At 30.8% G+C, this 72,089-nt stretch overlaps 5 protein-coding genes across 8 annotated transcripts in view; 4 read left to right on the forward strand and 1 right to left on the reverse strand.

The window, feature by feature from the left end:
* Window positions 1-15,758: 15,758 nt before the first annotated feature.
* Window positions 15,759-21,246, forward strand: LOC114367922 (heparanase-like protein 3). Of its 2 annotated transcripts, XM_028325183.1 has the most exons (10): window positions 15,759-15,863; window positions 16,942-17,292; window positions 17,885-17,921; window positions 18,060-18,243; window positions 18,343-18,488; window positions 18,906-19,136; window positions 19,232-19,421; window positions 19,714-19,839; window positions 20,197-20,296; window positions 20,651-21,246. In XM_028325183.1, exons 2-10 carry the CDS (start codon window positions 17,047-17,049, stop codon window positions 21,005-21,007), a joined length of 1,617 nt encoding a protein of 538 aa, XP_028180984.1. In that variant the 5' UTR covers window positions 15,759-15,863; window positions 16,942-17,046; the 3' UTR covers window positions 21,008-21,246. The 2 variants fall into 2 exon arrangements, with proteins under 2 accessions (XP_028180984.1, XP_028180983.1); XM_028325182.1 differs by lacking the exon at window positions 15,759-15,863 and having other exon boundaries at window positions 16,723-17,292.
* A 6,076-nt stretch (window positions 21,247-27,322) lies between these two features.
* On the reverse strand, window positions 27,323-32,793 carry LOC114367929 (protein PHOX4-like). Of its 3 annotated transcripts, none has more exons than XM_028325194.1 (4): window positions 29,925-32,793; window positions 29,607-29,847; window positions 28,434-28,496; window positions 27,323-27,771 (listed from the first exon to the last, which is right to left on the reverse strand). In XM_028325194.1, exons 1-2 carry the CDS (start codon window positions 31,966-31,968, stop codon window positions 29,699-29,701), a joined length of 2,193 nt encoding a protein of 730 aa, XP_028180995.1. In that variant the 5' UTR covers window positions 31,969-32,793; the 3' UTR covers window positions 27,323-27,771; window positions 28,434-28,496; window positions 29,607-29,698. The 3 variants fall into 3 exon arrangements, with proteins under 3 accessions (XP_028180995.1, XP_028180994.1, XP_028180993.1); XM_028325193.1 differs by lacking the exon at window positions 28,434-28,496 and having other exon boundaries at window positions 29,925-32,203; window positions 32,319-32,792; XM_028325192.1 differs by lacking the exon at window positions 28,434-28,496 and having other exon boundaries at window positions 29,925-32,792.
* Window positions 32,794-43,704: 10,911 nt separating this feature from the next.
* On the forward strand, window positions 43,705-44,763 carry LOC114368185. The gene is made up of 5 exons (XM_028325523.1): window positions 43,705-43,845; window positions 43,934-44,198; window positions 44,288-44,372; window positions 44,484-44,614; window positions 44,687-44,763. The coding sequence occupies exons 1-5, from the start codon at window positions 43,705-43,707 to the stop codon at window positions 44,761-44,763; spliced, it is 699 nt and encodes a 232-aa protein (XP_028181324.1).
* A 21,218-nt stretch (window positions 44,764-65,981) lies between these two features.
* Window positions 65,982-69,931, forward strand: LOC114425902 (protein OS-9 homolog). Its single transcript, XM_028392881.1, has 8 exons — window positions 65,982-66,231; window positions 66,372-66,460; window positions 67,613-67,816; window positions 67,967-68,038; window positions 69,023-69,138; window positions 69,256-69,322; window positions 69,396-69,502; window positions 69,598-69,931. The coding sequence occupies exons 1-8, from the start codon at window positions 66,156-66,158 to the stop codon at window positions 69,752-69,754; spliced, it is 888 nt and encodes a 295-aa protein (XP_028248682.1). The 5' UTR covers window positions 65,982-66,155; the 3' UTR covers window positions 69,755-69,931.
* A 1,892-nt stretch (window positions 69,932-71,823) lies between these two features.
* The window catches only part of LOC114368186 (protein MAIN-LIKE 1-like), a 2,180-nt gene continuing 1,914 nt past the window's right edge, over window positions 71,824-72,089 (forward strand). Inside the window, exon 1 of the mRNA XM_028325524.1 lies at window positions 71,824-72,089. This exon is cut by the window's right edge and continues 97 nt beyond it. Coding sequence (XP_028181325.1) covers window positions 71,824-72,089 — 266 coding nt within the window.

A 72,089-nucleotide genomic window follows, 5' to 3' on the forward strand; every position in this document is an offset into this window, starting at 1 on the left:
GGAGTAATTTCAACCTTTTGTACTACATATATAGAATGACAACTCTACTTCCCTGTAGTATTGCTGATTTTATGAATATATGGAAGCAATGCGTGAAGTACAGAAGCACATGTCGAGAAAGATAAAAAAAACTTGGTTTGAAAAGATTACATTTTATATATTTGCAGTTCAAATAATGGGTGGTAGCAAATTTTCCCAAATTTCATGTTTTATTGTTGTGAATTCTACAACTTTAGCAATACCTGTCTAATCACTAAGTTGAGATTTTGGGAGAAAGAAACACACACAACCACGGGCACATTAACCATCATCAGAACAACCATAGGGAGAAAAAAGGGGACCAACCAGTGTCTACGCGACCACTACAACAACTTTGCGGCAGCTTATGTGACGATGACGACGAGTTGGTGATGGAGGACTCCCAGATAGCCAACTGAGCACCACGAACTACTGACGATGAGGTGGTGGTGAAGAAATCCTGCAACGACGAGTTGGTGACCGAGGACTGCCCATGATGTGGCATCTGCGATAACGAACTAGACACTTCGATGAGCCAGCCAAGAGTGAATGCAAAGTGAAGAGTGAGTGAAGGCAGAGTGCTGGCAGACTCAAAAAATGAGTGAGGAGAGCGTGAAGGAAAACTGAAACGGCACTAGGATTCATTCAATTTGTACTGGGTTAATTGAAATTTTTGACAGAACCAAATCCGTGGGCCCAAATTTGTCGGTAAGAAATGTTTTCCGGTGAAATTTCTCTGTCGATAAATTCCATGGGGAAGGAATACTTTCTCCGTCAGAAATGACCATTTTTCTTTAAGATAAACAACTTATTTAAGTAATCATGAATTATCGATGTTCTAATTATCTAACAAGAATTAATCGTGTTATTCCTTAATTCAAAAGATGTTAATCAATTTAAAATATTAAATTAATTATCCACTTATGATATAATTATGATTAAGATCATGAATAATATGATGCTACTAAACCAATTGATAATTTTTCTTTTGGAAAACGCTACTTAGGTTGGGCGATGACCGCGTGTAGAGACATACACGTTGATGTGAAAGTTACAATATTTAATACCTGTGAGAATGCTAGCTAATTGAAATTTCATATACTAAGAGGCATAGCACATGTTGCCTTATGTGTCTGCTTTTGTGAAGAGAGAGAAAGTTAAAAGAATGAAGAACAATTTGTGTGAACTGTAGCAATCCAATGTGGCCATGCATTACACTAATTGCGTTGTTTCTATCGTGTCGTTAATTATATTTTTGTTTTGCCTTTAGATTTTCAAAGGCGTCACAATTATTGTGTGATGCAGTTGCAGATATTTGCAACTACAGTGTTGAACCATCCACCAGCTGTTGGTTAAATTTGAAAATCGAGATAATACTTGGATAAATCTGAAGTCGTGTATAACACTTTCAGATTGAATCAAATTTCGGGGTTCAACCAAAATTGTTCAATCGGATAAAATCAGAAGATTATAATTCAAGAGTTTTGTTTTGGTCTTGTATGTTTTTCACATGTTATGCTTTCTGAACCAGGATGATTATTTATAATCAAAGAACAGGTGGTTTTTGGCGGTTGATGGAAGTTATTTATTTTTAAAAATTGTCGTTGATGGAAGTTTTAGTAACTTCCATGTAACTTCCAACCGTTGATGGAAGTTTTAGTAACTTCCATGTAACTTCCAACCTTTGCCTAAACCGAACATCTCGTTATTACATTAAAACAAGTGTGCACTCTTATTTTAACATAATAAAGAGATCAATTACACTAAAATGTCCAACAAACCTCCCCCATTTTAGTGTAATTACCGATCAAATCACCAAAGTCATAACATACCACAAACTACTGCATAGATGAAATATCGTGACGATTGAATTTCATCTTAGCAAATTACACGTTTCAAATATTCGAATATCAGGGTGTCACTAAGGATTGAACCCTTTCTATTCATAATGAATACATGAAGATAATCTGCACAATAGTTTATAACATTACTCTTGCTCGACACTAGTTTTACTAGCCTGTGTCCCTATCCTTCATAAGCATATCAAAGCCAAGTCCCAGCTTCTTGAAGCGGCTAAACTTCATGCTTATATAGGTAGTCCTTTTCTTTCTTGCACCTGTAAATGCAATTTTTCAAAAGAACCATTGAGAAGTTATACTTCAACCTCCTTAACTTACAGAACCGAACACATTCCTTTTGGGATACTTTCGATGATGTGTTCCAATCTCTACATGTTAAGCTTTCCACATTGAATTCAGCACCTAATGTCATATTAGATGGGAATTGGGTATCTTAACATAAGAGATTTCAGATGGACTTTAATCCTAATCCCACAGCCGACCTTTTCACGAGATCTCTACTTAACCCTTTGGTTAAATGATCGGCCAAATTATGCTGAGTTCTCACAAACTCCACTGATATCACACCGTGCATGATTAACTCCCGAACCATGTTGTGTCTAACACCCAAGTGTCTAGACTTCCCATTATACACTTGACTATATGCCTTAGCCAAAGTTGCCTGACTATCACACCTGATAGACATGGGAGGTATAGGTTTGGGCCACAATGAAATCTCATAGATCAGATTTCTTAGCCACTCAGCTTCTTTACCAGCTGCTGCTAAAGCTACAAATTCAGATTCCATTGTTGAATTTGTAATGCAGGTCTGTTTCTTGGATGCCCAAGAGATAGCACCTCCTCCAAGGAGGAATACCCAACCACTTGTGGATGAATAATCCTCCATATTGGTTATCCAACTTGCATCAGAATAACCTTCAATAACTGAAGGAAATCCAGTATATGTCAAACCATAATCAATGGTTCCCTTTAAGTATTTGAATACTCTATTCATAGCTTGCCAATGATGAGAACTAGGATTACTTGTAAACCTACTGAGTTTAGCAACAACATAAGCTATATCAGGCCTAGTACTAATCATTGCATACATGAGTGATCCTATCGCCCTTGAGTATTCAAGTTGAGACACTGCTACACCTTTATTAGGTAATAGCTTTAGGCTAGGATCAATGGGAGTACTTACCGGAGAACAATCTTTAAAATTAAATTTCTCCAATATCTTCTCAATATAATGTGATTGAGAGATGGAAATACCATTGTTTCCACGTTTGATCTTTATTCCTAAGATCACATCCGCCTCCCCCATATCTTTCATATCAAACTTAGAAGACAAAAATGCCTTAGTTTCATCAACTTGATCTTGGTCGGTACCAAAGATCAACATGTCGTCTACATACAGACAAATGATAACTCCTTTGCCATGAGTATCAAACTTGTTGTATAGACATTTATCTGCTTGGTTTATAACAAAACCACTAGACAACACAACCTCATCAAATTTTTGATGCCATTGCTTAGGCGCTTGTTTCAAGCCATAAAGAGATTTCATCAGTTTACACACCTTATTTTCATTTCCTGGCATAACAAACCCTTCAGGTTGTTTCATGTATATCTCTTCATCCAATTCACCATTTAAGAATGCAGTTTTCACATCCATTTGGTGAATCATCAGATTGTGGATAGCAGCAAGTGCTAACAACAGTCTAATAGTGGATATCCTAGCAACAGGAGCATATGTATCGAAAAAATCAATACCCTCCTTTTGCCTAAAGCCTTGGATAACCAATCTGGCTTTGTACTTGTCAACAGTACCATCCACTTTCATCTTTCTCCTAAAGATCATCTTACATCCTAATGGCTTACATCCAGGAGGTAAGTCAACCAATTTCCAGGTATTATTTTGCATGATGGAATCCATCTCACTTTGGATTGCTTCTTTCCAGAATACAGCATCCGTTGAAGCCATTGCTTCACTAAAAGTCTTTGGGTCTTCCTCAACATTAAGGCAATATTGATATTGAAATTCAATATCATTCCTTGACCCTTCAAGCAAATAGAGTTGAAAGTCATCACCAAATGACTTACCCTTTCTTACTCTCGTACTCTTTCTAGTTTCAGTACTAGTTGAAGGTATATCCTCAATATTAACTGAGACTTTCGACATGGAATTCATGTCCTTTGGCCTAGGTATAGATGTAAACCTTTGTTCATCAAAGATAGCATCTCGTGACTCTATAACCGAGTTCACAACAACATAATCATTAGATTCTAGCACATAGAATCTATATGCTTTAGAATGTTCAGCATATCCAATAAATATGCAATCTATACCTCTTTCACCTATGGTTTTCCTTTTAGGTTCTGTAAGCCTGACTACAGCCCTACATCCCCAAATTTTGAGATAACTCAAATTTGGTGTCTTTTTGTGCCAAAGTTCATATGGGGTAACCTTATTCCTTTTGTTAGGAATTCGGTTCAACAAGTAACAGGCTGTCAACATAGCCTCACCCCAAAATCCTTCACTTAAACCCGAATAGGATAACATGGAATTCACCATTTCTTTCAAGGTTCTATTCTTCCTTTCGGCTACACCATTTTGTTGTGGTGTATAGGGAGATGTAGTTTGATGTATTATTCTAGTAGATTGAAAATAAACCGGATCATAATACTCACCTCCCCTATCCGTACCAAGAGTTTTGATTAGCCCATTTTGATGAAGTTCTACCTCTTTCTTATAAATTTTAAATTTATCAAGAGCTTCATCTTTTGTATTTAATAAATATACATAGCAATACCTTGATGCATCATCAATAAAAGTAACAAGATATTTTTTATGACCTAATGATGGAGTAGCATGCAAATCACACAAATCACTATGAATAAGGTCTAAGACTTTAGTCTCACTTTTAACATCCTTAAAAGGTTTCCTAGTGATCTTGGTCAACATGCAAGTTTTGCATTTTTCAATGTTCATATCAAAAGGAGGAATCATACTTGTTTTTGACATATCTTTTAATCTTTTGTAATGAACATGTCTTAATCTAGCATGCCAAATTTCTGATTTTTTCATATTAGTTATAGAACTACACGAGGCCATACAAACAGATTCATGAACAAAAGGAACATCAATGTTTAATTTAAACATTCCATTACAACGATAACCAAATCCAACAAACGAACCATGTCTTGACAAGATGTACTTGTCACTTTCAAGTATTTGCTTGAAACCACAATTATTTAAAACCATACCAGACAATAAGTTCTTACGAATACCAGGTACAAATAAGACATTATCCAAATACAAACTTTTTCCGGAAGTAAAAACTAAATTCACACAACCTAATCCTAGGATTGATTCAGTTGCAACATTGCCCATCTTCACAATAGAGCCATCATCGATTGGTCTAAATTCCTTGAACCAACGATGATCCTTGCACACATGGCTTGTTGCTCCCGAATCAAACCACCAAGCAACGTCATCATCCTTGTTGCTTTTCAGGATCATTAGACCCACTTGGACCAGCCTTGTTCTTTCTTTTGAACGCCAGACAATCCCTCTTTAAATGACCAGGTTTCCCACACTTCCAACATGACAATTTTGTCTGTTTGTTTGGACCTTTGTTCTTATTTCCTTGAAATTTTCGTTTGTTACCTTTAGCATTGTAATTTTGCTTAACTGTTCCACTTTCCTCTACCATATTAACGGAAGAGGAACCTGCTACGGTTTTATCATTGACTTTGTCAATTTCCTGAGCCCTCAGCGACTCCTCAATCATGAAATGACTACCGAGTTGAACCAGAGTCAACTCTTCCTTCTTATGTTTCAAGGTATGCTTGAAGTCTTTCCAAGAAGAAGACAGTTTATCAATTATAGATGAAACTGCAATGGATTCATCCATTTTCAAATCATGTTGAGTAAACTGACCCAAAATCCGCAGCAGTTCATTATATTGTTCCATAACAGGCCTCGAATCAATCATTTTGTAATTAAAGAAATTACTAACTAAGAATTTGTTACTTGAGGCATCTTCTGCCATATACTTGGATTCAAGAGAGTCCCATAATTCCTTAGCAGACTCAACATTTTCATAAATATCAAAGAGAGAGTCAGACATACCGTTCAGAATGTGTCCACGACAAATGTAATCGTCATTCTCCCATTTCGAACGCTTCCTTGTTTGATCCAGAGTTTCGTCTTCCATATACACCGGCATCGGTGTACTCAGCACATACACCACATTCAATGTTGTCAAGAGAAAGTGCATCTTCTTCTGCCTGTCATCTTCTGAAATCCTGCCCTTCAAACTTGTCCAACTTCGCAAACTTGCTTGTCATCTTCAAACTATCGTTTGTCATCTCGAAAGATTTGATTCAATCTTTTGTTGGTTAAATTTGAAAATCGAGATAATACTTGGATAAATCTGAAGTCGTGTATAACACTTTCAGATTGAATCAAATTTCGGGGTTCAACCAAAATTGTTCAATCGGATAAAATCAGAAGATTATAATTCAAGAGTTTTGTTTTGGTCTTGTATGTTTTTCACATGTTATGCTTTCTGAACCAGGATGATTATTTATAATCAAAGAACAGGCGGTTTTTGGCGGTTGATGGAAGTTATTTATTTTTAAAAATTGCCGTTGATGGAAGTTTTAGTAACTTCCATGTAACTTCCAACCGTTGATGGAAGTTTTAGTAACTTCCATGTAACTTCCAACCTTTGCCTAAACCGAACATCTCGTTATTACATTAAAACAAGCGTGCACTCTTATTTTAACATAATAAAGAGATCAATTACACTAAAATATCCAACACCAGCTTCACGTGATGCGATCCATAACTTGAAACCAAAAATAGATTTACCAGGAAGTCCAATATGGCTGCTTTGTGGAGGCATAATCATGATCAAGCAAATGATTTTGTTTGAAGTTAATTTCTATATATAGATCAATTGCTTTTGCCCCCTGTAGTTGCTGATGAGCTCCAGGATCTTAATTATGTTGGGATTACTGGACTAGAAAAAAAATATTATCCTCATTTCATATTGATTTTTCCACATATATTTAGAAAAGTAATTACCTAAAATAATAGTATTTATTTAGAGGAAATTTTATTAAAATGTTTTTATTCTCTTTCTTAGTTTCTATAAACACATTATTAACTATTCTAATTAAAATGATAAAAATATTTATCAAGAGACAAAATTGAAATACATTTTTTAATATTTTATTAAAAACTATAAACGTCAATCAATATAATTTTTTCAAATATTAAAACGTCAGTTAATTTACATTGGAGAGAGTAGTATCAACACCCACAAAGTCCTAGTGGAGAAGGACTACGTACTAGATGATATAAGTTTTGAATTTAGTTAAGTGCTCTAACTCTTATCACTTATCGAGTGCCTTTATTAGAGAAAATCCAAAAGTTGCTTCCATTGGTTTGAGTGATTAACTGATTGCCCTTAATCATGTTTATAGAAAGCAAATTAAATCACTATGGTAATCACTTAGTAAACTTGGGCCATAATAGCCACTCACTTAACATGTCATGTCTTAAACACTGCCTACTTCTCTGATACATGCATATATATCCTTAAAGAAGATATGCATCCTCCCACTCTAAAGTGGCCGTGGGAAAAATATATACAAAAAAAGTGAGAAACATACTATATAACTTATAATTTAATTAAAGTGGATTAAAATTATAAAATATTGTAATTTATATTAATAATAAATACACTAAATTGTAAGGTTAAAAAGTATATTTAAGCCTTGTAAGAATATATGTTTAGTTTTAATTTATTTTTTTGAAAATTTATGACTTAGTTTATATAATATTCAAATTTATATATTTTGTATTTAGTTTGATAATCAATCCAGTAATAATCAAGTCGGACCCATCTTAAAGAATTTTTATTTTCAATTAAAAGATTTTGACTATGTTTATCAAGAGATTTTAGCAAGTTTTTAGTTTTTGTTTTTTTACTAACCAAAAAACTTGTTTAACCGGTTAATAAATAAATTTTTATAGTAGCTCTTAGTATTTTTGTAATACTATTTTAAGGTTATGTTTAACAAGATATTTTAATTAGTTTTTAGTTGTTTTTTTATAACTGAAAAACTTGTTTTACTGTATAAAATTTTGGCTTAATTGTACTTTTTATCTCCAACTTTTCAATTTTTGACAAATTTTACCCAACAAATTAATTTGATGCATTTTAATTCTAACTTTTAAGAAACTTACAAATTTTACTATTAATAAGCACAAAAATTTGAGATAAAATTTTTCAAAAAATAAAAAGTTAATGGGCCAGACAAGTAAAAAGTTGGGTGTAAATTTGTCAAAAAATTAAAAGTTGGGATAAATTTTGCCAAATAAAAAGTTAGGGGTATAATTCACCAAAAAATAAAAAAAGTTGAGTGCAAAATTTTTCAAAAAAAAAGTTGGGAATAAAAAGTGTAATTATGTCAAGAGTAAATTAACAAAAGGTAAAATTTGCATCTTTCTTAAAAATTGAGTGTAAAATACATTAAATTAATTTTTTGGAGATAAAATTTATCAAAAATTAAAAAATTAGAAGTAAAAAATACAATTAAGCCTAAGATTTTAAAACTTTTATTTCTAGTTTTTATGTCTATTCTTTTTATCTTTAAATTTATATTGGATTTCCTTTTTAATATTGACTATATAAGATCAAACTTTATTATATTTTTTCTCATCTTCTACTTATAAGGTATGATTTTTTTAACATAACATATGATTTTCTCAATTTTTACCTTATTATTATATAATATATTGATAATGATAGATGATATGTTTATAGTACTTTATTTTTATATTTTTATGTTTAATATTAAATTATTTATTTTAACTATTACTTTAATTATCTTAAAGTGTGATGCCTACTTAAAATTATTTTATCCACTCAAAGAAAGACAAGAGAAAAGAGCATCGTGGCTGGAAAAACAGAAATGCTTCCACTATCCATCACAATCCCATCATGCTAAGCCTTCCTCGCTTGATTCATCCCAAGTTCCAAGTATTACAAGCCATCCATGATGCATCATGCCGTAAGCTATCAAATGTCATGATAGACTCATAAAAGACGATGACAATTTAGAATTATTAAGAATTTGATTTAATTTAACTAGCATGAAATAATTATGTTAACTTGACATTTTTTATATTACTCTAATACACTATTATAGTATTATTTCAACACACATTCATGCCAACATGACATTGCAATACATTGTCATGTCATCAGTTTTGTTAAATGTTAAATAATTAAGTTAGCAAATAAACTAAAATTATCATAATTAAAATAATAAGATATCAATTGGTGAAATGATGATATACAGAAGAACAAAAGCGCAATTAAGTGAATAATTTTATAACAGCATTATCAATGTCGTAACATATTTTTATTTCTTAGTATTTGTTTTATTACTAATATTTTGTACATAATAATCTATACAAGATATTAGTAAGTAATAATAAAAATTCTTTTTACCATGTTAAATGTTACTGTATACCATTTAAATTCGAAATATATAGTAAAACTGTATAGAAATTGGAATAATTCAAGAGTTAAAGTAAAACGTATGTTTCCACTGTCATGCGTAAGTTTGCCTTTAAATTAAGATTGAATTGCTTTTTTTATTCTTAACTTTTTAATTTTTGAAAAATTTTATTCCTAATTTTTTAAATTTAATATATTTTATTTTAATTTTTAAGAAACTTATAAATTTTATCACAACTATTTTTTATTAATAAGCACAAAAATTGAGGATAAAATTTACCAAAAAAAAACAAAAAAATCTTGGGATAAAATTTGTCAAAAAAAAATAAAAAGTTAGATGTAAAATTTGTCAAAAAAATAAAAAATATAATTATATTAGGAGTGAAATGATAGAATGTAAAATCCTTAAATTTCTTAAAAATTGAGAATAAAATACATCAAATTAATTTGTTGAGAGTAAAATTCATCAAAAATTAAAAAATTGAAAGTAAAAAATGCAATTAAACATTAAATTAATCAGGTGTCAAGTATACTGTGAGCTGAGCTTCTTTCAACTTCCAAATTTAAAGCAAGTTAGGTTTAGGTAACACTCAGAAAACTTAAGATCTTTATTATCAAAGAAGTAGTGATGTTGTTGTTGTTGTCGCTTGGCCTGCAAAAGCTAAACTGGCAGTGCCTTACTTGGTCCACAAACCAACCATTTTTTGTACGTTTCTTCAAGAAAGCACTCTCTTACCCTACCACCAACCAACATCATGTTATTCTAAAGCTCCGTTGGTTCTTCACCCAAAAAAGAGTACCCTTTGATTCTTATTGATATTCCAATGTTTCACGGTAAAGGGAAAAAAATTATCCAAAAAATATTAGGAGGACTTTAAGGCATTCGAGAAGGACCACTTAATAAACTTTATTAAGATTCTTCTAATCTATGGTCTCTCTTTTTATAGTTTTATATGATCATAAAATATATTAAATATTAACACTAATTAATTGTTTAAATGAGTTGCATATTTATTTTAAATTTGCCGGCAATATAAATTTAAAAATACTTTACACAGATTTATTTTAATACTAAAGTTGTTAGAGTGAATGATTAATTTAAATCACATTAAATTTTATAATTGAAAAATAATTCTTTAATTGATAAAAAATGAATTAAGCAATAGCTATATAATTCACTTAAATATCACATAGTCAAGTCATTTACTCTAAAAATAAAAAAAATTAAATAATATTTTTTTTAATTTTAAGCAACCCATGAAAACACCTGTGTTGAAAATGCTCTAGATGAGACATTATAAATAGTTAAAGTTGTAAACTTATAATGTCCTATATAAATCTAAGGAATCCTATTTGATGTCAAGTAATTAAATTTAAAACATTTAATTTGTTAGTTTTGACTTATAATTATTTTTGTCACTCCGTATCACAAATTTTATATTATTTTGTGTTTTTCAATGCATTTTCCCGTTATTTGTAAATTATATATATATATATATATATATATATATATATATATATATATATATATATATTAATATATAGATATGTATATATGCGTAATTATGAATCTATAAAAAATATATAAATATTTAAATATACATAAAATAAGTCTCAATTAAATAAGTTTATTTTAGGTAAATCATGATTTGCTGATCCAAAAAAAGGTAAATCATGATACGTGTATATTTGTTTCAAGTAATATGCATATTGTATTTATAATAATCTCTAATTATTTAGGATTTATTTATCCATAGGAATTATAAACAACGTAAAAAAAATACAATAATTCATGCACTTTTGTTCAACCAATTGAACTTAAATTTTTATTTATTTTATGATAAATAAATTTAATTTAGGCAATATATTTGCACGTCCTTACTATAAACATTTCTATTTATTTATGTTATTTTTATTTTATCACATGTTCAATAAATTTATTTTAGAGAAATCATGATATGTATATCCTAGTTTTATAGGTTAAAATGTTTTTTTATGTTTTTTTATTATATTTATTTAGGTTATTTATTTTTCAAAAATTTAATTTAATTTTTTATGTTTTTATAGTGAGTCAAAATGGTCATTTTAAAATAATGATTTTTTTTTCAATTTTAGGATACAATTTTAAATTATTTTTTGTCTGATTTGAGACGTAAAACTTCTTCCTATAAATTGATTTATATCAAATAATGTTGAAACCAAAAAGAAGTTATGAAGATTGTTGAAATTACGTGAAAGGTAAAATTTAATATCAAATTTTCTTCTAATTGCCCGTGAGACTAATTTTTCATTCAGGGGTGGGTGATGCAGCATGCTAAAGCTATGAGAAAGCTTTGAAAGATGAGAAAAGTTAATTTTGGCTACACAATTATACATAAAATAGTTTAGATTGTTGAAATCTTAATCATCCATTTGAAATATATATATGGTTATGAGATTCACTCATCTCACATTCGCATCTCTCACTAATATGTTTCATACACATGGATGACATATTTAGCAAAAGATAAGAAAAGTTAATTTTGACAAGTACATAAAAAATTAAAATTGTTTTAATTATATCTAACTAATTGGTTTGATTAGACTTCTCTAAGACCTTGGTTCAAACCTTATGAATGGAAAAAAATGATTAAAAGAAAATTCAAAATCAACCAAGTTTTTCTAAGAAGAAAAAAAAAATGATTGAGACTACACATAATGAGAGAGAGAGATTACAATTTTCATTTATTATATTAACTAAGATTTTTTTATCCAAATTATATATAATAAATAAATTTTGGAGAAAACTAGTAAAACATTCAAACACAAATTTTTTTAGTAGGCTTTACATCATTGATTAAAAAATATTATTAATTATATAATCACGAGTGAACGTGAAACTCATTAAAAGATGATATCTATATATATATTTATTATTTTTAATAAATTTTAGTCAATAATAAAATATGTATTTAAAATATATATTTTAAATATATTGTGCTATAGGGAGTAGATTCCTAACTTATCTTTAATATCTTATAGTGCTATTTTTATCTTTTCTTAATGTATTAAATTTTTAGCTTAAATGCACTTTCTAGTATCATAACATAATACTGTTGTAACATATGATGTGTCATGTGAAATTTAGAAAACAAATTATCAAAATATTAAAGATCTGACTTCAACTCATCACCCTGACTCCAACAATACTTTCTTTTACAACAACTCCAACAACACTTAATCATTAAACTAATGTTTTTTTTATTGTATAAATGGAAGTGACAATGGGAATCAAAATTGCACAAAGTGTACAATATATAGAGAAATGTATGTTATTAATATTGGACTTACAAGAATGACTCGGTGGTGGAAGGAACAAAGAGAAAAAAAGTTGCCGTAGATTCAAACCTCTTTCATTAACATTTTAACAAAAAAAATTAACAACTAACATTTTACTTTAATATAAAAACCTACATTATTAATATTAATAATATTATTGATAAATTTATTCTAATAATATTAATATATTACATTACAAGGAATTAAAAATTATATTCAAGTCAAATCTTATAGAACAAAAAAAGATGAGGATTTACTTAAGTATCTATAATTAATATAATTATAGTATTGCATTTATTATTATTTCTGACAATATTTTTAAATTATATATTTTCACCTATTTAAGTTATATATATAAATTACCAAGGCATCTAACTTAATTGAGAAGGATTTATGAATATTATAAATATCATAATATCGTGTTTCACTCTTACATGTAAAAAAAGTTATATATAAATTATAATTTTCATTCATGTATTAAAGATACATATTTACTACTACTAAATTAACAACACACACATTTAATGGTAAATTATTACTAATAACAATAGTATTATGTTATATTTATAAATAAAATAATAATTTAGTAACAATAAATTATTATTATATAATAAAATTTTACAGAAATATAAATATATCGGAAAAGGTTAATTAAAAATATATGGCATAAATATAAACTTTTAGTGAGTAAAATATGAAAATTGGATGCTCAATATTTATATCATATAGTTTTTAATTAACCTTTTAATAACATATTTATATTTATTTAAATTATTAAGGCTAAATTAGGATTTTGTTTTTTTTTTCAAATTTCAATCCACAAATTTTAAAAAATTTGTAGTTTTAGTTCAATCTTCAATTTTACATTCATTTTTTATTTTATTTTTATATTTTAATTTTTAAATGTTAATATCCACATCTTCATAATACTAACTCATCATTAATTTTGAATTTTATTAAATTTAGAAACTAAAATCATGAAAAAACTTAGGAAGACTAAAATTATGGATCAAGAAATAAAGGAAGATTAAAATTATAATTTAGAAACTATTAATTTATTCATTAACATGCTAATAATATCATTAATTTAAGTTGTATTAATTTATCAATATTATTTTTAATATTAATAATATATATAGTATTAATAAATAATGTATTTTGATTACTTTTAAAAAGTTTATATATATATATATATATATATATATATATATATATATATATATATATATAATTTTTATATAGAAGAAATTATTGAATCTAGTAATTAAATGTTGTCGTTAGTGTTTAAATTATTAATTTAATTTTTAACATATTAATATTTTCATCTCCTATTTTCTCATCTAGGCTTAAAATAAATTTTTAATCTTATGGTTTTTAAAAAATTACGGTATTTACCAAAACAAATATTTTTGTTTCATATTTAATTTTAAAAAAATTAGGGAGCAACACAAATCAAACAATGAAGACATATCAAAATCTCTAATTTTTGTTACTAAAAAAACAATGAGACAACTTTTTGTCTAAGTGCAAAATATTAAAATGGCATATATTCATATTTTTATAATAAACGAAAAAGCAATAATTTTAATTTTTTTTATTTTAATCTCTCTTTTTTCTATTTCAGCAAACACATTATGGGTGAGTTGGTTTAAACTTAAAAATAAATGTTTTTTTAAAGAAGCAAATAGAATTTGCTTCTTGAAATAAGTACAAAACTGTTGTTTTAATAAATAAAATAAAACAACCAAAAATTGCTTATTTTATTGAAATAAGTTTAAACAAATTGATCCTAAATTTGATATAAATTATATTAAAATAATTAATATTAGATATTTTAGTAAATTTTATATTATTTTACTTGTGTTGCCTATTATTTGTCAAATAATATACAAGATAAAAAAATTATCATGTAACTTGTATTTTTATACTGTGCTATTTTTTTATTATATTCAATATCATATTTTTAACAAATCAAATGGAACCTATATGTAAAAGAAATTTAACTTTTGTGAGCCGTTAAATCAAAATTCTAATTTGATAACAACCATTAATTTAATTTAATCATATTTAACCATTGATTGAAATTTGCTATTAGTTGTTGATTAAAGTTCTATATAAAATTGACTTGAACTAACATTAGCCTTTGCTATTAGTTGTTGATTAAAGTTCTATATAAAATTGACTTGAACTAACATTAGCCATTCATAAAAGTTATAGTTAACAATAATCGTTGATTGAATTTCATCAGATTGATTATTAACAAAAAATTAAAATAATTTAAAATAAGTATATAATTTTAAATAATTTATAATTACCTAAAATATATTTCATGAAAAAAAATAATTAAAAATAAGGATTTTATCATTGAAAATATACATTTTATAAATATGTAATTCAACTTAAGCTAATATATAAATAAAGCACACATTTTAAAATAATTTCATGAATAATGATGAATAAAAACAATGATTTTATATATAAATTAAAATAATTTATAATTAACTACCACTAACAAATAGTTATTTACTTTTAATTATGATTATTTCTCTTATGATTATTTTTTTACTTTATTATGATAAATTTTTAAAATATAGAGTAAAATTTCATTTATTATAAAAGCCTACATATATTGAATTTAATGCTATTTATTAATAAATTAAATTTAATCACAAATTTAAAACGTTTTTTAAAATAAAATTTAAACCTTTTTAAAACTCTTTTGACATGACAACCTTTAGGTTTAGTAACTTCCGTTTATTTTTTGTAGTAAAATAACATTTGTTTCTTAATTTGCATCATAACTTCCATTTCATAATTATTTATATTTGCAATTAAGTAGCAATATTTTTTTAAATTGGTTTCTTTGCTTTACCGAACTAAAGCAATAAAGTGGTGTTAGTGATCCAGTTTAGTGGTAGTGAGTTTCTCTTTTTTATCAAACGTTTCTAATTTAATTACTTTAATAACAAAATATTTATTTAAATTTAAAACAACTGACATTTGTCTTAGAGATCCATCTATAAATTTAGCAATACCATCAGCGATACTACTTACACCATTGGAAAGATTGCACATCCCTCAAAACTGTAGAAATTTCTCAATTTCATCAATTTCATATTATTATTCGTATTTTCCATGTTGTCATGTAAGGCGGGTTGGATGTAAAGTTTTTCACTTTTATTTCATTGTTTTTGTTGATTTAAATTGTTGTTTAGGTTCTATTTTTCTATACATTGAATTCCATCATCTTTTGTCTCATATCTAACAAAAGCATATTTATTTTGTTCCTTTTACCTCTTCTTTCCCTGAGTTTTCTTTATCTAAATCTACACCTTATTAATTATCTTACATATATTCTTTCTGTGTGCATATACACATTTGAATTTAGAAAAAAAGATTCCTAAGTAATGAGCGGATTTAAGTAATCACTCTTATTTCTTAAATGATTGTGTTTTATGCTTTGTAGGTTTAACATAATCCTTGATTTGAACACTGAAGTAGGCAATTAATTGATTTTTAGGATCTTTGAAAATGAAAAAGAAAGCAAAGAGAAAAACACTGACAATGTTGTGAATAGAGAGAACAAAAAACAGTTTTTATTATGTATTATTCTTAACTATGTATTCCCTTTATGTGTGTTTTTTCTCTCTCTTTAAACTACTTTTACATAAAAGAATATTAATTATAAACACAAAAAATTCAAATATATAAATATAATAGTCATAGTAACAGAAATAACACTAAAATTTAAATAATTATAAATGTATTTATTATATTTTTAAATATATACATTTTTATAAGTATTAAATCACTATTATTAATTAAAAATAAATTAAAATAAATTTTATTCAGCTTAATATTTTTTAAGACAACATCTCTTCAATTAAAAAATATATAATTTATTGTGTTATTAAATATTTAAAATTAATTTTATTAATATATATATATATATATATATAAGTGACATACCAAATACATTTCCCGAGTAAAGTACTTATTTTTATGCAAAAGATTTGTGAAATTCTCCACACACATGTCTTTCTTCTAAACCGATACTTTGTGATGGCCACGATTCACATATAAGAAACCAAATATGTGGGCTTGCAATGTACACACATTTATTCATGAACTGCCTTTGCAGAAAACTTTTGTAAAGACAACCATTTTAGCAAAGAAAATTGGTGTAATTAAATTCTCAATCTTCTTTACATTTTCACTGTCAGAACTGTAGCACGTGACTCTTTAGTGAAACCTTCACTCCATGGTTTCCTCATTGCCCTTTGAAGCTTGAACTCGGATAAAGATCGTGACTTTGGCTGATTCTGGAAATGGGTTCTCGGATTCAGCTTCTGCCTATTTGCTTTTGGCTGCACTTGACATGCTTCAGCTTCTTTTTTGGTAGCATAGTGAGTGTGAGAGGAGATGCAACTGTGCAAGGGAGTGTTGCCATTGATGGCAAGGCTGTGATTGGAACCATTGATGAGGATTTTGTGTGTGCAACTTTGGATTGGTGGCCTCCTGAGAAATGTGACTATGGGAGATGCAGTTGGGGCCTTGCTTCTCTTCTCAATCTGGTACTTTCGCTTCTTTTTCATTTTTTTTTTCAAATGGTTTAAGGTTTATGAATCTGGATGGTTGGTTTTGGAATTATAAATGCTGCTTATGGTTTCAACAAACAAACTAAGGATTTTTTTTCCCTTTTTTGCTTTGGCTACTTTGTTTTATGGTCTGATGTCTTTCACTGTTTAATGATGTTTTTTTTTTTTAAAAAAAATTTTTGGAAATGATGTTTGAATCTATAATGCATGTCTGGGTCTCTTACTTTAGTCGCAAATAATTCCTGAAGAAGAAAAAAAGAAATAACTATGTTTATTTTTTTAAAAAAAATATTATGTCATTATCTACTCATTGTTCGTGATGGTGAACAAGGTGATAAGATTCTCACCACTAATATACCCCCCCGACCCTTTTTAATTTTTCTTAATAATCCGTGCTTATTGACTCTGTCTTCCGCAAGGTTTATTGAAATTCACATCTGGGTTAAGTTTTTAGTCTTCAATTTTTATTTTTATTTTTTACGTGTTCATTTATTAATTAATTGTTCTAATAAGTTCGTTTACACAACCTTCAAAATCTCATACATCTTTTAATTGTCATCTCGTTCAGGACCTCAACAACAAGATTTTTTTAAATGCTGTGAAAGGTAAGAGATAATCTACATCTCTATTGTTGTAGTAAAGATTGGCAGAAATCGAATTCTTAATTAATTTCTAATTTGTTTGATGGTTGCTTTGAGTTTTGAAAGCTTATTAAGATATGGTTGCTTCTGAATGTGCTGCAGCATTTTCACCGTTGAAACTTAGATTAGGTGGAAGTTTGCAAGACAAGCTAATATATGGCACTGAAGATAATCACCAACCTTGTACTCCTTTTGTTAAGAACCCTTCTGAGATGTTTAGTTTCACGCAAGGGTGCCTCCCAATGGATAGATGGGATGAACTTAACTACTTTTTTGAAAAAGCAGGGTAAAATTCAATTCTCCTTGTGGTGTGTATGTGTGTTTTGAACTAACAAGATTCGCCTTGTTGACTTTTTTTAATCACATTTTAAACTGTTTATTTCAGGGCTAAGATTATCTTTGGATTAAATGCTCTTGCTGGAAAGTCAATACACGGTGGTTCTGCAAAAGGACCTTGGAACTACACCAATGCCGAGTCCTTTATTCGATACACTGTTAGAAATGGCTACACCATTTATGGATGGGAACTTGGTAAGTATTTGCTGCGCTTTTCACAAATTCCAAACCATAGTTATAGAATTCTCTCAATAACCCTGCTCACTGCATACCAAATTCACTGTACCATATACCGATACCTAGTTTTCTTTAGAAAGTCTTCTAATAATAATGTGAAAAGTGACGAATCGCATATCTATACCTTACCACATAGTTGGTAACTATGTGCTAAAGTAATGTGCCACTGCACAATAAGACTAAAATTGGAAATCACTGTCTTTATCAAAATGCTCACATATATTATTGTTGATATAAAGATGGTATGTTCTTCACTATTTTTTTGTTTAAGGAAATAAAATGAGCAATTTCCTAGAGTTAACTATTTGATTCTATATCAAGGCATATTGAAAGAAATACTTCTTGTATGAGGGCCTGTGTAATTGTCATTGGCAGGAAATGAATTGAGTGGGAATGGAGTTGGAACAAGCATTACAGCAGAGCAATATGCTTTGGATGTTGCTGCTTTACACGATGTAGTTTACAATGCATACAAAAAGATTGAGCCTAAGCCACTAGTCATTGCACCAGGAGGTTTCTATGATGCAAACTGGTTCAACAAATTTATAAGCAAATCAGGAAAATCTATTGATGTGGTCACTCACCACATTTATAACCTTGGACCAGGTAGGTACCCTTCTCCGAACAGGCAAATATTCATTATGTTTTCCCAATTTCCACGAATTTATTATATTTGAAGGATTCTTTATCTTAATAAACAGGAGTTGATGAACACCTTGTGGAAAGAATTCTGGACCCTTCCTATCTTGATAAAGAGGTTAGCACATTCAGTGGCCTAAAAAATATACTTGCAGGTACAGGAACCTCAGCAACAGCATGGGTTGGTGAGTCCGGAGGGGCCTACAATAGTGGCCATCATCTTGTATCCGATGCATTTGTTTACAGTTTCTGGTTAGTGGAAACTCCACATGATTGAGATATCATTAATGGTTCCTTAGAATTAGGGTACAATATGTTTTTGGTCCCGCAAGATTTCTTGAAATTTGATTTTAGTTCCTGTAAAAATTTAGTTAGTTTATAGCCCCTACATTTTTTTTAGTCACTGGTAAGGGACTAAAACCGCATGGACTAGAAGTATTAAATTTTTATAGGAATGAAAACTGAATTTCAATAAATTTTGAGAGATCAAAAACATATTTTACCCTTAGAAACATTTTGGCTAATGTTATCTTATCACAAACAGGTATTTGGATCAGCTTGGCATGTCAGCTGCTTATGACACTAAAACATATTGCAGACAGACTTTGATAGGAGGAAACTATGGTTTACTCAATACTACCAATTTTCTTCCAAATCCAGACTACTATAGGTACTAACAATTGAATTTCATAGTCATATATGTTATTTGCTCAAGTCATGAGATGGAATAAAAAGCCATAAGACCAGTTTGCAAGGGAGACATGCATTTTTCAGTTCATAATTTCCATGTTGAAGAATGGGGAGCATAATTATGGACCTACATCTGCATAGTTTACTTCATTAATGTATCATTCTTCCTGAGCTGATATGAATCTACATGTGTCATGTTTGCTTCATTAATTGCTTGACGAACAGTTTTGGCTAATTTGGAAAGGACCCTTTTATCAATAATACAATAAGGGGACCCCATTTCAAATAGATCCACAGTATAGGATGTTTCTGTGGTAATGTGCTTTCTTCTTTGCAGTGCTCTACTTTGGCACCGACTCATGGGAAGACATGTACTCTCAACTACCTTTTCTGGGACAAACAAGATAAGAGCTTATGCACACTGTGCAAAGCAATCCGTGAGTGAAATATTTTTATCACTTCGATTTGGACACACACACACACATATATATATAGGGTGTGTTTAGATAAAGTCGTCAGTAAGTACTTATAAGAAGGTAAAATAAATTAAGTTTCTCCAACAAGTTAAAATTAACTTGTTTATAAGTTAAAATCAGCTTTTGGATAAGTTAAATGAGACAACTTCTATAAAAGTTGAAGTACAAAAACTGATTGAATTTCTATAAAAGCTTTATACATTCTACCTTCTTATTTTCTTCTCTTATTATTGAGAATTTTATCCAAACAAGACCATAAAGGGACACTCAAACACACTATCTATGAAACCTGATTCATAGTACTCTATCTTACAGAAAGGAATCACAGTACTATTGATCAACCTGGACAGCAACACAACTGTTGAAGCAGAAGTGACCTTCAACAACGCCGCCAAGAGTTTGAGGCACAGAAAGATGTCTACTCATTCAAAAGTGATGGAACTACCTCTTGCAAGTGAAACAGCAAGAGAAGAGTACCATCTAACTCCACAGGATGGGGATATACATAGCCAAATCATGGTACTAAATGGAAACCCTCTGAGTGTAAGCTCAGATGGTGATATTCCTCCTTTGGAGCCTATAAATGTGAATTCATCAGAGCCAATAAGGGTTGCTCCTTTCTCTATTGTATTTGCTCATTTACCTGATGCTGTTGTTTCAGCTTGCGGCTAAGTACTAAGTGGCACTAGGGGAGACCAAAAAAATTGGTTTCACTAGGTGGTTTGGCAAATTACATGGAAAATAAAATGTGTTAGTTTCCATAAGAGAATGCCAATTATTTAGTTTGAGAACTAGGATGTTGGTGGTTTTATTATATGCTTTTACTAGTGCATGTTCCCGTGCATCAGGAGCAAATTATGTGTGAGGAGTATTATTTTTTCTATTTAAAACTAAATAAATTTAAAACATCAGAAGAGGAAGAATGATAGATAAACATTTGCAATTTTTGTTTAAAATTTGTATATAATTAAAAATAATTATCTCAAAATTCACTTATTTTTCCAAATCATCTCTTCACCTAATTTTGTTTTTGACAATGCAATTATTATTTATTCGGAAGTAAAGAGAAATTTAACAAAATATATAAATAAAAAAGAATGATTAGATTTAAGAAAATATAATTTTACATATCATTTGACTTGTGGAATGATCAAGTTGGTTAAGTGGAAGAATTATAATATATTTATATTAAATGACGAATTCGATTTCTTGTCATCACTAAATAATGAGTTACCCCCTCCTTATTAATGATTGGTTGCTTTTTATAACTGAAAAATTCCCTTGCGTTACGGAATAATTGTTTTTTTTTTTTCTGTGACCAACCTGCGTTATCTATTCAAAATGTACTTAATGCTACAATAAGCCTTAGTGAAAGCCTTCAAAAATTCACATCTAGTAATTTATTTATGCCATTTTTGTGAAAGAAAAGTTAAAATCCTCAAATTACCCAATTCGTTGAACACACAGGCCAATGTGAGGAAAACTTTATGTTTGGTCTTTTTTTTTTCTTTTTCTTTTAAGAACTATTTTGAAGTTCAAAAAATACAATAGGTTATGTGCGAGTTTAAAACTTCAAAAGTCATTTAAATTTGTCCTTTACATGTGAGGTTCCTTGACATTTACGAGTTAGTTGGAGGAGCTCTAACTTCGTTAGATTACATGTAATTAAGTGTGTTTGGTTAAAATTATCAAACCCGCATATATACTCTCTCCTAAGTTCTGCACAATTGACGAATCCTAGCTTTCACTTGAATGAGCCAATTTGACATAGTTTTGGGAAAGACGTGTCAAACAGATGCACTCTCAACAATAACATTGTTGTTATTTTAGTAGAAAAATTGAGAGACAAAGATTTGAAGAAAGAATATTTAAATATAAAGATAAGAAATTTAACTCTGTTAAACCATCACTTTGTTCTTGAATTAATTTGTATGACAGTTTTTCTTTAATTCTTAAATGGAGAGAAATTTTGAAAAAAGAAAAATCTTTAAAAAATGAAGTCAATAGGTATGTAATTAAGTTGGTTAAACATGAGTATAAACTTTTTGTTACTTGAGTTCGATTCCAAAAAATAAAAAATACTTGTAATAAACATGGAAACTAGTAAGTTATCAATATTCTAGAAATGTTTATCTCCTAAAATAAAAGAATCATTCTCCTAGAACCTAGATCAATATCGTATTTTATTCAACAAAATGAAATAATAAATCCTAAAGCTAATATTTAAGTAACAAACCCTCCTCAATGTTGGACTTATGCTATAACAGTCTCGTGAATAACATTGGATTTGTCGTCTCTAACGTCAGTTTAGCATTGGAATCTACGGCTTAGCTGGCACGATATGCATTTGTTATTTCATGTAATATGCCTATCCTTAATTATTAAGCCTCTCTATTTATTTATATTAGATTCTTATTTATTCTTTTTAATTAAGTTTATCTCAAATAATATGCATTCTCTTATTTATAAAGAACTAATGTTTTAGCCTTTGTTCTGAAACATAATCCGGCAACATCTAACTTCGGACTTCCATTTTGAGCTCTTACCGAGAAAGCATGGATAACCGAATTTAGGATAATAATAATAATTTGCTTGATAGTTACGAGAAAGATCATGCTGCAAGGTATCTTGTTCCAAAAGTGTGCACCTCACCATAACTTATTTTCTGGCCTCAAGGACCCTATAAAAACACATCAACTAATGCTATGTTATCTAACTTAATTCATTTCCTTCACTTCACCTAAAATTAACACTTATTTGAGCCTCAAAATCTATGTATACCTAAAATAACACTTACTTCAGCGTCAAGTCCTAAAATGCCGCACAAATTTAAAATTTTTATCCCAAAATTTCCTTCAATACTAAAGTTATTAAAGTGAGTACTTAATTTAAGTCACACTAAATCTTGTAATTGAAAAATGATTTTTTAATTAATAAAAATAAATTAAGTTATAATTATTTATATAAACAATTCATTTAAATAATGTATTGCCAAATCATCTACTCCAATAATAAAAACTTATTAAGCAAAGTTAATTAATTTTAAGTAACTTAAGAAGCATAATTGGAGATGTTCTTAATGATCATATCTTTAATTTAATGAATGTATATTTGTTTGATTGTTTATGTGACATATGATTATTAATTAGAATCATGAATAACATGATAGTTCTAGATTATCAAATAATTTCTCATTTCAAAAGTGCACACATGCAAAATCGGCCAAAAAAAAAAATCACATGATTGTAGCCAAAGCGTTGAGACGGATGAGTCTTAAAGCAAAGATACCCATCTCCGATCTCTGCTTCTCTGGATGTTAGGATGACATTTTCCATAAACAAACATATGACTGTATGCCAACTCGATCAAGTAGCGACAAACATTAAAAGAAATGTCTTAATAGATATAAATAATTAGGTATAAGTTTATTTTATTAATATAAATTTGATTTATTTGCCCGGATGTAAATTATGTTGTTACAACTACTACAGTAGGTTCACAACAGAGATTATTTAAAACAAAACTTACTAGGTTTGTAAGGAAAATTATTTAAGTCTCCATCTTTTAAATATTTAAGTTTTAAATATATAAAAGTGTCAAACTACACTTAAGCCGTGTGATCTACAAAATAATTAAGAATCTTGCTAATTAGCATATATTGATAAAAAAGATTTCAATTAAAAATTACATAAAGGTTGTATAAAAATTACAATGTAATAATAATACTTTATATAATTTTCTATTTATCAACAAGTTATTGTTTCCAATTTATTGCATTCAGTCCTCTTAAATAATAACTCAAATTTAAGTTTATGAATAAAAAAAACATGCTTAAAGGAGAATCATTAAAGATGATCAACTAGATTTTTTGATAGAGATTAGTATCAATAAAATTAATAAATACTTTGCGGTGTGAATCAATAATATGATTAAAAATATATAATTTTTTTACTTAATTCCTTAATAATCCTCAAAACACTTAAACTTGTTACTAACATTCTTAAAAAGAAAATAAAAGAATAAGGTTACTCCACAGAAAATCTTCTGCCTGTCAAAATGTGTCATGGAAGTCATGGCTATTGAGGTGGCCAACATTTTCCTGATTTTCACGTTGAAGGCACAATTTAATACTCACACATTTCCAATACCAAAAGAAGATAAAAGAGGCTTAAAGGATGAGACAAAGAGGCGCCTTGGGATGGAAAGAGGAACAAGAGAAATACAAAGAATTTCAGGTTACATTGTTGATTTCCTGCTTGTGACCCCTAACAATGTTTTGTGTTGCTGTTAATGCTAGTTACTCAATTTTGTTCCATTTTTAACTAAAGAACAAAGGAAATAGATTTAAATTTATTGTTGATTATGGTAACATGATTTGGTCAAAAAAACCAAAATAGCTTGGATTGGAGGGGAAATGCCGGCCCCAGTATTATGCCTAGTGTTCAGTGACAATGTGAGCTTGACACCATTGCTCCCCAAGACGGTTGTGCATTACTCATTTTAAAATTGATGAGACATACCCCATATTCATAGAAATTTCCAACAGTTTAAAGAAGAATTCTAAAGGAATGTTCCACAACAGCTAAATACAGAATCAGGATATTTAAAAACAGGAAGAAAGAAATTTGTCTCATTTGATCCAAAAAAATAAATTTTATTCATCTCAAAATAAGTGTCACATTTGAAGAAAAAAATTATCCCAAAATAAATATCATGTTAATTTTTCAATGCAATATTATTAATTATTTCACACATTGTGTCACACCACTCCCATATAGTTATAGATTAAGTAATTCCTAATACAAATGTATTACTTCCTTTATTATTCTCCATCTGTTGTCTTTTGTAAACAAAAAATTAATTTCACACTTGTTAAAAAAATTAGTTAGTTTCATTAAATTGTGTAATTTTCAATTAAAAAAACAAACTTTTTTCCCAAGCTATCATTGAAACTTGATAATAAACATAAATTCTCTATTAAATGAAGGATATTTTAAACAAAGTCTCAATGAAGTAAAAGTAGTCAAAATTTGCTTATAAAAAAGACCAAAAAACTGTTTTTTTCTTATAAAAGAGAATGTAAGAAGTATGACGTTTTAGAAAAATAAATTCGTTCCAAAATATATATAGTTTTATAAGGTCAATGTTGCATTAAATGCTTTTTCCAAGACTACCTTAATCAATACTTTGTGGGAGTAGTGTATTAGTATAGGAAGAGTAAATGAGTCATTAATTAAAGAAATAAATGATATATTAGAAAGTTACTTAATATATTTTTTTTAAAATTTAACAAATTAATTATATCCCTTGAATTCATATGCCAAAACCTTAAATGTCATATAACCTGAAATAAGTACGAATTACTCAATTCGTAATATATTTTTAACTATTACAAATTGGGTAATCTGTAATGCAAAATGTATTAGGAATTGAGCAATTCATAATACATTTGTACGTATTACAGATTGAACTATATGGGAGCGTGGAGGTTCATAGATCGCATGGAGTGGGTCATTGGGTAGCAATTCGACAGTGGGTTTGGTGTGGTGTGGTGCAGTGCAGAGGTGACATTGGGTTGTTGCGGTGATGGTCTTGGGTGGAGGTGAGGTACGATGGTGAATGATCATGAAGGTCTAGGGCAGAGGTGGCTAGGATTTGCTTGGAAGATGAAGAGTAAAAATAAGATATTAAGAATTTAGGGGTGCATAAAAAAAATTATTTGCGTTAAGTAATTGCCTTCAAGACATTGGACATTATTTTTAATAACATTGGAGTCTGTAAGTATGAAAATTGTCGATTTGTGATTGCCCCCAAAAAAAAACAGGCAGTGGCATTTTCTTGTCCATGTTCAAAACAATAAAATCAAATATCAACACATTCACAAACTCCTACAGCCACATTACCACGTATTTATCTACACAAGGGGTGTTTGATAGGATATAAATTTTTTTATTTCCAATGAATCATAGTTTAGGAATTTAATTTTACATGTTTGGTATGCACTAAAAAAAATAGTATTCCTGGATGTTTATGAAATGTTTTTAATCAGTTTCTCATAAAAACTTTCTTGTAAAAAGAGCTGAAAATCTTACTTTTTCAAATTCAATTTTCCTTTTACTACAGTAAAAACATTGTTATAATTTATTAAATTATATAATGTGATAAATAATTAACATAATCGATAAAAATATGTATAACTTTTTTATTCTTAAGAAACTTATTTAAGAATTTTCAATGATCAATCAAACATTTTATTTATAAGAAACATAATTCCCAGGAAAAAAGCTTCTTTCCAAGCAAATGGCCCCTAAAAGAAAACCCTTTATGTCAATCAATATTAACATAACATCTTAACAAGAAAGTACAAACCAATAATTATTGGGTATCACCCGCGTAGAAATTATGCATATAATGGTAACTTCACTGTCCAAGGAGATTCTTCCAATACTAAAAGACACAGGAAAAAAAAAAAAACCTTCACCTCAACTTGTAGAAGAATCTTTTAAAATTCAACAAAGGGAAAGACAAGTTGGAGTAATATCAAAACCACTCAGGTGAAGGTGAAAATAGAGTGAAATTGGGGAGGTAAAGTGGTGCCATGGTTATTATGGCTTCAATAAGAAGAATGAACATGATCATTTTACGTGGTTTTGAATTGATGTTTGAATACATATTCATATCAATAGCATGGCCATATTGACAATACGAATGCAAGCTCCTGTTTGTGTGGTTGAGTTACTGCAATGAGCATCATTGTAGGGTTTACAGATTGAAAACTACACTTCAAAATAAATTCCTTGATGAATACTACTTTTTAAGATGCAAGAAAATCATCATACACAGTGGTGGTAAAAAACAGCATATGTAAATGAAAGATATAAATCTAAAAGGAAGAAACAAATAAATAAATAAAAACCTGACTAACAGTTCAAACACACCAAAATTACAGTGCCAAATTTAAAGTAACCACAAGATTTTTAGTGTAAATTATGAATGAATGAATTTAAATCTGCTATTATACCTTCAATTTTTTTAAAGTGTCTCTTCCTTTTAACTTTATAAGTAGACTGAGTAGAACTGGTAAGTTCAATAATCTAGTACAAGGAAACCTCACGTAGAAATACTAATCCAACAAGTAGTTACATATGGATAAACTACAGAACAAGAGAAACAGGAAAACAAACAACAAATCTCTCCAACTTCTTTCAGTATAATATTAATATCCTACCGGCCACTATAAATCTAATCATAAAGGGAAGGCAATGTGAGTAAAGGCAGAAAGTAACTAAAAGGTAATTTCTGCAACTCCATCTTCCAGACTTGTCAAGGAACTTGCAAACTTTTACATTCTTGGAACATTTATGCGCTTCATGAAAGATAGTTTCTTTCTATAAGTACAGTGTAGACTCCAAACTATTGAAAGTAGGCATAGAAACCTGCAAAATAGTCCAACAAAGATGATAAACCTTAATCCATATTTTATGAGCAAAGGCAGCAAAGGAAAAGAGAGCTAATAGCAGTAAACAGTGCGAATCATGCACATAACCAAAGGTTGCATACATGGCAAAGCATGTCAATTGAGTTGAAGAATAGCATACATCAACTAACAGATAGGATACAAATATTCATGGGATTTTAAGGCCAAAACAAAGAAAACTCAACTATGATTATGTCAATAAAATAAAACCTGCATGATTGATCTCTATGGTAACAGAGCAATGAACTATAACAACTATACAAATCCACTTTAGAAATTCAAGGTACAAATACAATCACTTAAATTGAAAAAAAAATCATTTATAAGATAATGTCAACTCTCTAACTTGATGGAAGAAAATCTACAGCAAACCATGAAAATAAAAATCTCAATAGTCCATTCCTTGAAATGCCCGAATGTGTTGTAGTCATAATACCTTTATCATCATCTATTTCTCTAGGCTAAGTACAGGAAAGAACAATCACTAAATTACCAAAGATGCCTCACAAATAACAATTGAAAATTGTTGATGCACGTACACATTAATATCTTACAATTTAATCACAATATTAAGCTGCTAATATCAGATTATTAGATCCATAAATCAATAATGTACTTTACCACAGTGAAAATTTCTGATCTAGGATTTCTTCTCACTTTCTCTCCAATTGCATGCATATATTGCTGTTACAAAACATTCAGATGTTGCCAAAAGTTTATTATTCACATCTACACTCTACATCATTATGTAAAAAATTACTATACAAACTATATATGTTCAAAACAACCGTCTTTGCAGTTAATATTCAAAGTGGCACACTGTCCTCTGAAGAAGCAAAGGCTTCATGCCATCTCATAAACAAATCCACTTTCATCAATTCAGCCAGCCCCATAATTCCTATTGATTCAATTGTATATCAAGTTCTTTGAAATATTATTCCCAAAGATCCATGCAGAAGAATTGACCTTGGGCTATAATTTATAACCTAGTCCTGACAGTAGTTAATTTCTAGGCTTAATTGCACTTTTTACCACTAACTTTTTATTTTTCAGGGAATTTCTATTAAATGCTGCTTTATTCTGCAAAAGTAGTTCTGCCAAACAGCATTTAATCCTCCTCCGGTTTAAGATATAGCAATCTAAAATCCTTTATTGAGTAATGGGATTTTTGTAATAGTTCAAAAATCATGAAGACTTGGGTCTTATATTGAACTGCTGAAGTCCTTGCTAGGAACTTCATATGAAATCCTCTTGTATCCAAACAGGCACTTAGTCAACAACTGTTTATGCTACCAAGAAAGGGTATATACAGAGCAAATTGTTCATTTTAAAATGGTTTGCAGATGAGATGCTTAAAGTTAAGCAAGAAAGTAACAAAACCTTTATCACGCATTGCATATTAATAATCAATGACAAGACTTCATTCAGATTAGAGCACAGATAGAAATTGTCAAAACAAAGTGTCCGAGAGAAATTGTGATTTTCTAGGCAGTACATGCTCTTTTATTTTTAATATAACTACAATCATTCAAGGAACCAATCAATAGCTAACTTAAAGCATAATTCACTAGTTAATTTACTTTAATGATCATAAAAACATTAATTTATGTATGTTAAATCTAACACCGATATTACAGTTACTTATCAGTGCTCAAATTCATAAGATACTTCTGCAAGATGCGCTCAGTCTCATTCCACAGAAATGCAAATAAAAGAGAACAAAGCATGTAGATTAATAAACGGAGATAATTAATACTACTAAAATCAAAGAAATAGCATAGGACTCTCAGTTACCTTAATGATGACAATAGCATTTCAGGCACAGAAGCAACCCATGTGGGTGTTGGCTCTGTTATTCTTCAACAACTTGCAGAAAAAGATGCAGCTCATACTAGCTCAAAGGCATGGTAAACTTTAGATATTCTTCTTCTAAACAAGGGCTCCAAACGAAATGATGAAACACCTTTCTGCCACTTTTTAGCTTCATACATCTCATTCCATGCTTGTACTATTTCATCAATTTTGAATCCAAGACCTGTTGGCAAAAGTGTTAGCATATATAAATATGTATCTATTCAGCTATAAATTTTCTAACTAGGCAAGTAAACGTACCATCAGTGTTATTAGAACAGTGGTTCTTCAACATTACAGCTATATCTGTTGCAGAAGCTCCAGCAAGTTCAAACTTCTCAGCTGCATCTTCCAAACTTTCATGCCATACCGGTAGCCCTAATTTGAACTCCACTATCGAGAGTTCATATAGCATGGTACCCCACAGAAGATTTATTTGAGACTTCATATTTTCCACCTGTGCAGCAATTTCATCTGATGACATATTTTTGAATAGCCCATCCAATCCCATGTTCTGCAGATGTAATCCAATATCCTTGGGATCAAAGATTTCACTCAATTGTTGCCCTCCTGATTCTTCCCATATCAGCATTCCTTTCTCCATATTTTCCTCGGCACTGTTGTAAAGCTGAAGAACCTCAGTGGAGGGCCATGTTGCTAAATCTACATTACTACAGAGTGCATAATCCCAAGAAAGTTTTGCTTGCTCAAACTGCTGCTGTCCCAGAGCCAGGAAGCCTTCATAAAAATTTGGCTTAATATCAATGGCTGTTTCATATTTTTCCCCAGCTTTTGCATATTCTTTCTGCGCCCATTCATACGAACTTTTGATTTGTTCATGCATATGCTCTTTTGAAGAATCTTCAGTAAAATACACTTTCTTCCTTGCCCTGGACATATGCACATTTCCCCAGTTGAACAATGCTAGAGCTGCCATCTCTTGGAACTTACCACCAGCAATGTCAAATATGCCTTGTGCTTCGTCACTTGTAATTGTCTCCTCAACAGCCTCTGAATAGAGCTTCATCCCAAATTCATGAAAATCTAAATATCTGTCAGATTCAAATCCAACATTGTTCTTGAACAGTTGTGCAAACAGAATTATCCAGTCCTCAATGCATGATGAGCTAATAATGTCCTTCGCTTTCACCACAGAACCATTCACAGGAGAACTATAAGTGTTAACCTTTTCTCCATTCTTCACATTAAATTTCTCAAATAATGGATCGTGATCAGGATTAGCTTCCACTATGTACAGCCGGATAGAACCCTGTGATCCAGTTTCAGCCCACCTTAATTCTTCATCAGAAGTGATAGTAACCAGATCACCCTCTTGGTCCCTATATTTGACAAGAACTGCTCCTAGTCTAGGGAACCGGTCACAAATAACTTCTCTCAGCTGAAGGAGGCTGCAATTAAGTGGCAATTCAGCCCATCTTATATCCTCACCAAAAATAAGTTTTGCTGTTTTCTTAGGTATATCTTCACTTCTACCATTACTTTTTTCCTCAATAACCTCCTTAACATCATCCTTCTTCTCATCAATTCTTTCCTTGGCCTTCTTTTTAGATTTGTTAGCCTTCTTCTCTTTCAGACTGCCCCCGGCCTTCTTTATTACAATGCTGTCCTCAGATTTCTTCTCTTCCAATTTCTCCTCACCTTGCTTTTCTTCAATTTTATCAGAAGCCTTCACCTTCTCTTTGTTTCTCTTCTTCTTGTGTGTCTTTTGTTTCACTACTTTTTCCAGAGGCAAAGCAGGAGGTTCAACATAATCTGGAGGCAACTCAATTTCTGTATCATTTACTATTAATCCCCTATCTTCAAGGGCATGCTTCACCTTACCCAAGACCTCCAATGCCATGATATTATTTGGCTCTATCTTTAAAACAGCACTAAGATCTTTTAGCGCCAAATCCAGCCTATTTAAAGCCTCATGGCACCTGGCCCTCTTCATCAGAGCTTTACTATATTTTGGCGATACTTCAAGAGCCAAATTGCATTCACGGATTGCTCTAGGATACTCACCGAGTCCCATCTGCATGTAGCACGCAGCCATGTTACTCCGCAGATACGAAACATCTACATGATTCCTTGGAAGCAATTTGAGTGCCTTCTCATATTTTACCAAAGCTCCTTCAGCATCCCGCTTCTGGAAAAACTTGTTCCCTTCATCCTTCAACTCTTGAGCCATTGATATAAACGCCAAGGTATCATTGTCATATGAGTTGGGGCTTTTATCTTCAACTTTCTTATGATTTCCTCTATCTTCACTTGTTTCTCCTACCTGCTTCTTTTTCTTCCCCATTTTGAACCAAACAATCCAACGGACTAAAGAAACTAATCAAAGACACCACTCCTCCTAGCCCACAACACTCACTGTTCAATCCACTCAACAACATGAGAAAAAGATGTTTTTTTTTTTTTTTTTTCTTTCAACGAATCAATTGCATTCACAAGATAACCAATCCAATCACAAACACAAACACAAAGCCCTCCTCCATTAAAAAAGACAATTTAGTAGGAAAGAGCTTCACACAAGCCTATGAACATAACAGAAGGAAATAATGTAAAAGATACAACACTCAGATTGAAAAAAGAACAACATAACCAAGATAAACAACAGTGGTAGAAGCTATAAGAAAACAAGCTCAAAACCTCAAAGTTGAATTACTGAAAAATCAACTGGGTTCTCCTCTTGTCAAATTGGCTTGGATTCAGAGAATCTCAACACTTTCAATACAAATGCACCACCACCCTTCTCTCCAAATCAGGATTTGTTTCTGCTGACACAAATCCCAACTCAGAGAGGAGACAAGGACAACCCAACTCAGATTTGAAAGTGAAGGAAATTTCCCTTTGGTTTTATCACAAAAAGGGTTGTAGAAAGAGAGAGAAAGACCCAGAATTTGGTAATGAAGAAAATCTTATCTGGGTGTCAAATTCTAAGGAAAAAGGTTCAAACTTTGGCAAGGAAATCCAGACACCAAGAGAGAGCATGAAAGTCTCAAATGTGAGGAATGGAAGAAAACCAAACCATGTTATTGTTAACGTTATGTTGTTCCTTTGTCCCTTTGGAAAAGTGTTAGATTTTCTTTCACACCCTTGACGTAAACGCCACAAATAAGAAGGAGAAAAAAGCAAAATATCATATATGAGATAACGTCGAATTTTGTTGTCTGAATTTTCAATGCAATATCGCTGGGGAATTCTTCATCTTTTTTTTTTTTTTTTTTTTCTGTCACTCTCTTTTTAATTAATTTTCTAAATTCTTGAAGGAAAAAAAATACAAAATTGAAAAGAATCGTTGATGGGTCCCATCATGTGAGTTTTATACTGAATTAATCCTTTGCTTTAGGACAACCTTAGTGTGAAGTGGCACACACATAACACATGTTGACCTTTATGCCATATCCATCAGTTTGTTTTGGTTTTTATTTTTATATTTTGGCAATATTTAATGAAAGGCATTGATGGCAGTTGGTGTCTCACAAAGTGTATCATTGTATTTTTCCTCCTTCAATTTTTTATTATTTATAATTATGTTTTCATTCCCAATCCATGTTATGATTATATATATATATATATATATATATATATATATATATATATATATATAAAAAGGTAACATTTTTTATTTTAAGAATATAGGAATTATAAATATACTTATTTATATATGATAAAATTTATAAATTACTTAATAATTATTTAAAATGATATGTATTGTTTTTTAATGTTAATTATTTAAATATAATCAAATTATCTATATTTATTGTTCTCGTTGCTCCTAATACTCACTTAATAAACTTTATATATAGCCACTCATTACATCATCTTGTGACATTCGTTCTCCATTTGGCACAGATATAAAGTCAAGTAAGGAAAAGAAAAAGGTCAGTATAATTACAATATTATCAAAGCATTAATTGTATTCGATTGACAACATTATAATAGAGGTGAGTTTAGTCTATCCTCCATTAACATGACATAAGCTTTTCTGTTTTTGAATGATAACATGACATAAGCTATCATGTAAAGTATGTGTGCTTTGGATAAACCTAAAAAGCAAATGGCTATGCGTTAAATATTGGGAATTAGTTCCACACTCCACGGAAAAACCTAAAAAGCAAATGGCTATGCGTTAAATCTTGGGAATTAGTTCCACACTCCACGGAAAAAAGGATGTTCTTTTTTTTAGGGGGAGGGGGGAATAAGTAAGAGTGTCTTTTAATTACAAATCATTTTGCCACGTTAGATTTTACATTATTTTTTATAATGAGAATTACACCAATAATATATGAGAAGCTCATTTCATAATAAAATTACTCTTCTATTTTTTGCCCTTTTATAAAATCATTATTTTCTTGTGTCATTGCCCCCACTTCTCCTAACACATACTTTTTCCTTCCCATTTTTTTAATGTTTAAAGTCATTATACATGAATTAAGAAAAATTTAATAAAATTAAAAATATTGTTATATTTGAACTGAAATATCTCTATTTAATACCTTAATTTGTTATGTTTGTATCACTAATAATGAGTATTAAGTAAGAGTATTTGAAAAAAAAAATTAATTAGACTTTAAAATCCAAAACATCAATTATTTAAGAAAAAAAAGTTCAAACATAAAAAGAAATAGAAAGGGGACAATACATCTTTAGGTTTTGCCGAGTATCTTAGAAAAAGAAAGTGATATGATCTAAAAGAAAGGAGAAATGAATAAAGGTTTAAATAATTTTTTGATCTTTATAAAATAATAGGGTTTTTTCACATTAAAGATTTTTATTTTGATTTGAGTCTTTTAAAGATTTTTTTGTTGTTGCTTAAGGCATTGTTGTCAAGTAACAACGTTAAATAACAATAATGTTGACAATTCATTAACTTGTCACTTAATCAAGAAGTCCGATATACCAATCACTTAATTTTTTTGGTAAATTGTGTAAATCCGCCTACAGGATGATTAGTAGAGTAGGAGGAAGAAGTATCATATTCAGCGATGGTGCAACCACAAGGCAATGGTGGCATGGGCAGAGAGCGGGTTGAAAAAGCATAATGAGGAGCTTAGAAAGGTCGAGGAAAAAGAGGAACGAATGAAGTGCAAACCTCCAAGCCTCTCATGGTCGTTTATCAAGCATGTGACTACCAGAGGCTTCTCGTCTCCTTCATGTGTAACACCCTAGAGGATATTACCTTTTGTCTCCTTATATACTAAATCATAAAAACTTAGTACATAAGTACATCAAAGTTTAACTATGCAAAAACAAAAACTTAAACTTATTTACATGATTAAATTTAATGTGAAGCTCTTGGCACTAAAGTGTCTTACAAAGCATAAGGAAGATACATATAACACAAACTAAAATCCCATGCATTGAGAACTACAAATTGAACTAGTCTTCCTCCAAGCAAGCTTACATTAACATTTCCTTTAATCTAACTTGCCAATCTTAGGCTTACATCATATCTCATTGCGAGGCATAACATCTTGCATGTCTCCCTAGGTAGCTTACATTAACTTTCTATAGGTATAACCCCTCTCCTACCTCTAAGGGTAGTTTCCAACTACACACGTCATCATCTAATTTATAGATCTACCTTACATCATTCATCTTACAACTAAGTCCATGACTCCTCATATACAAAAGTATAAATAACACTCATACACATGCACATCAACATTTCCTTGTTTGTTTCTACAACTGTGTGGTTCGTATTATTTTTATAATTAGGTTTTACTTTCACTGCATTTTTCATTACTCAGCTAAACTTTAGTCAACAAGAATCATCCTTCTTGCTATAAACTTTAATTAACTCGTTAGTCTAAGTGGTCGGACTATCATCTCCGTTATAAGGAGGAGTCACCTGGTTTGTCGTTCTCTACGAAGGACCCATTCCTCTTCCTTATGAAGAAGGTTGTTTTCCCTATGGGTGTCAAGGTCACGGTCCCTGTCACTCACCTTTAGGGGGGCCTCTTAGCCCTTTTCTTTTACTAACTTTCTCTTTGAAACTCATTCATAAAAAACTTTTATAAAGAATCCTTTTCATAACCTTTTCAAAAATACATTTCTCCTTAGTGACAAAGAGGATCCTTTACCCTTTTGCACACCGTTGTATACCGAGCGTGTGGCTCTTGAACATGATTGGTGTTGGATCAAGTGGCCTTAGAATAATTAAGAAGGGGGGTTGAATTAATTATGAACGTGTCTTGACTAATTAAAAATTTATCCTTCTTAATATTACTAGATTCAATTAGGCTTTACTACTAAGTTATGAGAAAGTAAAGAACAAAAACAATAACTTAGACAAAAGTAAAGCGAAAATAAAAAGTGCACAACAGAAAGATAAAGAGTGTAGGGAAGAAGAAGACAAACACAAGATTTATACTGGTTCGGCAACAACTCGTACCTACATTCAGTTCCCAAGCAACCACTGGTTCTTGAGATTTCCAATAACCTTGTAAAATCTTTTACAAGCAAAGATCCACAAGGGATGTACCCTTCCTTGTTCTCTTTGAACAACCAAGTGGATGTACGCTCCACTTGAACTAATCCACAAGAGATGTACCCTCTCTTTTTCTCAGTATAACAACCCAAGTAGATGTATGCTCTACTTGTACCACAAAGGATGTACCCTCCAATGTGTTAAGACAAAGAATTCTTAGGCGGTTAGTCCCTTGAATCTTTGTAAGGAAAAAAAAAGATATCTCAGGCGGTTAGTCCTTTGAATCTTTTGGCAAGAGGGGGAAGGAAGAATCCAAAGAATTCTCAGGCGGTTAGTCCTTTGAATTCTTCTGGTAAGAGGGAGAAGGAAAGAAGAAGAAAAATAGCACAAGTTTTTTGCCAATGAACTTTTCTTGAATAAATAAAGTATTGAACAAAAACTCTTAGAAGAATGCTTTGAATGAATGAAAGAAATCTCTCTTTGAATGAAAGGAATCTATTTTTGAATGAAAGGAATCTCTTATTAAAATTCGTGTCATGGTCACATATTTATAGTCATTTGATAACTTAAGTTAAAGTTTGTGACTCTTGACAATTTCTTTAAAACTAGTCACTTTAAAAGTTGTGACTCTTTAATAAAAAAATCTTCAGAAACTAGTCACTTTAAGAATTGTGACTTTTGGTAATTTATTTTTCAAAATAAGTCACTCGTAATTGATTACCATCATAGTGTAATCGATTACACATCAACAGATGTGACTCTTCATGTTTAAATTTGAAAATCAAAACGTTTAGAAACACTGGTAATCGATTACAAGTATTGTGTAATCGATTACACAAGTTTGAAATGATTTGAAAAAGTTTTATCACAAGTTGTGACTCTTGACATTTGAAATCTAACGTTTTAAAACATTGCTAATTGATTACATGCTTATGGTAATCGATTACAGCTTTGTAAATCAGTTTGAAAAGAATTTTGGCTACTGGTAATCAATTACTGCCTTCTGGTAATTGATTACCAGAGAGTAAAACTCTTGGTAAAAGATTTTTTTTTGAAAAATTCTCTTGAACAAAATTGTGCTATTCAATATTTTGAAAAAAAAATCTTTTTATACTTATCTTAATGGTTCTTGAAGTTCTTGCATATCTTGAGTCTTCTCTTGAAACTTCACTTGAATCTTGATTGAACGACTTTTTTATTCTTGAAACTTGTTTGACTCTTGATTCTTGACTTGAGTCTTTGGCATCATCGAAATAAACTTGGAAAGCTTTGCTTCCACAATTGGTATTGAGGAATGATCTACCCTATGTCACTGAAGGGATACTCTTTTTCTAAAACTTTTCATGAAGTTGTAAACTTTGCTTAAAACCTTTTTTGAAACTTGAGGGAAAGTCCCCACCTTTTTACTAAGAGGCATAGGTGTAGTCTTAAGTATTTTAGTTGACTTTTATTAAAAGGGTTTATTGTGACATACAATTCTAGGCATACACAACAACTACATGATTGGAACAAGGGTTTAACATCACAAAACATCAAGGTAACATGAGGACACTAAGCAACAACAAGTATTCAAATATCATATATTCAAGGTAGTGATATAAACATGCATAAGCCTCTTACACAACCTCACACATAACTTAAAACCCCATATGGAGGCCACAAGCTTATCCTAGTGTGTTTCCATGCTTATCCTAACATCCCTAGAACTAAAACCTCAATTCTACACTTCTTAGACTAAGCCTATAGTTCCCTGGAGGTAAAATATATTTTGCACCACTAAGGTTAAGCCTAAAAAATTCCAGACTAAGCAAAAAGCCCCTTGAAGCTAAAACTTTATTATGCATTGTGTAATGCCCTAAGGGTATTACCGTAATTTTTCTTATTTTTCTTGAACGTAAAAATTAAAAAACATTTATATGATGTTATCATACAAAAGCTAGCATATAAACATTGCAACTTAAATCCATATGTAAAATAAATAAAACTTATTTCTTGTGACATTCACATCATACAACATATAAGAAAATACATAAATTATAAAATAACTAAGCTACATCTTTCATGGCGAGGCTTCATACTCCACAACACATGCCATCATATATTTTGTAAAAAGAAAGGAACTTAAAGGGGTGAGACATAATGTCTCAGTGAGTGGTCAAGGGACTCTAAGGCTGGGTTGAACTCCCTACCAGAACAACTTATCATTTGTCTCTCATGGCTTTACTCTTAGTGAGTCTTTATCAAACACTATCATTTCTAAGGTTGGGTCTACATCCTTTGATCATAAACACTTTCCTCTAACTTATCCCTTGTAATTGCTTACTACACTAGTTCATCTTTACTGATATATTAAGATTCATTCTTTAAATAGTAAGTTACCTAATTTTACAACTATATCTCTCTCTCTCTCTCTCTTACAATAACTCCACTTTCCTTACTTGACTTTTACTCACAAACACTTACCTTTGGTCAATCTATGCTCAAAGGTAATATTTGTTCTAGCCTATACTCACATAGTGTCATTCTAGATATATCTTTCATCATGCCCTTAAAGAGCTACATCCCATCCCATTGCAAGTCACCACAATAGTTTAACATATAGATACCTATACATTATTAAAATTATGGATAGAATCATTCACACATAACATAATTACAATACTAGCCACACATGGCATCCACTTCATAAACCACACAAGTTAGACAATTAACAAAAATGTGCATATGCAATGCGATGTTGATTTTTCTTTTCTCATATACATGCGGTACCAATAAAACATTTGCAAAAGAGGCTTGAGAAAACATGTAGTAACAAACACACATGATTCCATCAGTACACTTTCACCGAGATGAGACTGTCAGCGGCGTGTTAGGGTTATCTAGTCTTGCAAGGATACTCCAACCCATGGCATCAACATAAGCCACACAGAGATTCCAAACTAGATACTCCCCAAGGACAGAGTCATACCTAAACTCATTCATGTCTTTCCCGGTTAAGCTCGACTACATCCCTTGTCTTAAAAGCATATGCACATTTATGATGCATGATTACATAGGATGCACATGGTTACATCACATGGAGAATCCTATCCCACATGGACTAGGTTCTCTAAACATTTCAAATCTTACTCGTGTACCATGGCACTGACATCTCATACACATAAGAACCACACATTACATGTCACACTCATTTCAATATACATAAAATCATGTTCATAGTCAAAAGGAACAGTGTTCCCAAAAATAATTCAATCACAATCATCCTTAAACACACTTGACTAAGTGCTACACTATTCAATCCATCCAAATCCTATACCATTTTCCTATTATAGCAATTATCTATTAACACCTATAGTTCGTATATCATTTCTTAACTTGGGATATTACCGCCTTTATTTACTTTACACTCCTATGACCTCTATACGGTGTACATGATATATTTGGAGTTATAATAACTCAATAAAGCTTATTCCTATCTTGTTTGAAAGACAAGACAATAATCTAAAAATTATATTTTTACCTTGAAAGTTAGTTTGATGTTTTACTATGCCTAAAATTAGGAAGAACACAAACTGATTGCATAATTCTGACAGCTTGACATTTGCTAACTAATTGTTCTATACAAAGAGTTCCAAAAGTACAAATTAAGTGAAACCAATGTCATTTGTCATCTAAAATATAGGGATATATTTCTTATGAAGACACCTAATCCTAATTCGGTAATCTTTCTAACTCGTTTTTCACATTAATATCATGTTTTGGTTATTCTCTTTACATCTCTTTGTTTCCATGTCGTTCTCCTAAACTAAGATAAGATATCTAGTTCCTTAGATAAGATAAAATACTTAGAAAAAAAAACTAAAAAAGAAAATAACTTAGAAAGGATAGTGCAAAACAGTCACCTAGAAAGCATAAAGACAAACTTTAACTAACCCGTTTGAACATAGTGGTGTCGTCCACCACGATCCTCCTAATTCTTAACTAAGGCTAAAACATGGGTGTGATTTAAAACACAACCCCATGTTGCCTATATGCCCTATGTTTGAAAACTCTAAGGGGAAGATACAAATATTAACTATGAGAGACTCCACGCTTAACGCTAAGCATACTTTATTTTGTGGTGCTCCTAAGGCTTGCTGGTCTTCTCTATATATGGGGGAAGAAATGGATCATGAGGTCACTTTGCCCGATGTGGGACTTCAGGTGTTTTTCATGATCAAATGGCCTACTTTAGAGCCAATTTTCTCTAAGATAGAAGCCTATTTTGGTTTACAAGGTGTAGGGATGAATTGTATTCAGCAAACTTTCTAACGATGCAAACAATACCTCAAACGGACAACTAGAACTCAAGATACGACGTGTTCTTTCTAGGGTTTTCATCATAAAACTAACACTAAACGTAGACAAATTTTCAAACGTTCTAAGATAGAAGCCTATTTTGGTTTACAAGGTGTAGGGATGAATTGTAGTTTTTTCTAGCAAGCTTTCCAATGACACAAAAAACACCTTAAACAGATAACTAGAACTTAAGATTCAACATGGTATTTCTAGGGTTTTCATCATAAAACTAACACTAAACTTAGACAAATTGTCAAACATTCTAAGTGCAAGAACTTAATCTAAAACACTTATAACATCAAATATAATAATTATAACACTTGCATAATTGTATAACAATCACACAAAACTATAATATGATAAAGAAAAATAATAATAATAATATAATATCCACACCAATATAATATCATCACAAACCATAATAATAACAACAAGAAGAAGAATTTATAGAAAGTATAACAAAACTAATAAGGATTCTCTTTGATGTATATTCCTAGTACTCAAAACTTGAGGTGTTACACTTCGCTGAGGCTAAGCCTCGAAAGCCTCAAGACCCCTTAAGCTAAAACTCTATTTTTCATCATTGAGGCTAAGCCTTGCACTCCAGATTGCAATTTTGCAAGTTTGCTTCCTTTGGTCACCCATGGCCTCCCAAATGCAACCCAAGCATGCAATTCACTTACATGATTCTTCTATTACATAACACAACCTAAACAACCTCTCAATATCTCCTAATCTCTCAAAATCCCAGCAAAACTACATTTAGGGATCAACGGGAAAATCACAAAATTAACAACCATGGAGGGATGAGGAAGACAAAGGAAGGAAAGACTCACTTTGGGGGTCTCGGATATGAGCTCTAGGGTATTGGGGATTGGATCTATGCTCTTCTTTCCTTCGTCCTCTTCTTCCTTCTTCTCTCTAACTTTCTTTCTTTTCTCTCTATTCCTCTAACTTTCTTTTTTTTTTTCTATTTAAAACATGGGTGTGTGTTGGGCTTTGTGGGCCTCAGCCCACCTTGGGTCTTGGTTCCTCATCTGGATCCTATTATCTTATATATTCCTGTCAAATCCTAATATAAGATATTTAATATGAATAATGCTTAAGGGTATCCTTTGACTATTAAATATAAAGATTATTTTCGTTAAAAAAAGTCTTTTTATTATTTACTACTAAAGTCTATAAATTTGGGAAGTTACATCATAGATCAACTCTCACGTGCCCATAGCCTCCTCCTCAAGACTGGTGCGTCCTCCATTTTGCTTCCTTCCTCTTCTTAAATCGCAAACACTTATATATATAACATATTAATAAATTTTTACATTTTCTGGTCAGAGTCATTGTCATTATTAGATGCATATGATGATCATGATGATCCATATCATTGTAAATTGATTTTGCTATAAATTTTTTGTGTGTTTTTATTTGAACTTGAATTTGGGATATAACAATTTATGGCGGCTTTTAGCTGCTATAATATGTTTAAGACCTTTCAAAAAAGTTACCCAAACAATTTTTTGTAGTTTAAAACTGTTAAAAAATATAATCAAAATAAAATAATGTCATGCCATCACTTAATAGTCAAAATTGACGAAAACATTAGACCGAAAAAAAAAGGTTTAGGGATGCTTACTAATCTCTAAAAAGTTTAAGAACCAAAACCATAAATTTCAAAAATTTTGGGTACTAAACGTATAGTTTACCCAAAATGTTGTATTAGAGGGATTAAAAGATTATTTAAGCCAATGAAAAAAAATACTTTAAATTTTTCTCTGTTTCTAGATATATTGTTTTTGTTGATAAAATAACATATATTGTTTTTGAAGAATGATCTTGATGATATTATAACTAAGTATTGAAAAAAAAACCACTAACGTTATGGTTTGATAGGTAGAATTAGGCTTGAATCTCATAATCAATGTTTTTAGGCTTTCTTTTTTTTTTTTAAAAAAAACATAGTTAAAGGATGAGACTTCACTAAAGATAATTATTTAATCAAAATTTTAGGAGAAAATTAGTTTTCAATCAAATTGATAAATATTTCACTTATATTAATTTATAACAATAAACTATTAAAAAAATATACAATGAAAATCATACTTTAATAACATCAAGATAAATGAAAATATATGATCACTTTGCCTTTTCCCCATCCATTCTAATCCTTACAAAAAGGTAAACTATGTTGTTTTTTTTTCTTTTCCTTATTTTTTTCAATAGTTCTTTTGAAGTCATGTTAAAAAAAAGGTTTTTAAGGATCTTTTCAAGCAGATAAGTGCATTTATCAAAATAAGTTTGTTCTCTCTAAAAAAAAGTATTTTCTATATACAAAATAAGAACTCGAACATGATTATTAGAACATGTCTAGAAATTTTAAAACTTTAACCATATTTTATATTGGAGTCTTACCTATAAGGTTTAATATCAAACTCGACCATAATTATATCATCTATCGATATACAAACAAGGCCCTGACAACTTTTGTAAATTACCAAAATGTCCCTAATTTGCTTGCGTGTCGACATATGAAGGGTTTCTGTTCTCGCCCAAAAATGTCCCATCATTTTATGTAATTTTACATTTTGTTGTTTCCAATGTGCTCAGTCGCTGACAGAGAGCACATGGGGTGAGCTTTGGAAAAAGAAGAGAGAATCAAGTGCTTGGAAGCTAAAAGAAGTTGCAGGTTCATTTTGTTTGCACAACCAAGCTTTGCCATTTGTTTCTTTTTCATGCTGCGATTTTGAGCTCAAGACTCCATGAGTACAGGTTTCTTTTGTTTGCGGGAGAAACAAGACAGAGTGGAGTGCTTCGAAGGTGAAAGAAGCCACCACCAACCCTGAGTACAAGTTCATTTTTTTTGTTTCTTTACTTTAGGTTTTTTGTGTTTAGGTGTATACATTATTTGTTGCAGAACATTGATGCTCTGAATCGACATTATTGTTTCCTCTATCTGCTTCATACAGGGTATGTCCATAGTGTAAGGTCAGGTGCTCTGATTTTCTTACTTCATGAACCCGCTTACCTACGTATTTGATAGTTTTGGGGCATATTAGTGCCTCACTAAGTGTACGATGGCATTTGCTATGTTGTTGCCGTTGGTACCCCACAGTAGAGAATTGAAATTGTTCGCATAATAAATTCTCTTACTTCATGAACTCGCTTACCTACATACTTGATAGTTTTGGGCCGTATTAGTGCCTCACTAAGTGTACGATGGTATTTGCTATGTTGTTCTTACAAATAAATTCTGTTATATTTGTAGCAATGTCTCTTGAGGAAAACATGATCTTTGAATTGCATACCAAGAAAAGAACTTGGAAGATAGCAGTACGAATCACTGATATGTGGCATGTTAACAAGCACAATGGTAGACAAGTGATAGAAATGTTGTTCATGGACCAAACAGTGTGTTTGCTGATGTTCAATGCTGTATTTGAATACATTCATTTTGCCCCTTTCTTTCATTGATGAGTTTTATTGTTGACTCTTACAGGGTGCAAAGATTGGTGCCACTCTTTGGCAAGAATTGTTTCGTGAATTTGAGGCAATGTTGCATTGTGGTTCTGCATATGTGATTCAGGACATTAAGGTTGTTGAAAATCATTCTGAATACAAAGTGAGTACGATTCCATTTTTGGTTTACTTGGTGAAAACTATTGTGAAGGAGGCCGAGCATCCTGAGATTCCTACTAATGTCCATGTTATTACTCCATTTGTTGATATTATTAATGGGGTAGCACCGCGTGACACTTTAGTTGGTATGTGGATTGGTGAATTTGCTAGCATGGATAGTATCATAGTTTCTGAAGAATAACTATGATTGTGTTGTGTTGTAATTTTTAAATAGATGTTGTTGGTGTTGTGGCCGAAGTCATTGAGCGTAAAACAGTTAATCCTACATATAGAGTTATAGTCAAGTTGAGGGATAACATGTATTTTTTCTGCCATTATTTTTTTAGTTCTGTTTAGATATCTGCCATTTGAGGTAGCCTTCTTTTCAAATATTAAATTAATATGTTTAATTTATATGTTTTTTATTATAGTGATAGGGATATGATCTTGACCGCCTGGGAGGAATATGCTCTTCAGCTTGATGATGCTATAGAGAAAAATCATTTTGATAGGAAGTCATTGGTGGTTATGTTAACACTTGCTAAGATCAAAGATTCTAAAGGTTATTATGATGGAGTATCTATTTATTGATTATATCATTGGTTTTTACATGTAACTCGGATATTATTGGCAGACAAGTATCCTCTCAGTATCCAAAATATCAAGCATGGGTCCAAGTTGTATGTGAACACTGATATAGCAGAAATCTGAGAATTCCATAATAGGTACCAAAGAACTTTATTATCAAAACAGTCACATTTAACACTTGATATTTTGTTGCATCTTCATAAAACATAAATTTGGTGATGTTGATGAATGCAGATTAGATGTTGGTATGCCATTCTAAGTTGGCAGACTATCAGATCAAGGAAGTGTTTCTCAATCACAATATAGCCAATATTCCCAAGGAAGCTCTGTGGACAAGTTTTTGCATAATGCTTAAATGGTGACGTTAGGTGAAATAAGCAGGTTGAGACAGGTAACACGTTTAATTTCAAATTAATTGGTGTGTTATTTGAATAAGTATTATGAACATTACCAAATATTTAATTTATGTTTTGCATGTCCTCATTTAGGACTATTATTGTTTGACCGTTGGTATGGTGGATGAAGCAATGATTGATACACCCTGGAGTTATGATAGTTGTCCCTACTATACTACCACATTTGATCCATTGAAATTTGGTTTCACTTACCGTTCGTGCCAGAACGAAGTTGCTAACACGGTTCCAAGGTAACTTATATGTCTCCCTGAATATCCAACAAACTAAATTTCAATTACTTATTGTGTATATTATTTAAGTGTGTACTAAAAGGGAAATAGTTATGTTAGGTATAAGTTAGTTCTGAAATGGAACATGTATCAAAATCTTTGGCAAAACTGCCGATCAGTGTCGCCAAGAGTTGATTGCAATATGTGGATTACAAATTTAATATGTTTTTTGAATTACAATCGTCCATGTGTGTTGTCTATATCCATATTGGCCTTATCATTTGTTTATTCATTCTTAGAGTAGTGATGACATCAAGGTTTTCCCTTCCTGTGTTGATAAATTATTGGGAAAGACTTGGGATGTCAGGTTCAAATACCGTGTACAAATGCATCAATCATCTGTGTTGGATGTTACTCACGATGAAAATCTTATTCAGACAATGACATCAACAATTGCTTTGCAGGTGGTAAGCATTTTATGAAATCAATTGAATTAATAATACTACTGTTGTAGTTGATTTTTACTATGAATGACCTACATGTAGGATGAACCAAGTATAAGGAAGGGTAAAGTTGTTGCTACTGAAACTTCATCATAGGATTACCATCCTACAGTAGTCTCTTTTTTAACTGATTTTCATACTAACCCGGCAGAATGCTTTTTACAATCTGTTTTACTCTATGATTTTAAATTATGCATTCCTACTTGCTAATTTTGTTCTTAATCGTCACACACACACCTTCTTTGTCACAGTCAGCTGATTATGATCCTGGACTTTCTGCGTTTGTCACTCCTGCCAAAGGATTGTCTGATCAACAAGGTAGTAGTGAATTGCAGTCTGACGAATGCACATTGTATCAACTATCCACTAATAAACATATCAAATCTAAGTAATGACTTACTGTTGATAAATATAGTAAATTTGTGTGTGATGTATTACATGTGGTCTACCCTTTTGATACTAGCTGATAGGTCCACATTTACCTGTGTTTTGTCATGTGCAACAATTAGAAATACCAATGTATGGAGACTAATATGTGTGGTGAAACTTTCTATCATGAAGCTTTCCGATTTGATAACATATTGGTTATATAATTATTTGTTATTGCTGATACATATGAAACATGCAAACCTTGGTTTACAATTGATGAAATATAGCATCACTTGATACTCAATTCAGAATTGGTTGGTATCTATCTCACTTTGTTTAAATACACTATTAGCATAAAGTGCCCAAACAAATAACAACACATGGCCAAAATCAATTGTGTTTTAATTTAACAACAAACATTTAATCATAGACTTTAAAAAAAATTTCACGAAATGCATTCTAATCATAAAGTCCAATAGACAAACAAATAGTTTTTTTTTTGTATTAGTACAAAACAGATCATATGTAGGTCAATTATATATTGTATTCTATTTAATTTTTAAATACTTTTTGTGTAAAGCATATAAACGTGATCTATCTATATAAAATATGTTTGGCAACCAATGACATCAAAGATTTTGGGTTTTTTTTTTCTATGTCAATTAATTTTTTCAATTTCTTAAATATTATATATTTTTAATATATTCGTAATACTAATATAGCATTGGAATCCATTTACTTGCAGGTTCAAATATCACATTAAACGATCATCGAAAGTGCTTTTCGTTGGACTCAATATTTACTTCCATTCATATTTCTTTTCATTATGTTTATTCAATTATTCAAAATCCATATTATTATCTATCAAATTTATGTATTCAATTACATTTAAATATTAAATATTATTATATGCAGAGTTTGTACTTTAATATTTATTAAACATGACTTGAACAGGGCCGTTGCACTTCCCAACAATTGTTGGGCAATGACATCGAGTACATTATCGAGACGAAGAGGCTTGAGGCTTCTCAAAAACCCATCCAATCATAATACACAATGGAACAAGAAATTTTGAGACACAAAGGGATTATGACTACACCTTCCTTCCTCTCTGGCTCTGCGGAAACCCAAAACAAAGATTTTGGCCATAAACTTATCAAAGCCGAACAAAGCCACTGAAACATTATCAAGATGAGTACTCAATCATCAACTGCTTTGAATGCTATAAGTTTGTGTAACATTTCTATTGTTTGTTCTTTTGTCTTATTACTGCCAATGGTTGTTCATTTTGTTAGTGTTTTGATAGTTGAATTCTTTGTGCTTAAATTGTTCACTAAATCGTAATGAAATTGCCAATGGAATCACTATGATCCGCCCATATGTTCCTCTCATCCCGAAGAACCTTACTCTGTTTTCAACACTTATGTAGTATGTTGGTCATAAATAATCATACTTGCTCATATTTTCCTCTAATCTTCAATATTTGTTGACTAAATCCTTTTTTGTCATACCTGCTCATGTTATTCAACATACCTGCTTATGTTAGTCATTGTGTTTGACGATTGTATTCCCCAACCATTTGCTTTGTTGTTTCACCATCCTAATGTATTATGTCTTAGTACAAATGTATGATGATGATTTACTTCTCTTACTAGATTTTTGTGAATAAAAATTGAACATGAAACTTTTTTTAATTGATTCCCACTCAAATACTACCTTTCATTTGGATCAGCATAACATCGTTTGGCTTAATGTGTGCCTAGGTTGACCTTTTCATGTGAATGACCAAAAAACATAATTTTTTATCTAACAAAAATATAGTGCTGCATGTTTTCATTGCATTGTACTCAACTATTTTTGTTGGTTATTTTGTTGCTTATTTTTGTCATAAAATAAGGCATTCTAATAATTTATTTATGGTCCCCGTAACATTTCCCACTTCCCCATGTTGCCTTCCCTACTTCCCCACCCCAGTTCGTTTCCCCACCAGAACCTTCCCCTTTCACCAAGTTGCCTTTCCCACTTCCCCACCCCTATTCGTTTCCCCACCAGAACTTTCCCCCTTCCCCATGTTGTCTTTCCCACTTCCCCATCCAACTCCACCATCTTCCTCCCCCTTCCTACCCTTCAAAGTTTATTTTTTTAATGATCAATGACGTACGTATAAAACAATTATGTGCTTTAGTTCAGTTACTGAATGTGGTAACCATAACATCTGAATTCACTCTGAGGCTTATTTCTTTCTTTTGTTCCCATTCCAATCAGTGATGGATTCTTTACACTACGACCTCAGTAAACTTTGCCATGATAGATGCAAATTACAAATAAGTAATATCATACATTATTGTTATACAGGTCAATCCTAACTTAATCGAATGTACACTCACATATAAATTTGTAACTGCATTCCATACCGACAGAGTAAGTATTTCCAACTATGGAATCAAATCTTATTGTGTTGATTCAACCTACATAATTCATATTTTTCAATCATGTACTTGCAGAACCTTATTGAGATACCGTCAATCTACCACAGGCAATGAACTCCTCACTATCCATCCAATGTCCTATTTAAATATAATGGAAGAAGCTACATTATAAAAGTTCGAAAAACTAACGACAAATACTTCTTTGCTGATGGTTTGAAGGAATTCAGGAAAGTGTTGAACATTCAAGAAGGTGTCACCATCGCTTATGCTGCTCTAGAGATAGAAAGATTGGATATTCAATCTTCACTTCATGCCACAACTAGATAATCAGACACGTGGAAGGCCTCTCGCAACCCAAAGAACACATGCGTGGATTATGGAACTTACTCAAGCTATGATCTCAACTCCCCATCCATTGGTAGGTATCCACTCATATAATTAACCGGTGTCCTCTTTATTGACCTTAAGTTCTTTTACTGACTTCCATATGTAATGTAGGTACTATGAATGCATGCTCTAACCTATGTTGATGTGGCAAAGAAGAATATGATTGTTCTGGTAGATGATAGCCATCTTTTGCTATGGAACTTGACCTTGCATGATGCTGAAATAGGGCTACAATGTGTTGCTAAGCCGTGGTACCAATATTTGAGAGATAATGACTTCAGTGCTGGAGATGAGATATGTTTCTACTTCAGGCTTAATAAGAAAGTATGGGAGCTGGTAATCAGAAAACAGGTTGCTTGGGATGACAGTGACTCTAATTGAAGATGGCATAAATCAACTTATGTTTAGATATTTTTTTTGACAAAATATTATGTGGACCTTGCTAAAGTCTTATCATGAATTTAACCATCTATCATTAAGAGACATTGTTTTGTTTTCATACTTTAGTGTATCTGAGCAACCTTGCAGTCGTATATGGTTATTTTCTAATTGTTCAAAACTTTGTCATGGTTTTGATATATACTATTGAATTATGCAATACAAAAGAAAAAGGACTGTTATCAATGGTTATTACATATATTAACATTCAATTAATATTTGACAAATTGTCACTAACGAAAACACTCTTTTCAAATACATTTTAAATGTAATACATAACAAAATAATTCTACAAACAATCCATGTAAAACTTTGTATTTAGAAATAAAGAAGTTTATCGATAATACCTTTTTACACAAATAATCGTAATCATTTGACAAACGCACCAAAGTATTCAACCAACCACAAATTAAAAAAAATCAAAAATAAAATATTAATATTGTAAATTACATTTTGTATTAGCTATCATCACAAGTAGCCAATAGTAGGTAGCAAACAACTGTAGCAAACAGGAAGTATGATGCTAAACCACACAGATGTCTAACCATAGGCTTAGTGTGAAAGAAACAAACAGGAGGGAATGCACAACTCACCATTCTTCCTTTTCTTTACTACCTTCTGTTGACTTTCAATGGTGAACCATATCCAAAATCTCAAACAAACTTCTAAAACATGAATCCTCCTTCAATAACAAATATAAGCTGGCTGGCGATAAATGATGAACGAAATGGGAAGGCGAAAAGTACGACTTCCTAAAGATGACAACTTACCTGCAACATGAAGGACAAAACACATATATTCTCCTACTAAGTTTGAAGGAAAGTTTCTTCCTTTTCACACTTTATTATATGATACACTCAATATTCAAATAGGCATTCACGTACCACTATTTCTTCTCAAACAATATTATGTCACTACTGTTCGTGGATTGGTAGATATGGGGAAGTAGTATTACATTTTGCAGGTTTATATACTCTATTTATAAAATAATGAGGACCAAATCTTATAAGTTGCACCTAAATTCTTATTTTCAAACAATAACAAAATGTTGCAGAATACTTTGTGAAGACAAACATCAAATGGAAAATTCTAGACAAACAAGGAAAAATAGAAAACATATTTTGCAAGAAAAAAGAAAAGGTTATGACACTGAAAATCAACATTTATCTAATGGTAAGAATTACTACAAACCCCCATTTGACGTCTACATATTCTGATAAATACTAATTCAAATATAACTACTATCATTACTGAAAAACGTAAGTGTATATCAACGTGTCATCCACACTTTATCGATGACAGTCCTACAATGCATACACAAAGCACACCTTTTGCAAACATCACTTCATCTTGGAATCAGTCTTATCAACATTATACTGGGGAATTTGAAATTCGATCGAGACATACTGTCAATGTACGAAGGATCCAAGCTTCTTCAATCCAGATGAATCTATTGCACAAGTTTGGGAAAGAAAATTTAACTTCATCAGACTTCAATCGACCATCAACTTCTACAATACACCCACACCTACTGCTACAATTCCATTTGCTAGTAGGTCTCAACATATACATCCTAGGAGATATACAATACATAAATCAATACTAATATCTCACATCTCAGATGATAGTGATGAGGAACACAATTTAAACCAAAAAGACATTGATGCAGGTAATGTGTGCTTATTATTATTACATCCAAAATCAGTAAATGGTTTTGTATTATAATTACATTATGTCAAACTGATCAACATCTATATTTAAGTTGCAACTTATTTGACTGACTTAATTGGTTAGGCAAGACTACATTTTAAGTTACACAAATTTGTGTCATGTAGAATATTCATTTGACAACCCAATACCAACAAATGATGATGCTAATAGTCATGATGATAGTGATGATGATACAATGTATCATTATGAAAATACCGGTATTGACCTTCGAATTTCAACAAACTTTTTTATGTCTTTTCATTTGTTCTGCATGTGCCCAACATTTAAACTTTTGAATTCATGTTTAGGTGCAACTTACAATGATATTAGAGATCCAGTTTGGAAATACAAGCACTGTAATGCTATGATGTGGTATGATGAGAGGATTAACAAAGACAAGCACTCCAAAAACCCAAGGTTTGCATTATGTTGTGGCGATGGCGAAATACAACTTCCTCTACTAGAAGATCCTCCACAACCATTGAGACAACTACTTTTTGGCAGCAAGAGTACACAAGCTAAGAACTTCCAACTCAACATTCGTTCATATAATCTAATGTTCACATTCACATCACCTGATGCCAAAGTTGACACAAGCTATAATACTGGAAGAGGTCTTCCTACATTTTGCATACATGGTCAAGAGCATCATCTTATTGGAAGCTTCCTACCTATGGCTAATAACTCACCCAAATTTGCAGAACTATATATTTATGATACTGAGAACGAAGTTAAAAATAGGCTTGCCCAAAACCCATAAGTTTTTAACTTTGGATAAATTACATGTTACATTACATTTTTAAAAAAGTCTTTATAATAATGTATACTAACAACACTTTGTTATGCACCTCGAAAATACTCAGGAACAAGGATATTCTTGATGAAGACATTATCATTCGAATCAAGAATACGCTAGATAAGCACAATTGGTATGCATAGAAGTTTAGAATGGCAAGGGACAAACTGCAATCTTAAGTTGTTTGTGACCTAAAACTAAAACTCATAAGTGATAGGCAATCAGATAAAAGATTATATAACTTGTCAAATACTGTTGAAGTTGTTGCTTTGATTGTTGGTGACGAGTATACAAGTAATAAAAGAGATATCATCATTGAAAGACAATCAAGAACGTTCAAAAGAATAAATGAGCTACATCCTGCATATTTGTCTTTGCAATATCCCTTTTTGTACCCAAAAGGTGAAGATGGCTATAGACCAAATATTCTTCATAAGGATCATCCAAATAGCCATGTTGCAAAGAGGAAAAAAGTTACCATGCATGAATATTTTTGTTTTAAAATGCAATCAAGGGAGAATGAAGCTCAAACAATACTACATTCAAGGAGATTGTTTCAATAATGGATAGTTGATGGCTACACTATGACTAAGTCTCAAAAACTCAACTATGTTAGACAACATCAACAGGAACTTAGAGTTGACAAGTACATGAATTTGAATGCATGCATGATCCTGAAACACATGGCAACGAGAAAGGAAAGAGAATTATAATGTCGAGCTCCTTTGTTGGTAGTTGTAGGTATATGGAACAACTATATTTTGATGGTATGACAATTTGTGGCCATATTGGATTTCCAAAACTCATAAGTGATAAGCAATAAGATGGAAGATTATATAACTTGTCAAATACTATTGAAGTTGTTGCTTTGATTGTTGGTGACGAGCATACAAGTAATAAAAGAGATATCATCATTGAAAAGCAATCAAGAACACTCAAAAGAATAAATGAACTACATCCTGCATATTTGTCTTTGCAATATCCCCTTTTGTACCCAAAAGGTGAAGATGACTATAGACCAAATATTCTTCATAAGGATCATCCAAATAGCCATGTTGCAAAGAGGAAAAAGTTACCATGCGTGAATATTTTTGTTTTAAAATGCAATCAAGGGAGAATGAAGCTCAAACAATACTGCATTCAAGGAGATTGTTTAAACAATGGATAGTTGATGGCTACACTATGATTGAGTCTCAAAAACTTAACTATCTTAGACAACATCAACAAGAACTCAGAGTTGACAAGTACATGAGTTTGAATGCATGCAATAATGATCCTAAAACACGTGACAATGAGAAAGGAAAGAGAATTATACTGCCGAGCTCCTTTGTTGGTAGTCGTAGGTATGTGGAACAACTATATTTTGATAGTATGACAATTTGTGGCCATATTGGATTTCCAAACCTGTTCTTGACATTAACATGTAATCCAGCATGACCAAAAATTCAACGAAAAGTTAGGAAATGCAATCTAAGACCTGATGATTGCCCTGATGTTGTCTCACGAATATTCAAAATGAAGCTCAATCATTTGATGAATGATCTCAAAAGTGGACATGCCTTTGGTCCCATTGTTGGATGTAAGTGATTACCACCTCTACCAATCAAGTTCTACACTTAATTTACAATTATACTTTCAAATACATTGATAATCATGACGCTTATTTTTCAATTGAATTGCAGTTGTTTACACCATTGAGTGGCAAAAAAAAGGATTTCCTCATGCTCATATTTTAATACTTCTACATCCTTCAAACAAGTATCCAAATCCAGAAGACATTGATAACATCATTTCTACTGAGATCCCAAATAAGGACACACATCTAGAGTTGTATGAATTAATCACCAAGCATATGATTCATGGTCCATGTGGACTGCCAAATATGAGGGCGCCATGTATGGTTGATGGAAAGTATATTACATTTTTCCCTAAAAATTACCAGCAAGCAACAATTGTTGACCAAGATGGATTTCCAGTTTATAGAACAAGAAACAATGGACATACGGTTCAAAGGAATAGTATTGAACTTGATAATTGATTTGTTGTGCCATACAGTCCACATCTCCTACTTAAACATAGAGCACACCTAAATATGGAATGGTGCAATCAAAGTACATCAAGCAAATACCTATTTAAGTACATCAACAAAGGATCCGATCAGATTACAACAACTATTATTAATGTACAAAACCAGGATGACACACAAACTGAAGTTCATGATGAAATTAAACATTATCTTGATTGTAGGTATGTGTCAATCATTCGATGATTTTATACATAATATCTACACACAAATCAGTTGTTACTTGACATTTGTTATAATCTTCTAAAATGTTACTTACTATGTCTATATGTTTTACTATTTCATTGACCAGGTATGTATCACCACTCGAGGCATGTTGGAAAATTTTTGCATTCCCAATGCATGCATGTGCACCAGCAGTTGAATGTATGTATTTTTACCTTCAAGATCAAGAACCTGTTTACTAGAAAGATACTCAACAAATTGCTTTAATACTATCTAAAAGTACAATCAAAGAATCTATGTTTACAGCTTGGATGGATTCTAATAAAAGATATCCTCATGGCTAAGATCTTACTTATGTCGAATATTTGTCCAAATTTGTGTATGTTGCACACCAAAGATGTTGGCAACCAAGAAAACAAGGATATATAATTGGTAGGTTCATATGGGTACCCTCTTCAAGTGGTGAGTTGTTCTACCTGAGAATGATGTTATCTTCTTCTAAAGGGTCACAATTTTATAAAGACATTAGAACAATAACAAATGTGGTGTACAGTACATTTAGAGAAGCATGATTTGCAAAAGGTTTTCTTGGAAATGATCAGGAATTCATTGGTGCTCTACGAGAAGCTAACACATGGGGATCTACACACTTCCTTAGAAAGTTATGTGCAAAGTTGTTATTTATGAATACCATGGATAGACGACAATATGTGTGGGAACAAACATGGCAATGGATGGCGGATGATATCGTATTTAATCATAGAAGACAAGGTAATTTCAAACAAACTCAATAATTGCTATCAAACATATTAAACAACTCAAATTCTAACTAAATATTTTGTCTATTGTTCATAGGCATTCAACTATCTGTCAAAGAAACAAAGCAACTATGTTTGACTGAAATTGAAAATCTGTTGCAAGGCAATAGGAAAAGGCTACGAGATTTTCCTTCAATGTCATACCCAACAGGATATGCTGCTAACATGCATGGAAATAAACTCATTTTCAATGAAATAACTTATGATAAGGAATTATTGCATGCAGAATTCAACAATTTCTATCACTCACTAACAGGTGCTCATAACATGTTATAGTTATTCTTAAGTGGTAATCATTATGAACAATCCATATTACTAATTGATGTTGCTTACATTACTGAATGCAGATGAGCATGGTGCTATTTTTTATAAGATTATGCGTGTTGTTGCAAGTCAATCAGGTGGAGTTTATTTTCTTTATGGTTATGGAGGCAATGGGAAAACATTTATTTGGAAAACTTTATCCTCTGCTATATGGTCTAATGGAGGAATTGTCATAACAGTAGCTTCAAGTGGGATTGCATCATTACTACTGCCTGGAGGAAGAACAACACATTTTAAGTTTGCTATACCAGTGTCTACAACACAGAATTCAACATGCAATATTCATCAAGGAAATGACCTGGCTGAATTGCTAAAAATTACCCAACTAATAATTTGGGATGAAGCTCCAATGTGTCATAAGTTCAGTTTTGAAGCACTTGATAAAAGCTTAAAAGACATCATGCATAATGATAGACCTTTTGGAGGAAAGGTCATTGTTTTTTGTGGTGATTTTCATCAAATACTACCAGTTGTGCCAAGAGGTAATCGGTCTGATATTGTGCATACAAGTATAAATGCATCATACATATGGGATCATTATCAAATTCTTAAATTGACAACGAACATGCGTTTGCAAACCAATGTTGTCGATACCAATAGTGATGACCTTAAACAATTTTTTTATTGGCCACGACAAAGGTGATGGCAAACTTGGGGAACCTAATGATGGTTATGGCGAAATCAACATTCCTGATGAGTTTCTTATCAAGGACTTTAATGATCCTAGCAAGACAATCATTGAGACAACATATGCCAACTTATTACAAAACTATACCAACGGAGATTTCTTGCAAAAAAGAGTTGTTTTAGCCTCTACAAAAGATGTTGTTGATAGTATAAATGATTATGTCATGTCTTTGATATCCAATGAGGAGAAAGAGTATTGTAGTGCTGATAAATCTGATCAACTACTCAATCTTGCATTTGGAGTTCTAACACTTGAATTTCTGAACTCATTAAAAATATCAAGAATACCTAATCACAAGTTAAAAATCAAGGTTGGCACTCCCATAATACTATTACGAAATTTGTACCAGGCAGATGAGTTATACAATGGAACCATGCTTATTGTCACAAGACTTGGTAGACATGTGGTTGAAGCAAAGATTATTACTGGACCCAATATAGGACATACATACCAAGAATGAATATGTCTCCTTCTGATTCTCCATGGTCATTTAAATTAATTAGAAGACAATTTTCATTCATGGTTTCATTTGCAATGACCATTAACAAGTCTTAAGGACAGTCTTTGGCACATGTTGAATTGTACTTACCAAACCCAATATTTTTTCATGGCCAACTATAGGTAGCACTTTCGCGGGTGCAAAGCAAAAAAGGACTGCATATTCTTATCCATGATAAAGAAGGCACTCCAAAAAATACTACTATTAATGTAATATACAAAGAAGTATTTGCAAACTTATAGAGAAGGTATGCTTCCCAAATTCTTATTGCCACAAATGCATTACCATTAATGACATTAATTTTGTATATAAAACTATAAATAACATGCAAAAAGACATCCTACATTTGGTAGTCGTCTAATTTTTCATTAACTTTTTTTCCCAGCATATTAATATCCATTTCAACAAATTATAATGTACTATATATTTAACTTTGTCAACGTTTTTACAAGTTCCAAAATGCTCACTTTTGGAGAAATATCAATGCACATCTATCCCCTTTATCAAACATACAAACCTTTACCTATATTGTTTGTAATTCAAACTTATTTTTGTACTAACCATATATGGCATACCATATATAATATGTCATCACAATATCTATATGGGATATCATATTTTGTTCAAATGTTTATTTGTTTGATATTATTTGCAATTTCTTTAATATAATTATACTACTAACATATATTATCAAATATTAGTCTGTGCTTCGGCACGGGCCAACTTCTAGTATAATATATAAATTATAACATTTAAAGCTATATTTTGAAAGAGTGATTCACAAGCTTTTAAAACACAAACTATGTTCAAACCTATAAGGAGTATACTTGAAATAAGTTTATTTGAGTCTTACCTATATAGTTGATTTATTTTAAAACTCAAACTTGACTATATATAAATTATAACATTATATATTTATATTTAGAAGCTCCTAAAAAATCTTACTAAATATAATCTATAAGGTGTGATACCAATCTTTTAATATCAAACCTTTAAGGTTTGAACATATTTCAAGTATACATTTAAACTTATTTAATTATTAAAACAAATAAACTTGAACAAATATTTATTGATTTGAACTTAATAATTATGAATGACTTAGTTCATTTCCACTTTTTGACACCATCATCCATCACCCCTATTAGTTTGGAGAAATTTGACTGCTTTTTTAATAGAAACTTAATTATTAATACAAATTCAAGAAAGGTTACAAGGTTGAAAAACCACCCAGTAGGAAAAGATACAGGGCCCCCGCCCTGAAGTTATTTTTTTTAAAGGACCAACCACCTTGAAATTCTAAAAATTGCATTGTGCATATTTTTTTTAAAAAAAAATCATATGATGTTATAATTTATATATAATTTAAGAGAAAAAATGACTATACATTAATAGTGTAAAATATTTTTATATTATCATTCAATCATAAATCAATATGTAAATTAGTTGACTTGTACAAAATTATGTTTAAGGTCATATCAACTATGATTTGTGATTGAATATTATTTTTTTAATTATTTTATATCGTTAGTGCATAATCATTAAACTTTTAATTTAATTAATTATTATATATTAAATTTGAGTCTTTCCTTCTTAAGAGAAAAAAAGACTTCTTTCAAATTTCAATCTATCACATACCTCAACGAGGCATGTTATTTTTGTTTATATTAAGTATTCCACATTTTGTTTTTACTTTTTTTTTCAAATATTACTACTCAAGTTTATATAATTTGTTAAAACCAAAACTTTCTGTGTCAATGAGTTTATAATTTATAACTTTAAATATTCACCGATCATTTCATTTTAATAATTGATTCACATAATTAAAATTTGTAATTTACTTCTTAATTTTACAAATTTTATTACTTTAATTTATTCTTATATAATGAAATAAAACCTTCATTCTTTACAATAATAATATCTCCCATTCTACTTTAGAATAGTGATAATTTTCTTTTATATACTTTTTAATTTATATTTTATATTTTATCTAAATTGAAAAATATATGCACAATAGTACACTTAGAATTTAATATTGTACTTAAAAAAATTATTATTTTATTCCTCCTTTACTTAATTTCTATATCTGCTATTTTTGTTAATCGAAGAGAAAATTTATGATAAAATTAAATATGACTTAACAAGTAATGAATTATCTTAAAGTCGACTACTCAAATGTTAACTTTCTCAAATGTTTTTAAACCATATCAATATAAATTAATAATATATATTTTAATTCAGTTTTACACATGACTCTTCAACACCACATCCACATATTCTAATTTTAGTATAACTAACTGAAAAACAGACACGCTGTACATTGCGTCTTAACTATTTTTTTTAGTTAGATGTAATTATAATAATGTTAGAAAAGTTATTAAATAATAATAACTTATAATTGTAGATGATTTTTAAAAATAGTTAAAGAATAAATAAAAAATAACAAATATATACACAAAATGGAATAATGGCCTTGGAGCAATTGCATCAATACGCCCGAGAAGCAATTGCAAGATAGAAGCAACATGCTTCAGTAGCATCTTCGGATGCAATAGGTCAATAAAATTTGCATATAAAAAAAAACCTTAGGGTGCATCTCTTTTTGAATCTTTTCTGTTTATATTTTCAATATATTAATTATTTGAGAATTTCTCAGTGGTAAAATGATGAAAAAGAAAAGGAAATCACGTGACATGAGCAAGATGGAGCCCAACATGTGGGAGCGTATGGCGGTTGGACAACACCACACACTTTTGGTATGGAAAAACCAAGGAAGGGAGGGGTTTATGAAATTGCTTCATGCACCCCATTTTTTGCTTCCTGCACCTCTAAATGTTTTAAGATACCTATATTACCCTCCCACAACTTCAAAAGTGTTAAGCAAATATAAGACACTCTTACTTGAACATATGAGAGTTACAATGAGGTAAAATGTAACAAACTCAATTTACATACTAGGCACTATAATATGTTTAGTATGAAGGAAAATGAAAGCATACAAAGCATGTTTGGATGTTTCCAAACCGTACTAAATGAGCTCAGATCTATAAGGCATACCTTATGATAATTTTGATCATACTGACAAAATGTTGAGAAGTTTGTCTAAGCCTTGGAGACCACAAGTTATAGCACTAAGAGCTTCAAAGAATCTGGAAAACCTCTCTCTAGAGGAGCTTGTTGGAATCCTAAAGGTGCATGACATAGAACTCTAACAAGATGGAGAAACCAAGAAAGGGAAGTCTTTGATTCTCACCGTCCAAAAGCCCAAAAAGACATCATCGTCCAAAGCACTTAAGGTGGACGAGTCTTTTGAATAACAATAAGAAGAAAAGGATTCAGATAATGAGTTTTCCTTTATCTCAAAAAGGATATGTGCTATGTGGAAATATAAAGGTGTATTCAGATGGAAAAGTAAAAGCAAGAAGTTTTACTAAAAAGAAGAAGAAGGACAAGAGTCCAATCATCTGCTATGAGTGCAAGAAGCCTAGACACTTCAAATCTAAGTGCATTGACCTTGAGAAGAACAAAGATAAGAAGAAAAAGTTATTTGTCAAGAAAAAGGGAAAGAAAGGTCTTATGTCCATGTAGGAGGACCTTGAAGATACATCATCGGGAGAGGATGATGATGAAGAGGAAGAACAAGCAAACCTATGTTTAATGGTTGAAGCCATCTTTGAAGTCTCAGAAGCAAAACAAGAAGAGGTAGATTACAATGACCTAAATTCTTTATAAGAACCCTATCATGAAATTTTTTCTAACTCTTCCATTTTTTGGAAAGCTTATAAAAGTTTTTTAAAAAAAATTCTAAAGAATTTTCCAAAGAACATGAAGTTTTAAAGAAAAACTTTAAAGATTTATATGAAAAACACAAGGTCTTACAAAATAGCTTTAAAGATTTGTCTAATAAACATGAAGCTTTAAGTGTTGACAAACATGATCTATGGAATGATGTTGCTCAAGCCTACCATGCTTATGACACTCTGTAAGGAGAACAAAATAAACTATGGCTAGAGAATGAAACATGCAAAAAGGAAATTAAAAACCTGAATGCAAAGCTTTTGAAATTTGAAGTAGACTTAGCTTTAAAAGATCAACCTTGTGATATTGTGAACTTCACAATGAAATTGATACTTTAAAGAAGAATTTGTCCAAATTTGTTGGAGGATTAGAAAACCTATACAAGTTTTTAAAGTATAATAGGAATCCTCATGACAAATCTAATCATGGATATAAGGGGAAGAAATATGTTCATGATGATTCCATAAATGTTTGTTATTTATGTGGTAAACCTAGACATGTAATGTCCAAGTGCAGACACCTTCCTAGAAGAGTAGCATTCAATACCTCTTACTCTAACAAAAAAACGACCCAAGTCCATTTAGGTACCTACAGATTAAACTGTTCTTGTTGCAGATGTGCTTGACAATAGGAAAAAAACTCCAATAATGGTACTTGGAAAGTGGTTGCACATGACACATCCTTAGTTGTTTCCAAAAAAGTTCCATCATTGAGAAAAAAAGGTTTAAAATTTTCACTAACACACTAGTCAACCTCCTTCTAGTGTGTTCCATTTATTTCAATTGCATGACATTATCATTATCATTATAGTTCCATGGTGACACTTTATTGTGAAATTTTGATGGTGATACTTGATTGTTGAATTACAATGGTTGGGCATTTGATGTTATCCTATATGCAATGTTATTAGAACTAGACCAATCATTGACCTGGTCAAAATATTGGATCACAAGATTAGTGGTCGAACCAGTGGGGCACTAGTTGAACCGCATGAACCAATGTAACTAATAAACTAATTAAAATATGTGTGTGTGTGTGTCATACATATATTAATTTTTGCATCTATTAATCAAATGATGGTGGTAGCTTATTGGTAAGTTGCTACTTAAATACTTTAAGGATGCAGGTAAATCCTTGATGGGTGCATTTGTTTTTGGTATTTTCATTAATAACAAAGCCAGCAAGTGTGCCTTGGATTTTGCATATAACAACAATGTCTTGGGCATTGCACACTACATTGAGCTTGTTTTATTCTTGGGTTGTGCACACTACATCGAGCCACGAAAAAGGTACTCGAAACAACCTTAGGATATGTGCAAATCATAACGTTAAATATCAAAAGCAAGTATTCAATTGGTTTTCATCCGATCTAGTTTTAGTGAATGCGCCAATGTTCTTTTGTTTGTGATTGGTTCAATGACATGGCATCGAGCTGCTTACATCACCAATCAATTGGTTGAACTGACCCGACTATGCACCTGGTTTCTAGTCCAGTTGACGGGGCTGAGTCAGGTTTAATAACACTGCTTATATGAATAAAATGTTTTTGTCATTCAATTTCAAATGTCATGTTTTAAAGATGAACAAGCTTAGATATTTGCTATCAATTGTGTTTTTAAATTGCATTTTAAGTATATTTGTATTTTGTAACTTTACCCTTGTATTGTGACACATGTGGTTATGACTATGAGATATCAAATGTTGTGTTTGTGAAAGCAAATGGCTAGGTGAGGTGGATCCTTCTCTTGGGATCATCATGGCAAGTGTATGTAGGCATGAAGATGTGGCCATTTTCTTCTTTTCTTTTGAGTTATTTAATGTATAGTGCTTACCAACTCATGTGATTATGGATATTTATCTTTTTAAGAGTTGTATATACTTCTAAATAATTGGGTGTTTAGTTGCTCTGATGTTGTATCTTATGATAACATGTTGTAGTGCCCAAAATACATGGTTTTATTCAGTTGATTTTAGTGTATAGATGCATTACCTTGAAGTTGTGAGTTTTTAGATGATGGTTTTTTAAATGTGAAAATTTCATATGTATTTTCATAAATAAATTAAATTGAAGAGTTTTAAATTAGCTAAAATAAAGTTTTTTGTTATATCAATTTTCTAATTGACATGTAGCAACGACGAGTCGTTACATAGATGAAATGAGTTACAACCAAAATGAGATAGAAAAAACTCATTCTTCTCTCATGGGGTTGTTGATAAATGAGCATAAAGATGTATACCAAGAAAATTATTTACTTTGTCTAGTTTGAATCAAGTGGATTTCCCCCCCTGTGTGACATAAAAATACTAGCAAAATATTTTTATGGAAGACTTTATTTGCAAGCTTGCAATCAAAGGTATTAATCATCTTCAATGTTGCTTCTAGTGACATTGCATCTCTACTTTAGCCTCAAGGATGAATTGTCCACTCAACTTTCTGTGTTCCATTAGTTATTAGAGATTACTCTCCTTGAAATATTAACCAAGGGAGTGTTAGATCAAAACTTTTACTTCAGACCAAACTAATCATATGGGATGAGTCTGATGAGGCACCAATGATGAATAGGTTTTTCGTTGAAGCACTTGATCAAACATGGTAGGATATTATGGTGTCTCAAAACAAGGATAACACGATAAAACCATTCAACATAAATGTGGTTGCTTTTGGCAATGATTTCAAAATAGATTTTGATTGTGATTAAGAAGGGATCAAGATAAGATATTGTTGATTATGCCATAAACACTTCTAACATTTGGAATAGTTACAAGGTCCTTGGCTTACAACACATAAGGTTAGGTGCTGCAACTAATAATACAAATCAAGATGATATAAGAAAGTTCACATATTGGATTCCACAAATTGGAGATGACAATCACAACGAAGATGAAAGTGTGGTGAAAGTGAAATAGAGATCCCTAAAGATATACTAATTTAAGAATGTACAAATTTGTTATTATCTTTGGTTGACTTTGTCTATCCTAACTTGTTACAAAACATTAACATGTTGAACTATTTTCAAAAGTGGAAAATTTTAGTGCTAACTCTAGATTTTGTTTGGTATATTAATGAATTTATCATCTCACTATTTCCCGAGAATGAAATTGAATATTTAAGTACTGATTTAGTTTATCAATTTGATGAATACAATAAGGTAGGAAGTGAATGGTTCACCAATGAGTTCCTAAATAAAATCAAATTGAATTCCCAAATGCTTGATCAATGGCTCAATCATGACTAGTTGTATGTTATAGTATTTAGAATCATTTCAAGAAAATGTCTAAAAATTTTGATTTTTGATGAAGAAAAAAGACTATACACATCAACATCTATTCTGGTCTATCGGGAAGTATTTGACAGTGTTTAGGCATATCTTAACTGGATTCTTTATTCCGATTGGTGCTTATTATACTTTGAATGATCGACTTTCAAAAGTTGTCTAAGTTTGTTATGAAACTAGCTACCAATAGGTTTCTTATTTATGAATTTGAAGAATTTAGTGCACAACTTGAAAGGATGGGCAAAAGAATATGTCAACCTTATTGTATTTTGAGTTATAACAATATTTTTTATTATCCATGCACCAAACTTTTATATTTTCTTTACATGTTTTTTATATGGAATGAATACACATTTAAGTATAAAAAAATATTTCTGTTAACTCATAACTAAATCAAACATAATTTAGCTCGTATGTTTTGGAATATTTTAAGTAAATATTATTATTTTAAGGGTTTGGTTTCACACCCATCCTCTCTTTCAAAGTTATTGGTTCTTGTAATCTATAATAAATTTACAAATGTAAAAGTAACTAATAAATTAAAAAACAAACATGATTATGACATAATAAATATCTCGAATATCATTTATCTCTCCTTCCTGCTCAGGCACATCATTATTCTTTTTAGTAGTATGAGTGTATTAACAACCAACACCATAAATATTTGGACAAAAAATCATTAAACTCTTTTGTGTCATTAATAATGAGTGTGATTAATTTAGATTTATTTAAAAATAATAATATTTGTTCTATTTAAATGAATTGGAAAAAATAACTATTTTTCCAAAAATAGTTTATAGTGCAAAAAATAATGATAAATTATGTTGGTTTTTTATATTTCTTTATATTCAATTGTATGTTTATTGTATATTATTTAAAAATTAATGTTTCATATTAATTTGATTTATTTATGTTTATTATGTTCCTGAAATTATAAAAAATACTATAAATTAATATATACATATACATATATATATATATATATATATATATATATATATATATATATATATATATATATATATATATATAATACAAAATTTTCATAATACATTTTTATTTTGATGATAAATGAGAGATGAAGGAGATCAATAATTTAATGTTTATGAGAGATGAAGGATGATGATGTATGAAAATTAAATACAGATAAAAATAAAAGAGGAGAGAGAAATATTTATTTTAAAATTGAATCATAAATTATTATAATATTATTACATTAAACTTAATCACACAAAAGAATTTAATAGTTTTTTTGTCTAAATATTTGGTATTAGTTGCTAATACACTCATGCTAAAAAATAGTATATGCATTAGCATTCCCATACATACATATATATATATATATATATATATATATATATATATATATATATATATATATGTGTGTATGTATGTATATATGCATAGAGGTTATATATATGTATGTATGTATATATGTATAGAGGTTATAATAAACTAAATTATATGTTGTATGTTATTTATTTTTTATATGTAGGAATCAAATATAAGTATAAAAAAATTTATAATAATTTACGCATATTATTTAAACAATTGAGTTAAATCTTCTTATATGTTATATTTAATTTATTCACTATAAATTTAAATTTATACATTAATTAAATTATTTATTACAATATTATTGAAAAAAATCTGAAAAGAAAATATTTAATGGAATTGTTTCTCTTTCTAAAACGTCACATAAACTGAAATAAAGACAATAGTGTGTTTCTAGCTTTTTTTAAAAATAAAACTTATGATTTTTTTAATAAATTTGTACTAAGAGGGATTCATCAAATTTTGTAATTCTTAATAGGATTAACTAAGTAGTCCCTAATTTTTTTTTAAATTTTAGTTTCTAGTTCCTAAACAAAAGTTTAACGGTCAAGATCCCTTAATTTCTTTCGTTTGATTTTTAATCTCTAAACTTTTGTTTGATTGATCAAAATTTTCAAATTTTTAAAATTTTAATATTTAGTCCCTAAACAAAAGTTTAAATCCATTATTTTTATTTATTTAATGAGATTTCAGTACTAAAAATAAATTTTTCAAAAGATTTTGTACTAAAATCCTTAATAAAAAAGTTTGAGAAACCTTTACTACTCAAACTTAAGAACTAAAATCCAAATTTTAAAATATTTAGGGACTAAAATTTATTTAACCCTTCTTACTAAATTTCAATCAACAAAATAACATGTTTCATGTGTGTTTGAATATAAAAAATATTATGCATTATCAGTGTAAATTTTTTTACATAATTATTTAATCATAATTTATTGTATATATGATAAGTTAATTGACTTTTAGTATAAAAGTAATTTAAAGTATGATTTATATGTAAATAATAGTGTAAAACCAGTTTTCCATTGTATTAACAAAAATGATTATGCACACTACAAAACCAATAACAATATTATCTATTTGTGTTGCGTCCTAGACAAATCTAATATGGAGAAGGGTATTGTGTGACGTGGCAATCGTGGATTGGTGCGTAGGCGTGGACGCTGCGACATTCGGTGTGCGATCTTGGTCCCGATTTGTAAACGTTGACCGTTAAGGAACTTTCGTCGGAACTCGGAAGTGGGTTTGCGTCGTCGTGAGGTTTAACGAGACGATGAGGGCACTGTTTCTGTTCTTCATTCTCTTCTCTCTCAGCTATGCCTCCGAACAAATCTTCCCCGCTCATATCGGTCTTCACCATTTCCTCCTCTCTTTTCTTCTTAGGGTTTCAATTTCAATTTTTGAAATCAAGCGTTATGAATCCGAAATTCAAAATTTTGTTGTGTTAGGTTTTCAATTTATTTGATTCTGTTCGTTATTATCTTCACAGGTAGCATATTTGGTGGTGGCGGTGGTGGCCGCTCTCGCGAACCAAAATACAAGATTGAATTTCATCCCGAAGATTCCCCTTTTCACCCTGTAAGCCTTTTAATGTGTTCATAATAATAATAATAATAATAATAATAATAATAATAATAATAATAATAATATTTTTAGTTGTAACTGTTGTGGTGTTGTTGTTGTGCCATTTTTTATGTATGTGATCTTTTGCTCGGTGATTTTAGTTGCAATTTAAGTGAGTGTTGAATGTTCTATAAATTACTTACCCTAAGTCTTGGAAATGAATTGAGATTTTCACTGAGTTTGCACTATGATGCAAAGATAAGTTTGTGTTTCTTGGACATTCCATTTTTTTTTTACAACTTATTTTAAAACTGAATGTGTGTACGTGACTGAAATAATATTTACAGTGCATTTTACTAATACTGGTTCTGAATCGAAACTACTATGGCTGTACAAATTTAATGAAGGTGTTATTTTGAAGATTATCAAAGAGATTGGAAATAAGAGTGTCTGGTTCTGTTTGATAGATTAGGAATCTAATATCCTGCTTGTTTCAACGCAAATTCAGCTATACTGCATTGTGTTTGGTTAATTTTTGAGGTTGAGAAAATGAATTTTGTTGTGAGCAAAAGTTAGGATATAAATCGTAAGGTGTGGGGGGATTCTAGTATTGTGATTATAAGGTCTTGAGTTCTCCAACTACAGTGGCTAACTTTTGTGGTGTGGTTCTCCAAAGGCTATTATCAGCAAAATTGATTTTGAAAGAAGGGAATAATTTTAGCTATCAAGGTGAATAGAATTGATTCCGTGTTTTGAACCCACAAAAGTTTTAAAATCATATCTATATTTACAGTTCAAAAGTGATTCTACTTTACCATCTGAACAATAATTCTTCTAAAGTCTAAACTCACTTTTAAAATATCTTTTACGAATACATTAATTTTCATAACAAATTATTTCAAAACTGGTTATTTCAATCTCAGTACTTTCAAAATCAATTCTATAACAATCTGGTACAATCAAACCCAAAGACTGACAGCTCCCTCTAATGGTCACACTGGACCTTATAAGTTCCTTTCTTAATCTCTGGACATAACTGGATATATATATATATATATATATATATATATATATATATATATATATTGCTAGGATGTAGTTATAGTCAATTTTATATATTTTTATCCCATTGCCTTCTCATAAGAACTTTTGATGCTTCATTTACAGGATGATGATCAGGAATCTATAGTCATGCCAGATAAAACCGGACAGAAATATATGTGTTACTTACCTAAAGTGGAAAAGGAAAAAAGTGGAAAGCCTGTTATCCAACACAATATTAGCAGCATGATTGTAGAAACTGAGAAAAGGATTAAGCAGAAGACACCAGATGAACTGCTAGAAGTATTAAAGGGTCCATGCTTTGTCAGAGTTAGTATTTGAATTATTTCCAGTGATGATATATTCATTATTATTCATGAAGTTTATGGTCTGAATTTATGATTTTTCAGTAGTCTTTTTTAAATATATGACATCTATTATTGTATATCATTTCCTTACATTAGCTGTTTGAATGCGCAGCAAGAAGGTTGGTGGTCATATGAATTTTGCTATCAAAAGAAGTTGCGGCAACTACATCTGGAAGATGATAAGGTATCCTCTTGATTGCATTTAGTTTTGACTCTTCATGATCTTTGTTTAAACTTTTCTTTGCTCCATCCTCATTATAACTTGGCTTCTGCTTTTTGGGAGTTGGGCTTGTATTCAGTTTGAATAACGATATTATCTTTTCCATGAGTTGAGCATCTAATTGGTAGTAACCAGAAATTGAAGACAATTCTGATGTTAGAATTAAATGAAATCTGAGGAAGTGTCCTCTGTTACAATGCTTGCTGGGAAAAATAAGAAATGAGAATGAGAATGAAAATGGATGGAGCTAGGCTCTAGGCTCGCTTACAAAATGAAAATGGCAGAACAAAATAAAAGATAACATCCCTTACTTAGATTGGACCCTCTCATCCCTTCCAGGATTCATGCCTCCCCCTCCTCCATTCTCCTTTTGCTGTCTGTCCATTCTGTTACACCAATAGCCTTGGTTTCTTAAGCCCTTTTAATCCCTTCACTACTCCCATCGCCCCTCTATTTCCTCTCCTCCTATGCCTCACAATGGGGCCTATCACAAATTTTCTAAGCAGACTAGATTCAATCTTATTACCATTACTGGGATTTTGATGCTATCATTTTACTAACTTATGGGAGACAATTGTATTATGAGTTTATGACTTATGAGAGAGACATACAGTGCACTTGTCTGTAATTGGTGGACCCCAACATAATCAAGGTTGGTCACTCCATAATAAAATTTGTGTCTTTCATCATAATGGGGCACGTGTTACTGAGAAATAGGAGAGGATCCAAATTCCTCGATACCATCCTTGTCGTGATTATTGGTAGCAGAAGTCAGTCATTCATATAAATTCTACATTCAGAACACCTATTTTTTGGTTTTTTTAATTATATTGAACTGCTTTTAAGCAGTTTCATTTGTACAATCATGGAATTGTTTTATTATATTATTAGAAACTTGTAAAATCATATATTCATGTATGATAATAAGTGTAAATTTTTCTGTCACAGGTTGTCCAGGAGTTTGTCTTGGGAGCGTATGATCCAGAGGCTACAGCTGCATTTAACGAAAATCTGTCTGACATTTCTACTTTGAAAGATCCCCGGTCAAAAGATGCATCTCAAAGGTACCTTTTATGACTGAATGTTTCACAAGTGTGAGGATGGGGTTAACATGGAGAAAAGGTTTCACATTATGTTTACTGTTATAAAAACAAGTACTTAATCATATTATGTTTGTTCAGGTATCATGCTCATCAATATACTAACGGCACCGTATGTGATCTTACAAATAAGCCACGAGAGACCGAGGTATGAAAAATTGCAGAAATCTGGGTCTTTTTCTCCGTTCCCTCATCATACTGATTTCATATTTTTAATATAGGTGAGGTTTGTATGCTCCGAACCTAGACCAATGATTAGTTCAATCACAGAGATTTCCACTTGCAAGTATGCACTTACAGTGCAATGTCCATCACTATGCAAGCACCCGTAAGTCCTCTCTCTCTCTTTCCATCTTTCTTCGAAGTTTTTATCTCACCAGTCACAACTTACAATGAAGTTTTATGCTATCAATGGTTCTGCAGATTGTTTCAAGAGGAGAGACCAGTATGGCACATCATCGACTGTAATGTGCTTCCAAAGGATCACGTGGGTGCCAAAGTGAGACAAGAAAATGAAAACACGGAGATTGTTATGGTCCCAGACTTAGAAAATAGTGACTTAGTCAGAACACTGATGTAAATATACATAATGACAATGGGAAAAAAGCAATAGCGAAAGTTGCCAGCATGTAATTTCTACAGCGAAAGAAAACATGTATTTTCTACTAATCCTCTTTCCAGACAGTGGTTAACCACAGTGCTTTTTAACTTTAGAAAGATCAGTTTATATAGTTCATCTTGAAGAAGTCCTTTGAGCTCACGTGAGAATTTTATTTTCTTCATTTACATGTGATTTTTATTGATTTGGAAAACCAAATGATCGAGTGTTAAGAGAAGTATTGTGGAAGATTTTGGAAAAGAAATGTGATTGTGATAATATATATGAGGATTTCACATACAAGAATCAAGTGGGATGACTAAAATGAAGACATCAAGTGTTGTTTTTTATTGTAATATATTCACCAAATTCATAGGGAAGTTTTGGGAAATGCTAGGTGTACCCAGCAATTTTAGTGAATGGGTCATTTTGCCCTTTAAGTAAAAAATTTAAAAACGCGCTCCTCTTCCCGGAAGACCACTTCCTGCTTCTTTTCTTCTTCCAATTCCTGCTGCTCCTTCGTGACACCGAGAGCCAAGCTTCTTCGTCTTCTCTGCGACACCGCAAGCCAAGCTTCTTCTTCTTCTCTGCGACACCGCGAGTCAAGCTTCTTCTTCTTCTCCGCGACACCGCGAGCCAAGTTTCTTCTTCTTCTCCGCGAAGAGCCTTCGAGGTTAGTCTCCCTAACTCTCCATTGCTTTTAATATCCAGTATTGATTCAGCAGTGGAACCTTAGGATAGTAACCTTAGGGTAGTGGAACCTTAGGGTAAAAGATGAGAGTAGAAGACGCCGGAAAAAATGCGGAAAGGGGGCTTCCGGAACTTCCGGAAGATGTTCCGAAAACATCTCGGAAGAAGTGTCCTTCCGGAAGCAATCAAACGTCTTCCGGAAGAACTACTTCTTCTGGAAGTCTCCCGGAACACCTCTTCCGAAAACTTTCCGGAAGAAGGGTTCTTCCGGAAGACGTTTGAGATTTCCGGAAGAAGTGGTTCTTCCGGAAAGTTTGTTATTTTTTTTTAAAAAAATGTTTTGTTTTTTTTAAATGAATTATTATTATATTTTTTATTATTATTTTGTTTTTGAGATTTTATAAAAAAATGAGGTTTGGATTTTTGATGTCATGTTTTTTTTATAATTTAAATTGTGTATTTTTACTAAATATTAATTTTTAAATTATTTATTTTTTTGTTTATAAAAGAAGTTGTGTCTGTTTTTGTTTATTGTTTATTTTTTAAAATTATTTTTTTGTTTATAAAAGAAGTTGTGTTTGTTTTTGTTTATTGTTTATTTTTTAAAATTAGTGTTTTTTGTTTATAAATGAAGTTGTTTATTTTTATAAATAAAGTTGTGTGTGTTTTGGAAATTTTTTAAAAATACTATTTTTTTTATAAATGATATAAATTAAGTTGTTTATTTTATTATAAATGAAGTATTTTTTTTTAAAATAAAGTTGTGGATGTTTACTAATTAATTATTTTTACATTAGTTGTGTTTTTTTTATAAATGAAGTTGTTTATTTTTTTTAAATTAAGTTGTGGATATTTTTTAATTAATTAATTTTACATTAGTTGTGTTTTTTTAAATGAAGTTGTTTATTTTTTTAAATTAACTTGTGGATGTTTACTAATTAATTATTTTGACATTAGTTGTGTTTTTTTTATAAATGAAGTTGTTTATTTTTTTTAAATTAAGTTGTGGATGTTTACTAATTAATTATTTTTACATTAGTTGTGTTTTTTTATAAATTAAGTTGTGGATGTTTACTAATTAATTATTTTTACATTAGTTGTGTTTTTTTTATAAATGAAGTTATTTAAATTTTTTTTAAATTAAGTTGTGCATGTTTAGTAATTAATTTTTTTTACATTAGTTGTGTTTTTTTTATAAATAAAGTTGTTTAATTTTTTTTTTAAATTATGTTGTATATGTTTTCAAATAATTTGATTTAAATTAGTCTTATTTGTTTATAAATAAACTTGTTTTATTTTTATAAAGAAAGTTGTGTATATTTTGACCGAAAAAAATACGTATTCGACATGATTTGCAGATCATGGCTAGAACACGAGGTTTAGGTCGTGTCATAGGTAGACTTGTAGGCAGAGATAAACATGATGACCATGATGCAGTTGATGTTCCCGAGAGGCGTAGGCCTACTGCCTCAGTCCGTAGGCAACGAGTTCATCAGATGAATGCGGATGCACGTGATATGGCTGAGGGCGTTGCTGACATGACTGACGGTGTCCCTGATCTGGCTGCGGAGGCACCTGAGATGCGTGCAAATATACAGGGTGCTGATGGTGCTGAGGGGTCAGATGC

This window comes from Glycine soja, chromosome 9, assembly GCF_004193775.1.
Source record: "Glycine soja cultivar W05 chromosome 9, ASM419377v2, whole genome shotgun sequence".
Classification (NCBI taxonomy): domain Eukaryota; kingdom Viridiplantae; phylum Streptophyta; class Magnoliopsida; order Fabales; family Fabaceae; genus Glycine; species Glycine soja.

What these genes read in the sequence shown, in the direction of transcription:
- LOC114367922 (XM_028325183.1), top strand. Translation starts at nt 17,047, where the DNA reads ATGGGTTCTCGGATTCAGCTTCTGCCTATTTGCTTTTGGCTGCACTTG. An exon ending in CATTTATGGATGGGAACTTG is followed by an intron (nt 18,489 to 18,905) that starts GTAAGTATTTGC and finishes TGTCATTGGCAG; the next exon opens with GAAATGAATTGAGTGGGAAT. An exon ending in CATTTATAACCTTGGACCAG is followed by an intron (nt 19,137 to 19,231) that starts GTAGGTACCCTT and finishes CTTAATAAACAG; the next exon opens with GAGTTGATGAACACCTTGTG.
- LOC114368185 (XM_028325523.1), top strand. Translation starts at nt 43,705, where the DNA reads ATGTCTCTTGAGGAAAACATGATCTTTGAATTGCATACCAAGAAAAGA. An exon ending in TGTTGTTCATGGACCAAACA is followed by an intron (nt 43,846 to 43,933) that starts GTGTGTTTGCTG and finishes TGACTCTTACAG; the next exon opens with GGTGCAAAGATTGGTGCCAC. An exon ending in ACCGCGTGACACTTTAGTTG is followed by an intron (nt 44,199 to 44,287) that starts GTATGTGGATTG and finishes ATTTTTAAATAG; the next exon opens with ATGTTGTTGGTGTTGTGGCC.
- LOC114367929 (XM_028325194.1), bottom strand. Translation starts at nt 31,968, where the DNA reads ATGGGGAAGAAAAAGAAGCAGGTAGGAGAAACAAGTGAAGATAGAGGA. An exon ending in CTGTTCTAATAACACTGATG is followed by an intron (nt 29,848 to 29,924) that starts GTACGTTTACTT and finishes TTTTGCCAACAG; the next exon opens with GTCTTGGATTCAAAATTGAT.
- LOC114425902 (XM_028392881.1), top strand. Translation starts at nt 66,156, where the DNA reads ATGAGGGCACTGTTTCTGTTCTTCATTCTCTTCTCTCTCAGCTATGCC. An exon ending in AATCTTCCCCGCTCATATCG is followed by an intron (nt 66,232 to 66,371) that starts GTCTTCACCATT and finishes TTATCTTCACAG; the next exon opens with GTAGCATATTTGGTGGTGGC. An exon ending in ATAAGCCACGAGAGACCGAG is followed by an intron (nt 69,323 to 69,395) that starts GTATGAAAAATT and finishes TTTTTAATATAG; the next exon opens with GTGAGGTTTGTATGCTCCGA.